Genomic DNA, 72,089 nt, shown 5'->3' on the forward strand with positions numbered 1-72,089 from the left:
CTATGTGACATATCAAATGATTGAAAAATTATCATTTATAATTGTAATTGTGCTAAAGCACATCATCTAGACTGATCTGTGATTAGACTGCTACATACAGTTGGAAAAAACAACTAAAAATCATAGGCTTTTCTGGTGCACAGTTTAGGAAAGGCAGAACTATGCAGATGGATTAAAAGCACAGATCCTCATGGGACTTTTGGAAAAAAATTCCCTGTCCTACTTGAAGAAATGACTAGTCTCATCCAAAAAGTCTAATTAAAATAGTTATGTTACTCTGGTTACGCTTCTTCAGGTGATTAGGAAGACAGAGTCTTGTATTACAGCCTGAAGGTGGAAAGAGGTTGATGTTTGCATTTTGTTAGATAGAGTTTCTTTTGCTCTTCTGACCTGCCCTTGGCACAGAACAGAGACTGAGGGAATGTTGGCTTTAAGCCTCTCAACACCCAGAGACTCTGAGATCACTTGAGAATCATTAAAGCCTCCTCTGCATCACAGTGACAACTCCTCTCAAGAAGTGGAATGAGAACAGGAGTGGCAAGGGTTTTGATGAATATATAAATGTAACGTGGAAAGGCAAAGTGCAGAACTTTATTACATGTACTGCAAATCTCACAAGAGATATCCAGAATGCTACAGGAATCAGGTTTCCAACTATTTAGTGCTGCAAGAGTAATTAAAACTCACTGCTGATGAGGATTGGAGGTATTTGCCCTTCTCTGAAAAGCCTGCCACAATACCAGCCCATTATTATGCTCATATGAAAACCATATTCCTTCCTCCACACCACCTTTATGGCTGCTTCGCTTACAGTTTTATGGACTCAGGGCCCATAACTTTGCTTTGACCCTGAAAGACAAATAAATGAAAAATAAATCAATGTGAAACTCAGAGCATGCCAGTATGTTCCATCACACCTCTTTGTAAAATTCACCAAATTTCAGCAGGTGTAATATATCAACATACAGCTGTACTAGTTCAGTAACAAAATTATTACTAATTACACTGTTAGCTTTGATTCCTGATTGTTTTGTATGATAGTACTTTAAGGATTTAATGAGTAAATTTAAATGGGTCATCGAATGAAACAGTACAATTCACATAGCAGAAAGGTTGAATGAGTTTTTCATTCACACCTTAGATTTATTCTGCTTCTAGCTGCATTCCACAGTTTTTCTGAACACTGGATATTCCCTGTTTTTTTCTGCTCTTCTCTTAATTGTTGTTTTTCAGACATTGGTTTTGCTATTTTTCTTCCTTTGTGTGTAGAAGTAGTTTTGTAGCAGTTATTACTTTTTTAACATAAATTATATTTGTAGAAATTGTGACCCAGAGAGACAAAATTAGAACTCAAAGGATCAGTTCAGAAAACAAAAACGTCTATAGAACTTGGCCTGAATCTGATGAAAATAAAACAAAATTTGGTAGGTTTTTAAACACTTCTTAGTCAAAATTTTAACCTCTGTAAAAATTTGGCTATAGCTTAATATGAAATTGCTTGTTAGGAGCAAACAGAGTTATTCACTGGCATCATATTATTGACAGGTAGTGCAGGGAGTTTATATCCAGGGAAGAGGTGGGAATTAGATACCATGCTGAGGTCTACTTCTATTCCTGATTCTCTTCTGTTTTGATACACAGCTTTTTGCTGTAGCCCAATTTTGCTACATGATATTGTGTTGATCTGCATGCTATGTGTAATCACTTGCCCAAATTGTTCCCTGACTCTTGCTTCTCCTTGCTACCCATTTCCCAGGCCTGTGGGTAAGGGAATTACAACTTACTCCAATGCCCTGCAACCTGAGATTTAAGTATTATGGCTGCTGACATAAAAGGGGATCTCATTCTCTTTTATTCCTCCCAGCATATGACCTCAATCTCTATCCTTTAGACAGCTGATTATCCAGATCCTCTGACTCTCTTTTAATCCCTTCTCCTTCATTTCACTGAGACTGCTCATGAAGTAAACCAGGATTTTCTTTAAGTGAGGTGGAATTATCTCATTTTCTCAAATCACCAATGTATATTTAGCAAGACATTGGGCTGATGAAAACATAATCGTAATAAACTGTGCTAAGGGTTCTGAATCTAGAGGTTTGTTTATACAATTTGCATTATAAATAAAAACTTGGGCTTTTTTCTTTTTTTAATGAGAGATATTTGAGGTTACTCATACACAGCCCTTAAAAGACATACAAAAATTAGCAAGGGATTTATTTTGAGTAACTAGATCAAGGGTAGAATTTGTTCTTCACAAAGGAAAGAAATAACACAGCTTGCAGGAAATTGATCAATGCGTCCAGACCCATATTGTGAATTTTTCTTTCATCTTTACACACAGAAATAAAGGGACCTATCTGTTTCAACTGGAGTTTTATAGGTATGTTTTACCTGCACTGACTGATTTATCTGTCTCCTATTTGGCAAGGAGGTGGATAATCTCTTATCTAAAAGTGTTGCATTTTTACAGTGCGCTTTTTTGGGCAAATATCAGAAGTGACCACAGTCTCAAAACACAAGGAAGAACACAAATTGGAAGAAAAACACAGCATAATAGACCTTCTCATATTGTGCTCAAGGGGACTCCAGGGACCAGCCAATCCATACAAGAAGAATGGTGTGAGCTAGATGGGACCCAGTATGATTAATCACCTGAGCAATGCAGATTTAGCGCATTAGGTGAAAAGATAAATGTGTAAAACGCTGTGTCAGAACCCATGGAGTGGCCCACACGGTAATTCAGGGTCAGTAATTGAACTTCACTCTAATTATCCTGGGGAGATAATATTAACTTATAGTTGAGTGTGAAAGAGAGAGTCCATAATTCATCACTCGATGGGGCTGCTCATTGCATTGTGTTATTGAAATATGATGGCTCCATTTTTATCCTGTCATAATGACAACTGATGTGCTTATTTTCTTTCTCTGTGCCTCCAGGGGATGATGAAATAGTAAGCAAACATTCTTTCTGGTGAAAGAACAGCACTTTATCACACTGGCTTCAGCTCTAAAAAAGCACTTGCAATCTCAGAAACAATTTCTAGAATGAAGGCCAGGCATTTCCACTTGCATTCTGGTTGTAGTCAGCTAACCTAAAGAAAAGCCACTGCCTTTTTCTTTTTATGAGATGTAATTTTTCCTTTCTCAGTTACCAGTTTCAGTTTCTTAATTTTTTTTGAGAAGTTTCCTTTCCTTCTCTATTTTTCCCAGGATACATTTGGCTTTCATTCATTTAATGTTGGCATTTCTGTTCCTTGCAAAAATATAAGTTTTCATCAGCAAAGATTTTCAAATCAGCCCCCAATTCAGTTTGACTTTATTCAGCATCTTAAAAGTATTCAAATTTTTTCTGTGTCAGGAACTTCCTATCTTTTGTAAACTTTTTCTCCAAGCAAAGCAGATTCATAGGAAGGGACCTTAAAAATAATCTAGTTCCAACCACCTTGCCATGAAGAGGGACATCTCCCACTAGACCAAGTTGCTCAAAGCTCCATCCAATGTGGCTTTGAACACATCTGATGATGGGGAATCCACAACTTCTCTGGGCTACCTATGAGAGTGTCTCACCACTCCCACAATGAACCATTTCTTCCTAATATCCAATCTAAACCTACTCTCATTTTAAAGCTATGCTTTGTTGTCCTATCACTACATGCCCTTGCAATAAGTCCCTCTCCAGCTATCTTATAGGCCCCCTTTAGATACTGGAAAGTCTCCATGGAGTTTTTTTCTTCTCCATGCTAACTAACCCCAATTCTGTCTAACTGTCTTGATAGGAGAGGTTCACCTTTGGTCATTTTGTGGCCCCATTTTAGCTCACTCGAACATGTCCATGCTCTTCTTGTGTTGACAGCCCAGAGCTGGATGCTGCACTCCAGATGGGATCTCACCAGAGCAGAGTAGAAGGGGAGAATCTCCTCCCTTAACCTTCTGGCAGCACTTCTTTTGATGCAGCCCAGGATGTTTGGCTTTCTGGGCTGCAGGCACACATTGCTGGCTCTTGTCAAGCTTCTCATGAACCAACACCCCCAAGTCATTCTCCTCAAGGCAGCTTTCAATCCATTCCACACCCAGCTTGCATTTGGGATTGCCCTGACCCAAGTGTAGAACTTTGCACTTGGACTTGTGGAACTTCATAAGGTTTACATGGATCCAGCTCTCCAGCTGTTCAAGATCCCTCTGGATGGCATCTCTTCCATGTCAATTGCACCACACAGTTTAGTGACACTGGCAAACTTGCTGAGGGTGCACTGAATTCTACTGTCCATGTCACCATCAAAGATGTTAAACAGCGCCGGTCCTAATACTGACCCTGAGGAAATTACTTGACACAGGTCTATACTTGGACATCCAACCATTGACCAAATATCTTTGAGTGCAACCACACAGCCTATTCCTTATCCACCGAGTAGTCCATCTGTCAAATCCACATCTGCCCAGTTTAACGATGAAGACGTCATGAAGGGACAGTGTCAAGTGCTTTCCACAAGTCCAGACAGATAATGTCAGTTGCTCTTCACTTGTTCACCAGCTCTGTAACCTTGACATAGAAAACCACCAAATTTTTCAGACACAATTTGCTCTTAGTGAAATCATGCTGGGTTTCAAATCAAAAATCACCTCCTTATCTCCCACGTATCTTAGGATACTTTCCAGGAGCACCTGATCTATAAGCTTGCTGAGCACAGAGGTGTGACTGATGGGCCTGTAGTTCACCAGGCCTTGTTTCTTTCAATTTTTTTTTTTAATTGAGGTTATTTCCCCCCCACCCCTTATTCCAGTCAGTAGGAACCTTACTGGACTGCCACAATGTCTCAAATATGATGGATAGTGATCTAGCCACTTCATCTGCCTATTCCCTCAGAACCCATGGATGCATCTCATCAGATTCAGAGAAGTTGTGGATGCCTCATCGCTGAAAGTGTTCAAGACTAAATTGGATGGGGGTCCAGTGAAGACCATGGCAGGGGGGTTGGAATAAGATGATCTTTAAGCTGTCTTCCAATCCAAGCCATTCAATGATTCTACAAGTTGCACATCTTCAAGTTCCTTAATGGTCTCAAACCTAATCTTTTCCTGCAGTGAGTGTTTCTCATTCTCCCAGTCTCTAAGTTTGCCTTCTGTGACTTGGGCAGTGTGGCTGAAGCACTTACCTTTTATATAAATTAATTTTTAGATGCATATGTTTTTCTTGTAGTATTCATAAATAAATACATTATACTTGACTATGCAAATGTGACTGTCAAGACTTTTGAGTTATTTCTTCTTTTTTTAAACAGAAAACTATCTTGTACATAAACTGTACCTTTTGCATTTCTCTTATATTTTAGTATCAAATTATTTTGAAAAAATGTCTTTGGGCAATATTTTCTGATACATAATATTTTATTATGTGTTTAGAATTCTTTACTTTATAGGTGTGCAAAATTTAAACCTCTACAGTGAGGATGGAAAAAACTACAAGTATATGTAAAAGAACATCTTAGTTCCCACAATGTATATTTTCTACGGTTGGACGATCTGAATTCAGATCAAATAGTTTAAAGAAAAAGCATTAAGTTTCCTTAAAGCTTTCCTAAGAATTCATACTAGCTTACACATCCAGATATAATGGAACCTTTCTGAAGCATGAAATAATTTTGTGTAGCCTTATGTTAAATAAAAATGGTTAGAATATTGAGTAAATTAAGCACTGATCTTTAATAGCAGCTATGTTCATTAGCTTAGATTCCTGATGTCTTTCACAATAAGTGGGTTTCTCTGTGTATCATCTATCTCTAATATTTTAGAAATTCCATAGTCAAGATAGAAGAGTGAAAATAAAAGGTACAGCAATATATTCCATCAGTCTCACAACTTAATCCAGTTCATCTTTTTTAAATAAATTGCCACATTTATATTTATGGACTTATGTACGTAAGTCATAATGTCAAGAAATCCATTTTTTCTTTAATAAAACTTATCCTAATGAGTGAAGGTTTGATTTATGGGCAGGTTGCTGTTACCTTGACTGCCTGAACCATTTCATTTACTGCAAGAGTTCCAAGACAGGTCATGATATTTACACTAGGTCAGAATAATAATGTCACCAGGATCACAGTCCCTGACAATAGCCTATTTGTCTCATTTAAATAATGAACACCATCAGTGAAAATTGCAGACTGAAACCATAACGCACAACGGACAGTAACACGCAGCTGTGCAGGATACAAAGAACCAATATTGACACAAAACATTATCTAGTTGTTCTAATTTGCTATCCATCTACATTTTTTTTTTTCAAAACAGTCTCCATCAGTACACAGATGATCATGAAATAAAAAATATTTTTGTTGTGCTAATTCTCAAAATAGAGCATATGACAACAAGAGCATTCATTCTAAGTACAAGGGTCATTGTGGTGCTACCTTTCTCATGGTGTAGTAAATGTCATGGCAAACATTTACAGGATATACTCTTCACATATATCAGAAATAATTTATAACGGTTATTTTTTGATTGACAGAAAGCAGAAAACTAAATCTTCTCAAGCCTTTAACAAGTACTTCCTGATCTACTTCAGGCATTCAGATCCAAGGTATTTCAAATCACTGTAAAATTCAAAAGTGTATAAGCACAACCAGATACCCTTGTCTACAATATAAGGACTGGAATAAAATATTACCATTCCAAAACTCATATTGGACAAAGAACACAAAGGACACTTACCTGTTCAGTGTCCAATTAATGAAATTCAGTACTCAAATAGAAGCCTATTTACCATCCACAAGAAATTGTACAAGGTAAGCACCTAAGACTGGGGATCTAAAGGCTACATTTGGGCTAGGTAGGCAGTAAAAACAGATAATAATATGCACAGACTTAATGTACCTCCTGTACTGACGTCAAAAGTCCTGCTTGCAACACCTGCCTTATGTACACCCATGGGTAGATGGCTCTCTGCACCTACCTGCTGCTGTGAGCTTGGGGCTCCTGCAGCAGGGTTTAGTGCTGCACCCCTTTCACAGAGTGCCCTTAGCTGATGTGTTCAGCCTAGGATCACCTGTGTTCCCCCATGTTGTGCATACACATGGTGCTGCATAACCAGCAATGCCTGTGGCGTGACCTTTCTACACATGGCCACCTCTCTGTTCTCTCCATGGCGTGCTATGTGTGTCTCATAGATGCCACATATCAAAGTGATCTGGAAACAATGATGAGAGGAATGCTGCACACTGCCCAGAGCTTGGCATTTACACATGGTCCTGAGCTGCATGCCTCTAGAAGCTGGGATTTATGACTCAAAGGCTCTGCTTGACACAGCCATGTAAATTTTTCCTTGTGTGCAGATAACTGTATTTGTATTTTCTTGCGGAACATAGGTGGATGAGCAGCTGGTGATAGTTTGAGAGGGTTGAAACTCCAAATCCTCAGAACAGAGAGTTTTAACCTATCAAGGTTAAGGAATGAAATTTTCCAAAGCAGAATTGAGGTGAAAGCAAGAAAATTTACTAAGTACTCTAAACATCACATCTAAGCTGGGCCACAGTGCACCAAGAACACAGAAAGAATGATACTGGAAATAATTTGTCAGATTATGAATATAATAGGAAACATTATAATATTTTTCAGTTAACTACTTAAACTGACGTGGACCAAGCATGGTACCTAAAACATATGCAAGTCTTCTGAAAATTAATGTGTAAAGTATCCAAATATTATGATAAGATTACTGTTCTTATTGCAAAAGTGACACTGCCTGTTAAAGCAGCTAGTATTTTAGTTTTGCATTGTGTAAGCAAAATTAGCTATCCTGAGATTTTGAATGAGAGTTAATACTAACACATAAAATGAAACATAATAAAAGAGTTCTAATATCAACTTCACATTAATAAATTTGTCTGCAAATTAATAAATTTGTCTGCAAATTTTCTCCAGAGATGTATTCCTTCCTAGTGCAAAAGAAGGCCTCCTCAAACTAAAAATATGCAACAAAAAAATTACACATTTACTAGCCAGGTAAAAGGTTTTATCCTCATTCCTACCTCAGTCACTGAATTTGCACTATAGAAAGTGAAGGATAGAGGTATTGTTAAATGTACTTTTCTCAAAATAGTTTGTTTAATTAGAGCTTTTTTGATTTAGAACTTCCTAGTGGGATGATTTTTTTGTCTTCCAGAGTTCTCTAATGGTAGACAAAGGAGGAGAGAAATTGAATCCAAGAAATATTATTGGTTTTACTGCAAGGAGCATTGTTTTATTACAGTTCTGTCTTGGGATAGCCTGTGACAGTTTGGTACAATGTGGACAAAACATAAATTTTGAAGCCTTAGATAGATCTGTGAAATAGAAGTCTCTGAGTGGACAATTCCAAACAATCATGAAAAGGTATGTGGGGACCCTTCCATCCACCTTACATCTGTGTAACTCAAGATGACACATCCATAACATTCTACTTCTCATTTTCCTTGCTTTCTTTTTGAATAAAAGGGTAATTTTCACAGCATTTATTGAAATAGTGGATATTTCAAATCCGCATTTCATTTTTAACCAGCTATAAAGAGGTCCTATAGATAATAAGTCAGTAATTCCTTCAGAAATCAATGGAAATGCTGAGAGCTATTATTATCTTGACAGCATATTGCAAGATTAGTAGAACAATTTCACTATGTTTATAACTACCTCATGCTGGCATTTGATTCCCATTTGTCTTTAAAATGAAAACAAAGAAAAGTAGTTGCACAATCGCTCTCAATCTCTGTCTCTCAAGCACCAATCATTCTATCAACTACACTATTATTTTCTTCAAAGCAATGAAAAAGTTCCTGTTAAGAAAATTTAAAAGTTCAAATCAATTTTAGGTAAATATCATTAAAAAATGTATGTGAAAAAAAGAGTAATTAATTTAGAACCATACTTACAAAAAAAAAAAAAAAAACCAAACTCGATTAACAATATATGGCTATATCATAATCTACTTTTAATGGCTAGGGGAAATACTGAAAAAGGTTAAAAAAGCACAACAAATTCCTGAGCTAAAAATTTCTCATCCTTTAATTAAAAACCCAAATATATATATATACAGAGAATTATAGTTTTTATTCTTTGCATGTCTGTGTTGGCTGCAATTTATCTCTTTATTGTCTTTCAGATGGTTAGAGATGGTTTCATTATTTGCTTATGTGCTTTTTTGGTTTTTGTGGGGGGTTTTTTGTCTGTTTTTTGACAAGGATTATATATAACTGATGTGTCCCTCTTGTTTTTCTCCCTTTTATTTAAATAAATGAATAACTCTTGCATTTTTCAGTCTCAAAAATATCTGTTTACTTTTTGTCATTTCATTTGAACATCATCAGAACCAAATGAGTTGAAAACATCTGTCTTATTTAAGTACTCCCATTTCTTCTTCTTTTCTTCTAAATGAAAACTTCTTTTTCTCTTTTTCTCATCAATTTTGCTAATAGCAAATGGTTGCTTATAATTTCAATGTCTTATGAAGATGCATAATCCATTAAAATATTTGGCCTTCTAGGCATCATTTGTCAGCACCTCTCCTTCTCCATGAAGAAGCTGACCAATGATATTAGTGATTTTCCTTTTCTTATAAATATACATATTCCACACTATCAATACAGTTTCTTGTAAGTTGCACCTCATTTGCTGTCTAGACATTTAGAATTTTGTCCCTATGTGTTTGCTCAGTGTTTGTCAACTTATTCTAAGTGAGCTGACATATTTTTGCTTCCTGCACAGTTTCTCCATACATGAGATTCATAAAAAAACTCACAATCCAAGGAAGTTTTCCAACTGCCTATCTTTGCTTTAGTTATTTTTTATTTGTGCTTGTAAGAAAAGGCCACTTATATCACCTTTTTCTTACATTCACCTGCCATATTTTTGTCAACCCTCGGAGTACATATGTCTTCCTGAGAGCCTGATATTTTAATATTTTTTCCATGTCATTTTACTTCTTAACCCTACCAGACCCCGAATACCATTAGTTTATTTTATTCACATTAAGATGGCCTTTCATCTTTACATTCTTATCCAATATTTCCATGTTGGCTGGCATTAGCTCCAACTTTCTGTATCATTTCCCTACTTCCCCATTCCTTTTGAAAGCAAATTCTGTGTGCTGAATCATTTTGCTATTTCTTCACAGAAATCCTTATCCTGAGCAACTTCACATTTTAAACTCTAGTAGATCTTTACCACATAACTCCATTGTTTCCTTCCCCCTCCTTTCTACTCAGAGATTTTCAAAAAGCTTCTCTCTTTTTCTTCTGTCTTGGCAAGCACACACATCCTTCATCTTCAAAGAAACGCTCCTCCTTTTTTTCATTACCTGCCTTTCTTGTACAAGCTATTCCTATTTTATATTAACAATCCAGTAATAGAAATTATCCTATCATGTATTTACTATCCCAATTTATTCTCAAACTTGACCAGCTGGTAATAGTCACAACACTTCTTTCCTTCCCATATTTCTTCCTTTAAAATACCTACAGCAGGGTATTTTGCAGACACCACCTTTCCTTTGCACAAACATATGAACAAGTTTTTTAAAGTAAATAATCATTTACTTGTGAACTGCCTTTGCCATACCAACTTTCCACTTAGCAAAAATATTTCAAAAATGCTGTATCAATACACAGCTACCCAAAAATACTGTGAAAAAATATTTTAAAAGTAAAGTGGATTGCATCACCTGGGTTTAGACTTTTAATAAACCTAACTTTGTTTCCAGAAGTAAAATTAAAAATTCTAGTAGATTCTTTGTGAAGATCAACAAGATGAGCATGTCATTTATCCAGGCACTAGCGACATAATTGTCTGTAAAAAAAAAGTTATGGAAGAGGATAACAGAGAGTGCAAATACATGTGTAACTGTGGAGCACCTGTTTCAGTTTTGTTCATTCTTTTTTCCTTTGAGTTCAATTAAAGTGCTTCTTTTATCTTTTTGTGTTGTTAAAGAACCAAATTAAACTTGGGGTAAGCTATCACAGACCTTCAGGATGAAATAAACTGCAACTACAATACCCTCTATTTTTCATAGGGTCTATAATATTAGTGACATTTTTAGTAAAGATAGTAACAGACAGAGCTTAAAAACCAAACTTCTGTCAGAAAACCAGAACTGGCATGACAAAGGGCTGACATAATATCCAAGATACTGATTTTTATTGTATTTGATGTCTGTTCAGACATGTTTGACATGTCTGTTTTCACACCTCTTCTCCTCTAACAGCAGCTGTGCTCTGATGAGATATAAAGCCTTCAATTTCCAGCCTTTTTGTTATTCTTCTCATCAAAGTGGAAAAAATTCTCCCAACAAAAAAGTAGCCTTCTCATCGACTTGAACTAGGACTCCAAATATCAGTTTTGACTAAAACTTCTAACAAAATAATTAATGCTAAAGTAAACAAGTATCAAGAATGTCTGTGTGTAAAAGGAATTATCCCAATTCAGCCTTTTATTTACTTTACACTCATGTCTACTCAACCTTCTCTAACCTAGAAAGAAACTCTACAGCTTTGCATGGTGACTAAGCTTTTGTCTAATAGAATATTCTAAGCTAGGGAAAAATTAAGATTATATAACTGGTATTATGTGCTCATAAAGTTTATAACTCAGTGAATGATGGCACAGGTTTAACTGTTGCACTCTTGTAAGAATCTGTTGTCAATTAGAGGTGTTAGCATTTGAATAAAATACCCAGTTACATTGTCAGAACTTCCCAAATTGATTACTTGAACCAATTAAATCTTTCTGCACATTATCCTGCTGTGCAAAATTCCTAGCACAAAGAAATTAAACTGGATTTCCTGGTGTTCCTCTCCATTAAAGGAAAAAGGCCTTAGTAAAGGGAAGAATCAAACAAAATTCAATTAAGTCTTGAAAGACTTGGGTGTTTTTCCTTAGGTTGTATGGTATAACGAAGATTTTGGTTGGCTGGTTGGTTGGTATGAGGGATTGTCCACTAAGGACTGAACACTGACAAAATGCAAAATAAGGCCAGTTTACTTCATTTTGCATGGAGCTTTTAAAGCTGTGGTTTAGGGAATGTGTTTTATTATCTTATAACGACCTGTCAGTTCAAAGTATATAAACCATTTGCTAGAGAACAATTAAGCCAAAAATTCTCAGAGGATCATTTTAAGATATTAATTATGAACATCATGGGAAAGGAAGTTGATATAGACAAATATTTATGGTGCAAATCAAACCCACCTTATTTACAAGTCTTAAAATTGAAATTCTCTCAGATTTTACAGTTGTGATCAGATGTAGATATTTTTATTCTGAAATTATTCTACACAGTACACAGGTACATTGCTAGTCATGCCTTTGTTACTTGAAAGGAAGTGGTTATATATTTCCAGTTGTTTTTCTTTTCCATTTCTGTTGGCCTTTTACCTTGAAACAAGACAGGTCAAACAGAAAAATGATGAATAATTCAAAATGTTGAAAGAAGAAGACATTGAAAAGCCTAGAAAGGTCTGTTTCAGATGATTCAGGGTATTAGCTCTTTCCTCTCCTTTAGTAATTTGCGTTTTTTTCCCTGGGAAGAGGCAGAACCCTATGTGCCTTCCCATTCAAGGGTGACAGTTACAAAACTATGACTTGATGAAAAAAAATTCTGTGAAGATTTTTAGACTGAAGTTTTCCTGTTAATAGAGATTAACAAAGATGAAGAACAATTTACATTAATACAGTAATGTGGTGACATTTCCTCATATGAATAACACGGCTGTTTTTTTACACAGTTTGTTGTTTTGAGTGGGCAAAAATACTTTTATCCTTAGATTATTTTTAATATGTCTGCTTAAGCAATCATTTCTAAATAAATTTAAGACATCCTCTTAATAATTTTATTTAATTAGAGGGATTCCTTAGCTTGTTGGAATTCAATACTGTTGCATCCTGGGATTAGGTTTTAGGGGTTCTTATTTGTGTTAGCTAGCCGAGTCCTGTGTACCCCTGCGCTTCCCCCGTGTCGTTCCCCACCCCGCGATGTCTGGCCCCATGCTGCCTGCCATTGGGCCATCCCCTCTGCTGCTCCTGTAACCACTCCCCCATCCGGCCCCGGGAAACGCCGTGCCCGCTGCGCCATCCCCACGATCCCACTCAGCCCGAGGCTCGGTGTCCGCCCCTGCGGGTTTCTCTGGTTGGTCGCTGTCCTATGTCATCAATGGGGGGCAGCGTCTGCCCTCCCTATCACATCCCCTATATCATCCCACTCCTTCCCGGGTCCCGCCACCATTTCCCCCACATGGAGTGGGAAGCGCGGGTCGCTACCTGCCCACTGCAGCTCTCAGCGACAATAAAGCCTTCCTGCCTTCCTCATGGGTGATCTGGACATTCTTTCCCTCTTTACCTTGGATCCTGTAGCGCGGGCAACAGAACCTGGCAGACCCTGACCGGCGTGCCAGTGCCAGTAGCACACGGGAGAGAAGTGGTGAATCTGGAAGTCCGGGGGGAGGCGGCGCCGGAGGGCGTTGGAGCTGCCCTGGACCAGGGAGAAAGAGAGCACGCTGCATAATACAATGTTTGTTGAATAGATATCTGAAAAGAAGTAAATTACTTGTCAATAAAACAGTCTTCTCAAGACCATCATGTATTTGCACATTTGAAATAATCACTTAATGTTCTCTTGATGTTTAATTCCTTGTGTTTATAAATATGAGATAGGCCTAAAGTTACAGTTAAATGCTCTCCTACTCTTTAGACTCAGTCAGATTTGGTTTGTTTCCTCCAATGTTGCAAATATCTAATAAAATAATCTTTTAGCATAATTTCATTATTTTCAAGCTATATAATTTCAATTAATACTCTGAGTGAACATAGTGTTGGTAGGTCATGCTATAGTTTAAATAAATTTTCTCCCCTTATTTATGATTCCCAGCCTAGCCTTAGCTGTTTTAAACAGAGGCAGAGCAATTTGGTGAATATCAATCAGTCTTACCAGGTTGGATTTCTCCTCTCCTATTAATAAGTTTAGTCCTTCAGGCATGACAATTCACATCAAGGGGTTTTGTACAATGCTTAAGCTACTTAGGTCATTTAGATGCTCTTTCTTCTAGATCATCTTTTGACGTGTGCCTAGGGATAGCTTCTTTCCCTCACATCCCACTATTCAAGTGAGTATGGTTTACATCCAGCTTCTCCCCATACTGTTCTTAGAGGGATACTGGGGTGCATGTCTGGAAGAGGCCTAACTTCTAGCATGTCTCTAAAAATGCTGGAGAAGACAGACAAGTAGATCTTTGTGCCCCTGTGGCGAGCAGGTCAGCCTTTTCTTGACAAAATATGCTGGATTCTATAATTACAGAATTCTTTGTCTCACCAAAAGTCATGTCACCATTAGCTTGGCAAGATAATATGTACAGGAAAAACAGATATCTTAGTCTGAAAGCTTCAAAAATACCCATCTAAGCACTTGAGGTTGAGGCAAAACAGGTGACAAATTGTTATGTTGCAGCACAGAACACAAAGGTTGAAAGTTGCAATTAAAATTGCAATTAAAAATAAAAAGTGAAGAGAATATATTTATTTTTTGTTTTTTTTTTTTTTTTTTTCTAAAATGATGGTTTTATCAAACTGCATTGTAATCAAGGCAACAGTCATTTTTATCAAGCAGCCTGCCTGAGCAAAAACGAGCAGTCATGTACAAGTGAAATTCCAATCTTTCTTCTGTGCTCCATGCGTTTCTGTTCCATGGCAAAACTCTATTCATTTACTATGTTTTTATGGATAGGATGCTTAAAGAGGGGCTGTAACACCAAAAACTGAAAAACTATCATTTAAATGCTTGCAACTTTCAAAAAATTGAGTATATACGTCTAGCAACCTGCAGGGAAATATAATATTACTAATGCTACTACTACTACTATCAGAAATAGTAGAGTAACTATGAAGGATCATAAATAACATAAGATACTGTTTATTATATTAGATTAAACACCCATTCATCTAGACAATAATAAAAATAATAACATTAATATGTTCAGGGGATTTCCAATACTACCACATTCCCTTCAAGACAGAAGATAAAGTAGAAATAAAAAGTCAGCTGTGAGATGTTTTTTATAGATTTATAATTTTAAAAGACCACTTAGAGAGTCAGGCGGACAGAAGAATGGCAAGGTTTCTAAAGCTACATGATAATTGCACTTGTTAACAATACCCCACTTTGGTTGCACATTGGATAGTAGTCAGTATGAAAAAATATAGGCAAATATCCTTCAATCTCTGCATAGTCAGTATTAATAGGTTCTGAGAATAAGATGGGACTGCGCAATGGACACCGACAGCAATATCTTAGAACATTCTGAATGGAAGGGCAATGTAATTTGTGTGAACTGCCTGACTATTTAACTATTATTCCAATAATTTCCATTCTAAAATTATGCCATGTGCATAGAAAGTCCACTGGTTATGTCTGACAGTAAAAACAGAAATGAAGCTCTTCAGGTTCTACCTGTTTTATGTATAGGACAAGGTTAAAAATTTTGCAAAGAGAATTTTCTAATTTGAGTGTTGCTATAGGGTACACCATGATTTCTCCTTGCAATTGTAGACACAAAAAATATAAATATAACAGAAAAGTCTTCAGCATATTACTTTGCCATAGCATTTTTGACTAAAAAATATATATTTCTATATTCTGGTAACCTACTAAAATAATTTAAATCAGATTTATTTCAATGTGATTAGATTCTTAGAATGCAGATGTGTAGGTAAGTGTGTTTTCATGTCTACATGTGTATGTACATGTGTGTGTGAAAACAAAAGAATTTCTTTTTTCTAATATAATATGTTTTCTTAATTATCATTTGGAATGGAAGTGAAGGCATAGTCCAGGACTTTTGAACTGTACTGGAGCAATCTGAAAGTCAAATTCTTAGTGGTATCTGTGTACAGAAATCCCTGGTTCACACTGTGAGAAAAAAAAAAAAAAAAAAAAAAAAAAAAAAAAAAAAAAAAAAGAAAGAAAGAAAGACAGCTGCTAGCTCTGATCAGCTGTGCCATATTTTCTAAAAGCCCATGAACCAGAACAGTGGGTTAAAAGGGAGTTGACCTGACACATCCAGGTAGACTGATAAACTGAGCTGAAAACATTTCATCTTGCAGCAGATGCTAGGTGAAGCATATATGACAAATTGTAATGGCTGCAGGGTAATGGATCACCTGTAAGGGCTCAGTGTTCACTCACTAACTCGCTCTCGCTCTCTCTCCTGCTTTCTCACACATGCAGCAAGGTACTTTCCCTTCGCAAATCCCAGGGCTGCAGGAAAAAATCACATTCTTGCGCAAGTCATTCAGCACCCACTACAAGGCAAGAGCACTGGTTTTACACACACACCTTTATAGCAGGACAGGCTGTGGGCTCAGAGTCACGGCTGGTCTCCCATAAATTCTCACTTTGAGTCAGTGCCTGTCTGGCACGCTGATCATGCCTCTAAAGAAGGCAATAACTGCAGAGTTATTAGGCCCAAAGAAAAATTTTTATTGGTATACAATCATTGGCTTTCAGTAGTTATCAAAGATGTGGTTCCCAATAAATGAAAGAGTCCTAAGAAAAACACTAGTCCTAAAACATTGTGCTGTTTGATTAGACTGTACCACCAGAGTAACACTCAGTTGAGGTTCCAGCTCAAGGCTGAACTGTTCATATACTTTAGCATATAACCAGATAAGCCAGACAGCAATATAAATAGCACACTCTCTTGTTGCTCGCTCCCTGTCTGTCAAACTGCCTGCCTTGCAACCCAGCTCCTTTTGGGTGCAAGCTGCTGAGTGTGACAGAGGAATGTCTGACATGGGGCTCCAGCCACAAAAAGAAGAACATAATATACATGCAACTCAGAAATACTGGACAGGGTTTGCTTAGAGGCCCCTGAACTCTCTGTCATTTCCACTTTAAATGTACAGCTAACCTCTATCTCTTGTTATACCAAAGATCATAACCTGGAGTGCTGCAGTTTGCTGAATTTCCCCATAATGGAAAGTACAGGTTTTCTGCTCCCAAACCTGAAAATTTTAACTCAAAATTAATAGCAAATTAGTTAAACGGAAGTAGTTTAGTAGGCAGACATGCCAAATGAGGCATCTGGCATCTAGCTTGTCCATTTTCATAAGGTGATGTTTTAGAATAACAGATGCATGTGAAATCAAGGCAAGCAAAGATTAGGATCAGCAGCAGTAGCCACACACAAGTTTTCCTACTTTTTTTTTTTTTTTTTCTGAGTTAGGAAAGCAAAAATAGGTAAGAAAAGTTAAAAGTTTCAGGATATTGGCATAGTTTCTTCTAAATGATCAAACTTCCACATCTGCAATATTTCCTGGTTTCTGTTCTTTTAACAACTTGGCTCTAGGTTCGTATGAAAGTTGTCCATGGAAACATTTCTCGGACAAAACAGGTTAAAAACTATGTATTTTCTTTTATTTATAAAATCAGCTCCCTTATTCATGAGCAAAATATCTGTATCTCTTATAGATGTTCTAATACATTCCAGGAATATTCTCTGTTTTCCCTTCACTTCATTCACTTTCTAGATCTTGATTCTAAGTGGCTATTGCATAGATTATATTTTACCTCTTATTTCATCCAAACAGGGTCAAACAAATATATTTTCTATTTATAAAGCATCTCAGACTAAATTCTCTTTGTTGTAAATTGTAAATGAGGCCGTTTGTGGAGCTGGTGTGTTGAATGCAGTGTTAGTCATCATGAAACTAAATGACACAACAGACATCTCTGTTGACTTTCCCCACCTAGAAGCTTTTAATGTGACACAGCACATGCCTGGTCTCTCAGTTCTACCTATTCAGAAAATCCATCAAAATTAGTGGCATTACTGTGCTATAAAAGCGGTTTCAGTGAGACGAAATTATACTCAGAATTTATAGTGGATAAGTGAGGAAGAAAATTATTTTTCCAACAAAATGATTTTGTACCAAGCCAAAAATGAATGCACAGTAGCAACTGGAGATTCAGAAGAGGGATTCCGGCTATCACTCATTGAGACTACCCTCTTTATCATCTCATACAGCCAAGCTGGAAAAAGATCTACTTCTCCACTTCTGGTCTTTTCACATTATATATTGTAAATTTTCACATTAATTGCATCTGCAAAGAAAGGAAGAAGCAAAACCCATCCAAAACAGCCTCAAGGACAAGACATATTTTCAATAGTCAGATTTTTTTCCGTTTGGACATTATTGGACTTTAACTCATAATAAATCATTATTCTAGTTAGTCAAAACTGACATAAGTTGGAGAAAATTCAGTTTATATTTGAACAATTAAAACAAGTCAAATAATTGAAATAAATAATTGAAATAAATATTAAAATAATTTTGATAATTAAAATAACTGAAATAAATCAAAATATATAGGTTGGTTTTGGTAACCAGAAGATTAACAAGAAAAGCAAAAATTTTTGGCTGCAGTTTAAGTTGATGCTGATTCATAGGATTGACACTAGAACAACTATTTTATTTTACTTTCGACCCTAAGATCATGTAGACACTCCATACCAACTTCTGCAGGATATGAAATGACAGTGATGAGCTGAAATGTTTATCTTGCCTAACTGCTAGCCACTGACAGAGTCAGCACCAGCATCTCTGTGTAGCAGTCTGGCTCAAAGTAATGCCTTGTGTTCCAAGGGTTTCCATCCTTTGACTTTGAAGAAAAGAATACCTATCCTTAGACATTGTGCTGTTCTGTGTGATGTGTAAGGTATTGATACTCCTGTCAGACAGCTTTCAGGACCTGAGCACAGAAAGGGAGAAGGCTTTGTGGTATTCTTGGCTTTGTGGCTTTGTGTTAGAGTTGTACTCTGGATTCCAAGAAAATTGGCAGAATACCCTTGTTTTAAGATGAAAAAGCTTTTGCTGTGAAAAAGAGTATGACGATGCTCTAGCCAACTTCTATGTCAAATTATTCTTGCTTGGTGGAGGCAAGTTTTCTTGTGAAATATTTTGTTAAAATATGTACGTGTTTTGTCAGCGAACAGAATTTCTCATGTCTTTCCTAGGTGTTTCCTTTTTATTCTGTTTTCTTTACATCCTTTCTTTCTCGTTCAAACTTTCCTTTTTAAATCATCTTCATAATTTTTCACTGAATCCCTTTCTTCTTCCTATAAATTGATCAATATTTGCCTTTTAGGTGGTGATGAAAAGTAATGTCATTTCTATAATTCTAATTTACTATGTGATATTGTGGTGGGTTGACCTTGGCTGGCTGGCAGGTGCCCATCAAGAAACTCTCTCAAACCCTTAGCAGGACAGGAGGAGGAAGTATGATGAAAAACTCACATGTTAAGGACAGGGAGATCACTCATGAATTAACATTACAGGAAAACAGACTTGGGTAACAATAACTTCACTTATTGCCAATTAATAATGGAGCAGGATAGTGAGAAATAGGCACAAAACTAAAACCATCTTCACTACATTCCCTCTCTGCTCAGATACATCTTCCTAATTCTTCAGCCTCCCTTCTTTCCTGCCCCAAGAAGTGCAGAGTAGATGCAGAATGGGGGCTATGGTCAGTCTTTACTGCTCCTTCTCTTACTGTTTCTCTGAACCAGTGTGGAGTCTCTTTCATGGGGTACAGTCCTTCACAGATTTCTCCATTGTGGGCCCTTCCCACAGACTGCAATTCTTCAAGAACTGCTGCACTGTGGATTATTTCTGTGGAGTGTAGCCCTTTAATCAGACTGCCCCTCTTTGGGCTCCCTTTCATGGGCCATGGCTCCTTCTCAGAGATGTCTCCTGCATAAGCCTTCCATGAGCTGCAGCTTTCTCCAGGGCTAATTGACTACTCTGTGGGAGTGGGATCCTCCACAGACTGTACTGCCAATAACTGCTCTGGTGTGGTTGTTGCCATAGGTAGCAGGGCAGCAACATGCTTCACCATGCTTCACCATGGCGAAGGAACTCCTATTCCAGGGGAATATTGAGTGTACCCTCAGTCACTTTGCAGATTACATCAAGTGGGCAGGAGAGTTGATCAGGAGGGTTGGAAGACTCTACAGAGGAATCTGAACAGCTGGATCAGTGGGCCAAGGCCAATTGTATAAAGTTCAATAATATCAACTGCCAAGCCCTGCCCTTGGGTCACTACAGCCCTGTGCATCTCTACAGGCTGGGGGCAGAGTGGCTGGAAAAAGGCTCCTCAGAAAAGGACAGCCAGCTGAACATGAGCCAGTGTGTGCTCAGGTGGCCAAGAAGGCCAATGACATTCTGGCCTGTATCAGAAACAGCATGGCCAGAAGGACCAGGACTTTGGTGAGTAGAACTTCTAAGTTAGCAACGCTGGTAGCATGAGTAGGACAAAGAAAGAGTAAAACTATCCTTAGGTAGAAAACAGGCAGATGAGCTGAGAACTCAGATCTCAGAGCCTGAGCTCTTTCATATTAAAGGTATCAGTAAAAACTTCTTTAACAGTAGCCAAATAAAGCTTATATTTTCTGTCCAATCAAAAGATTTTTTCATATGACAAAGTGCTAAAGAAATGGCAAAAGTACTCATTTTTTATTGAAGTACTAATTGGAAGAAGTTTCAAGAGCCAGGGGTGAAATGAACATTCGTTCTTGAAAAAGTAATTCCAGCTGACTGGAATGCTTATTCATTTATTAATCAAATAATTTAGAGAAAATCTAGAGGGAAAATGTGATCTATTACACATAATTTATAGAAAACACAAGAAATCTGCAGGTAAGTTTTAGCAAGTATGGTGGAAGTAGGAGCAATCAGCAGACTTTTATCAGAAGGTTATTTGAAATCAGTATTAACACTCTTCATATCACAGTCACACCACATGCACATGACATTTAATATGTGCTGTTGGCAGTTAGATAACCTCACAAGTGGGAGTTGAAGAGCCCATCTATGTTTAGGCTTTCTCACATAGTATCCATTTAAATTGAGACTCCTGCTGTACACGGTTACTCTGTCCCTCTCTCAGAGAAAAATGGATAGCCAGTGTTTCATAACATGAGTATTCTGTCAGATATGACCAATAAACTTTCTTTTTCCTCCAAAATGAAAACTAAAAATCAACAGTAATGTCTCCAGCACCATTAGACAGCTGATGCAATAGTCCCAAAGTCTAACTAAACATGTGTTTCTCATTAATGGGATAAATCTGTGGAGACCAATAAAAATGGTGTTGAAGACCTAGATCTTCTCACTTATCCAATATATGCTTCCTATACATAAGTCAGGTGATTAAAGATCAAGTTCTTGGTTTGTCATAGCTTTTTCTGTGGCACGTATCCTAGAAATTGGCATATTATCAGTTTGATATTCTTTATCCATTCTACAGTCTAGTCACTGGTTAAAAAAATTTGAAGCATTTTCAAAAGCATGATCAGCAGACACTAGTAGCTTAGCAATATTCTTCCTACAATTTAAAAACTATTTTTTTCTTACTGTTAATGAACAGTGATGTATCCAGAAATGTTAATGGACCTTAATGTATCCAGAAAGGTTGATTACAATCAGAACAAGTCTGCAGGACAGAATTAGTCTTGTTTCACAGCCTAACACAATGAGAGTTGTTTCATTATGATTCATGTGGTTTTCTGAGCAGTAATAATATCATCATCATCATCATCATCATCTGACGTCGCTGTTGAGCAAGAAATGACACAGATTCACCAGAAGGCTGGTTTGCACAACAGGAACTTTAATACAAAAAACTCTCCTCTTTTATAGACAGCTTCAACATATTCTACTTGATTGGCTAATTAACAAAAACATCTTTCTCACAAACAGTCCTTGAGAAGAACAGAAAAACAGAGTGGGAAAACACCACCTGCAGGTTGTTATACTAACAAGTTATCATGGTTTCTCTACAACTCCCTAAAAAGTCTCACAAGTCCACTGTGAGAAAATGAATCTCGTATTCCGCTCTCTGACCAGGCCGTCACATCCACAATCCATGGCCTTTGATGTATGCATTTTTTTAATACTCCTTTCATTTTTTCTGCCATGAAGGAGGAAATAGCACGATACCAAGACAAACATCTCATGTTATCATTAGTCCAAAAATCCTGGGAGATGTATATTTGGGTCCATAAAAGAAAAGTAAACTGGATACGAAACACTACCTAATTTCATGCTGTAACTAAAAGTATGCCTTAATTTCAGCATGAGATTGCTACCAATTTCGTAACAGTGAACTTAAAATATCTGCATATTTCTACATTTATATCTCTGTATGTATAATTTCAGCTTTTATTTATCAGGGAACACTGAAGTTATTTTATTTACCACTTAAAACATTGGTTAAATACTTTAGTATTTAAGGTGAAAGGTGAAAATTTTCTCCTGATTTGTATTTCTTCTTATTTTGCTACCCTCATTTATTATTTGTTCTTATAGTAGCTTCAGGCACAAGAGGGACAATTAGCTGATGAGTCATAGCAAAATATGACACTATGCAAAAATCATGACACTATGATTCAAAATATGCAAAATATGACACATAGCAAAATCATGACACTATGATTCAAATTATCTGAAGAATTTCTGTGATTTTTCCATCCACTGGGATTCCACTACACCTATGAACAACCTTGCTGCTATAGAATGATGACAAACATTTCCAATGCAATTTGTCCAAAGCATCACCTTAGATTATAAATTGTAATATATTTTGCTATACAATGATTTGTTCCTATGAAAAAAGCACTACTGTTCAAGATGCACAGAAGTCTAGATGCAATTTCTCTTAACTGGCCAAGAAAAATTCCCTTTTTTCCTGAATGAGTCTTTCCCACTATAATGTGAAGTGCTAATCCCACACAAGTAAATGGATAGTCAAGTCTGGCTGTCCATAAGAAATGGTATGAGTATGCAATATTAAAGGACTATGGTATGACATAGTTCAGGGTTTTCTCCCTTTCTTAAATACTACCAACTAAAGAATATATTTCAGTAACATAATTCCTAATTTTTTCTATATACTTTGAGTTCTAAATGATATTTAAGGCTGTGGAAGAAATTAAAAAAAAAAAAAAAAAGAAAAGAAAAAAAAGAGGATCTCTTCACTGGAGAAGCAGAAAAAAGTAGCGATAGAGATATAATTGGGTGGATTTATAATTATTGCTTTTTGTATTATTCATCACTTCTTAAATACTGTTGGTAAAAAAAAAATCCTATGTGGTGTTAAAAAATGAAATTATGAAGTTTATTACTGTCTGAAACCTACTGCTGCCAGGACGCCTTCTTTCAGCTCATACATAATGTATATCTTCCAGTAGAAGTGTTTAGAAGGCAGAGATGTGAAAAAGAAATGTGAATGAAATGCACATACGTGTCTGTGAACACAAGGTAATATACAAGGGTTTTGAATGATAAAAATCTTAAAGTTGAAAGTACCACAATTAAGTTCAATCCAATAGAATTCCAAATGCTTATTGATTTATGCACAAGCCTATTCGCAGATGTAAGGCCTAACTGTGAAAATAACATAAAGTTATCATATTCCCTATTTACCCTGTTGGGTTTGAGTTTCAGTACTTTTATGCTAAGCTGCAGTTTAGATATATTGATTTTTTTTTTTTAATCAAGTCACTATTGCTCAACAAGTTCAAATCATTGTGCATAAGACAAAAGGGATTAATTAAAAAAGCCTGAATCTAAAAAACAATCTTGTAATTTTGTTCCTCCTTACCAGTATGCTAGAAATAAATATCTGCAACATTCCCTTGTAAAAGAAATTAAGAAAATTAAAAATATATCTTTCCGGTTTAATACCACCTTCTGAGAAATTTGATATCACTTGTTTCAAAATACTAAAAAAATGTCCATTTTCAGGTTGTATTATTTGCAATACAGTGCTTTCTAAACTTCTTTGTGCAGAACTATAGAAAGTGACATGGAGTAATAATACATGAGCAAAGGAGGGGAGCAGAAAGCAAGCTATAAACAATAGCCTCAGAAGGAAATATGAGCAAAAACTGTTGGACATTCTTGAGAGTTTTCCAAAAACAGGGTTCAAGTTATATTGTGTGGGTTTTAAAATTTCTGTTATAATTGCCATCACCTTTCTTATTTCCTGCTCCCTTAAAGAGAGACTTTATAAGCTAGATTATTGCCATTTCAATTTGTGCTTGGTTTTTAAGTGTATAGGATTTCCAGGTCTACAGAGCAGGCACTTGAAGTATGGAAAAGGTACGTTTTATGTATGATATAGTAGAAATATTCATAATGTGGCAATCTTGGGATCACTAAAGTTGACATTTTTTATTTTGGTTTAGGTGACAGCAACACGCATTCTTGTGCATAGCATTAAAAAAAAAAAAAAGACTAATTAAGATACTACAAGGTTATTGGGCCATTCAGAAACATATAGGAAGGTGCAACAAATTCCTTTTATGCTTTCTGTATAAACATGCACTCCAGAGTGATTAACAATATGAGTGATGGGCTGAAGCTTGCCACAGTTGCTGTGCAGCCAGCATCTCTTCATTTACAAAATGAATTTGCCTCCCATGAGTTATTTCAGTGTGGCTGAATGCATCTGGATGTAAACTGAGTATATTTTAATTAGTGCATCAAAATGCTAGCAAGCAAGTCTCAAGATGTGAATCAGAGATCCAATTTGAATAGGTATCTCGTTTCTGATAGCGTTGAAATAATCAGTGTGCAAAAGATCAGCAGAAGTAAAAGGAAGTTACAAGGAGTAACAAGGAAGTTGCATCCTTGACCTTCATTTAAATAGGTGTACTTGGGATGCCATTGTAAGTATCCTTGTCTGGGCTACCAGCTGCTGTGAATCAAACTGACTCCACTGATTTTCAAAGGCAATAGATCTGTTTACATTATCTGACATCCTCATTGACGTAATCCAAAAGTGCAGAGTGAGTCAATCTGACACAATATAGTATCACAAATCAGAGGCTTAGCACGATGCTGAGGTACTTTTAAAATCAGTGTCCAAACCCCAGTTGAAGTTAGGAAGTATAAGCTTTCAACCTCAATCTTTAATTGAATCACTATTGTGAGAACTACCAAGGCCAAACTTGAAGACTCTCTGTAATGTTTCAATTTAGACTTTCAAATATTTTATTAGACAGAGGCACAGATATTTACATTAAAGTTTCAGATGCCCAAATAAAGGTGAACTAAGCAATCTTCCCCTTGTTAAAAACAAACAAAAAAACCCCAAACATTAAAAAAAACCTAAAACAAAACAAAAATCAACAAAAAAGCGCCTTTGTTTTGCTAAAGAAAAATCAGTGAATTTTCTCCTCTACTTTTTTATGCTGTTCACCTCTGTAAGCCTATTTTTGCACATGAGCCTGATGCCTTTTCTTCTCAGTGGTTGCTTTTTCTTTTTTTGCTCTTTCTTTCAGTCTCTGAATCAAAGTGATTCCAATTAATATTAAAACTTGAAAACTTTCCTATAACCAAATAAAAATAGACACACTGAAAACTGGATTTTAAGGAACTAATTAATTAATTCACTATGAATCAGACTCATTAGTTCATCTTAATCTGATACCCCATTAAGTTAGGCTGAAGTTTAATGAAATTTATCTGACATATTTACAACTAGGCATCACACAATTTTAGCTGCTCTGTTTTAAAACTCACTGGATCTGATGCAAATTTGAAATTGAAATAGATTAATCAATCAGTCCCCAAGAGTAGTGTAGAGGCACTTATGTGAGTGTAAAATCACTATGAGTGAGATGTGTCTGTTAACTGTAGACAACTACTGTATAGACTTTCACATCTCAGCTGGTTATCTAGACTCTCTGTAATCAGTAAAGAGAGGCACTTCGAGGCCATGACTCATTTGGCTTATTTTAGATGGCTGCTGTAGAAGAACTGTGCCCTAGAAGACTTCCTTTTGAGCCACCAGTCACAAAGACAATCCATGCAAACAGTTCAAATACAGATGCATCCTTAGTAGGCATTGAAATGCAAGCATAAATCAGGTGTGATTTTACTGTCTTTACTGTGTTGAGCTGTGCTTTTCAGTGTTTATTGCAGACTTTCCTTTCTGGGTAATGCTTAGTTTGACTGAGATTAGCAAAATTAGGCGGTATAAATCCAGGTGAATTTTCCAATGTTATCCCAAGCTAGACCCTGTTTAGATCTACCTAAGCAATTTTAGAGAACAGAGAAAATGCATTTATGTAAATGAAGTTGAATAAAAGATGCTATTTTCCTTGCTTTCTGTGATACTTCTTGAAGTTGAACTTTCTACTTTGCATGTATATATAAATACTTGTAAAAGCATTTTATGATAGTGTCCACAAAATTGTGATTGACAACCACCTAAAAACATATTATAGGGAATGAACAGAAATGCAAAATATTTTAGAGCAATTACTAAATTATACTCTGGTTTTTAATCTTACTTCTGCAAAATGACATAGGTAAAGCCTTCTCAAATGCACAGTCAATTGAAAAAGAAATAATTACCTGTAACTTTTGTTGTTCTTTCTCTTTTGTGGTTCACATCACAAAACTAGTGTTATACAGCTTCTGAGTGAAAAAAAAAATCTTTAAAATTATTCCTACACTTTTAACCATTAAAGTGAAAAAAAAAAAAAAAAGCAATTCAGGACCTGGAATGCTGTGCTTCATCATACAGTACCCAGTAGCTCAATTAAGACTATATCAGATCAGTTACTTGCCTGCTACTCAGCTCAGGTTTATGATCATCTAAGTGGGCAGATCTTAATCGAACAGTGGTGATATCTAAGGGTAGAAATAAAGCAGTACTTTTGTTTTTTTTGTTTTTTTTTTTTTTTCCTGTATCACAGTCTTTGTTATCTGATTCAAACATCATTTGGAAAATGTTCATTTATTGCTGAAAAGCTTGTAAGTAAGATTGAGAAAGAAAGAACTCCATCAGTTGATAGCATGAATATGAAATTGAGAAAGTGGCACCACAGCACTAGATTCACTGTGACCCTAGATAACTATAGAAAGGAAAGATTAAAACATTAACTTATGTTCTTCTGAAGAGGTAGTTTCTCTTGGATTTGAGGCTAAAACTTACTCTTGTACTTAGAATCAGATTATATCTGTCAAATTCTACATCATTTAGGCACAAATATTTTCTGTATGTTGGGCAACAGTGAAAGTAAAAGAATTTCCCTTGATAATTTAGACATTCTTGAAGATGCACTTCACTATTGATAGACTGGAGACAGTGCTGGATGGTTTGAGCTTGGTCCTAATTGTATAATTAAGCCTGAAGCTCTGACAGATTTGTGATCTCTTTTATTACATATTCTACAGTTCAGCAAAGTACAAATAATTTTGGTTTTATTTTAATCTTCTTATGAAGACTTTTCAAATGCGCAAGGCCAGTATTAATGCTATTCATATTTTTATGAATAAGATAATCCACACATGGACTTTAAAATAAAGGAATTTTATCGGTTCTGAATTTTTCAAATGCTTTGATTTCGATCTTCAATGTCAACAATGGCTAAGTGATGGCGTAGGCTCTCCAGAGATGCCAGATAATAAGATACAAACTATATTTATTTATGATTTTTTGATAATTTCTTCAGATCATGTGCAACACATAAAAGTGTACCAAAAATCACTCCTTGGTAAAGAATGGCACAAATTATGGAAGATTTTCAATAGAAAATAAAAACAACAAAATCAGCAGATGATATATCTAGCTGGATGACTTTACCTGCCTCATTCCAGAAAGATATGTGTACAATACTCTACTGTGCACTGTGGAAGAAAAGGGAAGAAGCATTCTCTTTGTAAATATTATATTGGGAAGGCAGATTTAGTTTTAATTTTGAATGACAAGTCAAGAATGTTGTTTAATGCAAATACTTTTCAAAAGAGAACATACAAGATGCAATATATTATTTATCATTCATTTTCTGTACTTCATTATATATATCTGCTATAGGGATTTCATGCCATTGTTTGGTCTAAAAAGATGAGAAAATACACTTTCAGGGATGAACCCAGTCTCTATAAAAGAGCACAGCTTGAAACCAGTAATTTAACTGTTCCATTAGCTACTGAAAAAAGGAAAAAATGTGTTCCCATTTGTTTTCTGTTTTTTTTTTTTAACTTTAAGTTTGTGCAGATCCTAGGATCATGTGGTCCTGATTTAGTACTAGCACCCTAGAAGTCTGCAAATACAAATAAATGTTTATTGTGTCATCACTTGGCAGGGAGAAAATTATTTTATTTCTCAAAAAGGTAGCAAAAGTCACTAACTAGTAGTAAAAGAGAATGAAGAATCTATTTCTTAGCACTGTTTTGTGCCACTAGAATAGGTGTCAGGTATTAGAGCATATCATGCTCATAATATCACAATGAGGACTCAGTATCAATTTTGCTTAAGAAAAAAAGAGAAAAGAAAAAGAAAAAGTGAGGAAAAGTAAAGGTCCAACTAGAGGTAATTCTAATAATAACATTTTGTACTGAAAATGCCAATTCTACTAAAGGTCCCAGAATTCAAGGGCTGGATTGCTCATGAGTTCATTCAATAATATCCAAAAATATTCAATTTGACTTTATATAGTCAAATATTGTGTCAATTTCTATTTTTTTTTTACATGTACCACACTCCACTTGATACATTTTGGAAAGAAAAGCATTCTATTATGAATATAAACAACAAAAATAAAAGAAGACAGAGTACAGTCAAAACAGTCCACTATTCTACCAGAATCAGAGTGGTAGGGAAAAATGACTGAGACAGAAGAGTCAGTTTTCATCACTTTTTGGTTATATGGTAGTGTGAAAAAGTGAATTAAAATTTCATGTGATCCCTTGAAATATTTTTACATGAATAAGGTAATAGAAAATGTAGTTCTGAAAGAGTGCATTTATGTGCACCTCATTTTGATTTTCTTATACAAACATTTGAATATTAATTTATGTGCAGTCTAAGTGGCTGCAGTTCTTTGATAAAGAACTTTTTTCTTCACTATGTAAGATAATGTTTTTAATCATTTATTTATTTTTAAATCCAAATTTATAATGGACTACAAAGCTTAGTTCTGAAGGATAGTATTTTTTTAACTACAAAAAAATTATTTCATATTTTTAAACATTTAAACAGCAGAAAAAAAAAGGAAACAGTAAAACTTTCCTTTTTGTCTTTTTACCAAGTCATGTGCTTGAATTTAAGATCAAAATTAATTCGTTCTTCCAAGTCGATTTTAAAAAATAATTTTGTATTCCATTTATTTCATCTAGCATGAGTAAATATGGCAGAACCTCGTATGAATGATTTACTTCCCATTTCAATGGTTTTCATAAGTATTAGAAAACACGAAAGATTTAGTAGAAACTGATAATAGGACCAGCAGACCATTTTGAACATATGACTGGAATTCCTTAAGAAAAATGTCAAGGGACAGTTTAAAATGATCAGCCAAGTATTTCACAATGATGCATATTGTGATAAAAGTACTTCCTTACTTCACTGGAAAAGTTATGGGAGTTTAGCTGCTCAAAGTATTTTGTACCACTGTACTTGTTCTTTATCAGACAAGTTCTGCTATAGAGCAAATTGTCCTTTATAAAAGACTCACCTGAATGCCAAAAAGATGTTTATGCTTAAATCCAGCTCACCTTCCTGTAATATGAATAATAAATTTAACTCCACACAGTTATAATTTAATACTTCAATTAATTATTTAGCTAAGCTGAAAAGGAAAAAATGAAATAAAGAAGGTATTCAGCATACTCAAAGTTTGTATGTTACACTGAATTTCAAAAGTCAATAGATTTTTCTGGTAGAAATTGGTCTCATTACAAGGTTATTGGTATTCTAAAAAGTTATTAATTATTTATGTGCATTTTCACTTTTTAAAATTAACCATGATTTATTTGTGTTTAAAGGTTGGTTATCTTTGAGGTCCCCCTTTTTCCACACATTGCTTTATGTTTTCTGTTGCATTTTTGATTGTTTATACTAGCTGCACCAAAAATCCAGTATTTGTACAAATTTTATCTAAACTATTCTAAACTAAATCCGCATAGACATGCAAATGTCTCCTTTCACTATGATAGAACAAGACAAACATATTTTTATGACACCTTTTTTCAACAGTTGTTTCCTTTTAACCAGTTCTTGTTTCCTTTTAACCAGTCAGAAAACTAGTGAAAAAACAACCAACATTTTTTCCTTAAAAAAGTATCGAAACCTAAAATTCTAACTTAGTGATAAAAAATTGCTAAAGGAGCAATATAAAGCTTAGTCACAAATACATCCTCTACTGGAATTCACTCTACTTATGGAAGATTTATATTGGATATTTGGAAAAATTTCTTCACCAAAAGGATTGTTAAGCATCAGCACAGGCTGCCCAGGGAAGTGATTGAGCCACCATCCCCAGAGGTATTTGAAAGACATGTAGGTGTGCCACTGAGGGACGTGGTTTAGTGGTGGACTTGGCAGTGCTGGCTTAACAGTTGGACTCGATGATCTTAAGGGTCTTTTGCGACTTTAATGATTCTGTGATTCATCCCAGCACACGAAGAGCAAAGCCGTGTATTTCTGTAATGACATAACCCACAAACCCATGTCAGAGTGAATTTGGATGCGCTTGAAATGGCTTGTGCTACAAAGTTGCTTGAGCTACAGAGGAAGGGCAAATTAACAGTGATTGATGACTGACCTTCCATGCTGGACTGCCTTGAATGTTTATGGTGAAAGAATTTTGAAGGCCAGTGTTTCATTGCTAAAATCCTGGCCTTTCAAATGTCTCATGAGGAAGAAGGGAAGCTTTATTGTGCCTTACCAACCAGATAAATTTAGCAGTCTGCATCAACGAAGATATTTACACTGTATTAATACATACAATCTAATCTCACAACATAAATTCAGTATTTAAACCACATGCTTTGTTAATTAATTTCTACTTTATTCCTTACACAGTCACAAAGACTTTAGGCCATCAAGATACAGTATTGGTTCTGGAAATGATGCAATGAGATTCCCATTCATTCTCTCTTTGTCTTTCCTTTGTATTCCTGTAAAATGTTAATGTGATAATTTCACCAGCACCATTTCCTAAGCAGTAAAGAGTATCCTGAGACAGTTGCAGGGTTCATCTGGTCTAAACAGTTTGCATAGCCTGAACTCCACAGTCACACTGGGACTTCACAGATTTAAGCTTGTTGGTTTATATTGGCTCTAACTTGATCACCACTGAATTCTGCCTTCTTATATTTTACAGTGGTGAGTTTCTGGATAGGATTCACTGTGACCCCACTGGAATTTTTTATCATTGCAGTCAAAGAAAAACCTATGGCTTAAAAAGGTGAGTTGTGACTGCTGTGGGGATGCAGATAGAGTTTTAGATACCTCAGATCTTACAAACAGAAAATACTTTTTTTTAATCCTCTCTTCTGAGTAAGAGACTATGTCATGCTGCCTGTTAAGTTCCAGGAATAGATGGGACACTCTGACTCCTCTGAATGAATGTGGAATATGAGAAGAGGGAAAAGTGGTTGGATTAGATTTGGGCTGAGTAAATGTTGATCTTTCCTCACCTGCCCTGCACAAGTTTTCACCTCACTGAACATTTTTATTAAATTTTAATCAAAAGCACAGAAAAGATTGTTGATTGTAGAAATGTCTGACCCTGCTCTAAGCTCCTCTGCTAAGTCAGTTTATAGATGTTAACAGTGCCACACTGACATTGAGATCAATGTTGTTTTACAGTCTAGGTGTCCTACAAATTATCACAAAACACAAGAGCATAAGAAAATTCCATGGCTACATAAATGTGACAGACCAGAGACCCCAAGCCTCTATGAGATACTTGAGATTGATTTGTGTTTAGAAGGTTCTCTCTGCATTTGCTGTTCCTGATGCTAGCCTCCTGTGAGTTCACAATTTGGTTATGGGGGGGAATCTTGTGCTGGGACCCCAACTTATGAGTCTGTCAGGTATATGTTTGGGGGACTATAAAATTGCATCCATAGGATCTTTGATCACAAATAGATGATCTGCCTCTTTTTTGGAAGTCATACACGATCAAAGAGATCCTTTATTTAAAGATGCAAATGCTGCTGTCAAGCTCATAAAATACATACAAATGACAATTTTTTACAGTCCTGCATTGTACTTCAAAAGCTGCTTTTTTTTAAAAGGTCATGACCATTTTGATATCAGATACTGTTATTTGTGAGTGGAAGGTCTGCAATCTTTTATTCTTCTGACTTAAACATCATATGAATATGTGTATTAAAGCAAAGATGAATCTCTCAGAATGAGGAAATGAATTTTTTAACAGATGTTAAAAGGCTAATAAGTCCACAACCCTTAGCACCCAGTCCAAATACCAGATTTTTATATTGCAATAAAAATTTACCAGATTTCTGAAAGTATGTGATCTCTTGAAAAGAAAAATCATAAGAAACTTGGATCAGATGTCTATTATTTTAAAAACTTTACAATCCACCAAAGACTGCTTTTGGCAGGGAAGTAGGAAATGAGTTGGAAAGCATTAATAAACTTTCAGGATACTTAAAAACACCAGCTTATGGTACTTGATCTATAAGTGAACTCTAGATTACGTCCTTTTTTTTTTTTTTTTTTTGAAACCATAAGCTTAGAAAAAAAGAGAGTTTATCTAAGTAAAAGAAGGAAAACAGAATGCTGGGAAAGAAAGCTTAGCTCGGACAAAAGCTACAATAGGCAGAAAATTAAGTACTTGATTTTTTTTCTTTTTTTGCATGGAATTTGATGAATACTTTCAGAGTTCCACAGAAGGAAACAGAAAATTGTGGTAGGATTCCATTTTAATTTCATTTACATGTTACTGAAATCCATTTTACAATAAATTTATAACAAATTATCAGTCTGGTGCAGAAGCACAAGAAAGGTATGTCAACTAGTTGGTAACAATAAAACAAGGTACATATACTTTGGAGATCAAAGAATAGATTCCAAAACACGTTTGTTCCACTGGCATGGCAGGCACTGATTTTTTCCAGTCTTAAGCCAGATCTACTTTGCTCCTCCATAAAAACGTTAAGTGGTTCGAATTCAGTGCAGTGCTATGTTGAGTGAGGAAACCACAGCTCAAACACCCAGCTTCTGAAAAGCACTATTTCCAAAAATGTTAGGAAATTTTTGAGATCAGTCTCAGCCTTTAAAAAGTTTTAGATTTCCAGAATTCTTGCTTCTTATTGATAAAGGCCTGAAAACTGTTTCTGTATATTTCTGGAGGGGGTTGTCTTTCTTTTTTTTTCCTTTTTTTTTTTTTTTTTTTTTTTTTTTTTTTATGGGCCAAATAAGCTTTGTAAAGTTTCTCTCTTTTTATTAAACATAAACTTGTCAAGACTCAGCTGGTTTTCTTGAAAGCTTTTTCTGAGGATTGGAAAGCGTGTTTTGTGTGAACTCAAGCACCTTAATTGAAAGGTGTCTATGAGTGTACTGAAGCCTTAATAATGCTGTGTTTTATCCAGAATGTTAATTAGATGTTGTACTAGATGGGTATTAACAAGAAATAAAAGAAAAACAGTTTTAAAGAGTACGTCTATAAATCCCCTCCCTTTCAACTTTCCTTTCTGTGATCTTTTTACGAGTTCTTCAATCACATTAGAATTGTATAGGATTGAAAATATTTGCATTCATCATTAAAACAAACGATATATAATTTTTTTAAGAAAAATGCTCCTGTCTGACTATGAATGTCAATAATAAACAAGAATGAGATCAGGACAGCAGCTTGTTTTCCTTCTGCTGAGTGTCCTTAACATAATGCTAAATAAGACTGTTCTCTGTGACTATATTAAAGCAGCAGGCAAAGCAGATTTGAATAGATAAACTATGTGCAGTAGAAGAGCTTGGGTATAAAACTTTAAAAGGCTAAAATAAACCACTTTTCCGCATATGCTGATACACTAGATATTAGCCCGCCTAGATAATTAGATGCATATGACTACTTTCTGCACTGACTAGGATGAACTCAGAAACAACATTCCTAAAGAATTTGAAAAAAGCTTTCAGAAAATGCTGCAACAAAGCACTTCTGATAGAGCACCCATAGTAGAATGGGAATTAATTCCACTAGAAGGAATGATTTGCTGAACTAATAATTAACTATATTTGCAACATAGAAAGAGAAAGAAAAATTGAGTGTAAAAAAACTTTAGGAGATGCAGGTGGTCACCATTCAATGAACACCTCGAGTCCACTGCTTCCTGTGAAGCTAAGAAGAGTCAGAGGAAATAGCAAGTATTTTTTTTTCTACTGCTCTTCAAACATGATGATAAGAAGCTTGTGGTCAGCAAGGAGACAGTTTGGTTAAAAAGTTCCTTTTCAATTACCAGGTGCTTACTAAGGCTTTAAAATTTTGATTTGAGCTAACACAGGGAAAAGAAAAAGAGTTTTAACCCAAAACAAATATTATTAAAACATTATATACCTGAAAGTACATCTATGGAGTGCAGAACAGTTTTGTGTTTGTTCTCTCTGATTATTGATATTGCTATGTCAAACCACTATCACAAAATTCTCAAGAGCTAGCAGTGTTGTGGGACTATAAACTGAAATATGACTGCCTTATATTTTCCAGAGTCCTGCATGATTAGTACTATTGAAGACAATCAAGCAGCAGACTCCTAATGGAAAAGTTGACAGTGACACACATAATTGGATAATATGGTACAAAATTCTTCAGGACAGACAGGCAGGCAGACAGGGAGGGAGTGAGAGACTTTTTGAGAGCCACTGCTATTGGAAAAAATACCAGTGGTTTAATATGGATAATAATTATACCTAAGATCTCTGCTTGCTATGATAATAGCATAAGTCTTATTTTTTCTTGTGCTACTTTGTGAAAACCTGACTTTCCAAGGCCATGCATTCCTTGGGCATCACTTAGCAGAAGGCCAAAAATATATGACTTTTTTTTTTAAAGAAGTTCCATTTTTCTTCAGAATGATAACTGAGTCCAGAGGTGACCCTTATACACAATTGCAGTTATTCAGGTCTAAAAAGCCAGCAAATTCACATGTAACTATATCTCCCAGCTTCAACAGTAGGGCAGACTGTCAGCTCCCTCATCTGTCAGCACTTGTTCAGGCTGGTAAATGAAGACTGGTGCATACTAGCAGTATCTATTTGCTACAGGATATGCACTCAAGAAAGTCACGAAAAGGAGTTTCAAGCAAAGGCCAAAACCAATCAGTCATTTTCTCCTGTTAGTGATAAGAAAAGCAACATAAAAGAGAGGTGCTTGTCCCAAAGGTGGTATCAGTAGCAAACTGTCACCAAATAAAAATAGCTAAAGTCCTAATGACTGTACTAATTCAATACAAATAGGCAGGTTCCAGTTAGCTTAGCATTTCCTCTTGCTAAGCCTCAGGGAGGAAAAACAGAGGTCCTACTGTTCAGAAGACAAATCGTGGGCAACTTGCTTTGGGTGAAAAAAGATATGCTGAAATGGTGGGACAATCAGTGCCATATTGCTTCCTTGGAGATGAAGACCTTGAAAACCATGCTGCATCTCATTAAATTAGCAAAAATCTTCCTGCCGTTTTGCTTCTCAGTGCTGTGAAGACTCAGCCACAGCTACAGTCCCTCCCATGCTGAAGTACATTTAATAAACTTTGAGGCAGTGGAAAGCTGGGCCATCACTCAGGAAGACTGGGAGAGGACAGCCAGGCAGAAAGGGTGCAATGCAGAGAAGCTTTGCTTGAAGTGGTCTGTCCCAGAGGTGAAACTGGCTGCTCTTTGAAAGCTTGCTTCCCCCATTGCCCACCACCAGAAGTTGAATCTCTGCACAGGGAATTGAGAAGTAACTGTAAAAACCTATCACTCTGACCTAATACAATTTTATAACAGACTTCTGTGATTCAAAAAAGCCACAGAATGCCAAGGACAGAGGAAAATGGGGTTAAATCTCTTCAAATCAGGAGCAGATTGTAGGGAATGACTGACTAAGGCTCCACTGATGCTGCCCCATCTGACATGTATGATCTCAATCACATTATGTGCTGCTGTATGTCTCTTCACATCTAGAGTGAAGCTGTCTCTGGCTCTGTAAATTGATTGTGCTCTTCCAGTACCCTATACAATGCTTGATTCAACTTAATCACACAGCTGAAGAGGAAAGATGCTTTGATAGTTCTTTTCAAGCCCTTATGTATACAGAGTTATGTTCTAATATTTTAGAAACACTTCACATGCATAAAATATAAAAAGGAGTGCCTTGATTTTATGACTTTTGTTTAACTATTTTCAAGAAAATATACTAGTCAGAAACGGAAACAATTTAAAATATTTGACTATTATCCCCCAGTTTCAAAATAATTATAGCTTTCTATGATAATTTTAAATTAGAAATTGTTGAGTGTTCCCATATTAAAGTGTTTATCATAAAAGTATTGTTTACATTGGTTATCTGTATCTGAAAACATAGTTTGATAAAATATATAGAGAGGGAAGAGTTCTGTAACCCTTCCTTTTTAAAACAAAAGATAAAGAAAGCCCTTTCTATATAGTCAAACTTCCCTTCTCATAACACTTTTTCTAACACTATCTTTTTCTAACACTATCTTTGGGACATTAAAAGAAAAAATGAACACCAAAAACATTCAAGAGATGCTTTCAGTAGTGGATGCTCTATTGAACTTCCATTCCTCTTTCATTTTTCCCTGTCAGCTTCTTGCACTGATGTCAGTAATTTACCTTAGATTTGACTTGCTTCTCATACCGCCTTTCTGAACCCTTACACAAAAGATGTTCAGAAAGAGACTGTGCTGTAGTGATTTCATTCAACCTAGATGTTTGATTTCCACAGCTCCTTCAGATCCAGCTTGCAAACTTCCACTCTTCAGACAGCTCAGAGAAAGGATACTTTTCCTTTACAGCCTGCTGCCACTGTCATTCTGGATATAAATGCTTCCTGTTGTGCTTCCCCTTTCAACTTATAGCACTCAGATAGCTCATAAACTGTGGACTTTTTGTCTTCCCCAGGCTCTCTCCTCACAGGTAACTTTCTGGTGAACTTATTGCCCTGCTCTGAGATCTTAGCCACCTGAGTGTGGCAGGTAGCTCTAAAGAGGGAGTGACTGTATTTCTCAGGACTTAAATTTACTTGTGACAGAAATAAGCATCATCATGAGCATGTTGTGCTACAGGTATTAAACCTCCCCATTTTTCTGTGGTATCATTCTTCATTCAAGATAAGCAATAATATATCTGGAGCTCTCTAGCTACAGTCTAGAGGAACCACACCAGAAAACAAAACCTGAGACAGAGTTTTTAAGGACCATTTCCCCCCTCCATTTTCTCTCTTCCAGACAAATAGTAGTACTCTGTCAAACCAGCAGATGTCTTCAGGATCTGCACCTTTCTCTAGTGAAGGCACGGAAGATAACAGTGTCCTTTCAAGGTGGCAAAATTTTAAGTGTTTTAGAGATTTATGAAACACTTCACAGAATAGGCAATTTCCCTTTTAGAGGTTTGTGAGCAAGTCAAGTGAACAACAAGATATTGTGGTCCATGTCTTATCCTTTACATAGCGCAGCTAAACGACAACATTGAATAAACTTCTAAAATTTTTAAAAATGTCCTCCCAGATCTATAGCAAAACTGATAAATTACTATAGTAGTAAGAGTTCCTACCTTATCTTAAGTCTGATTCTGTCTTCTTTTATTAGCAAGAAATGGATATCATTCCTTCTACACTGGAATGAAGATCACCTACTATTGTATTTTGACATATTATGTGGACGAGCCTAGGGTCAGCTCAGGCCATCTGCTAAATTTTCTCACTGATAAGCTAAATAGACTGCTGGAGTATATGTAGGATATTTTCCAGCTTTCATGGCATGACTCAACCCTCTCTGAATGCTTTCTAGTTTGTCAGCATTCTTAATTTGTTGTGGATACAAGCAGTAGGTTCAGAGTTGCAGTAGCTACAGAATCACAGTCACACAACTGGTAAGGCTGAAAGGGACCACAATGGGTTATTGGGTCCTATTGTTTGGTACCTGCACAGTAAAGGAGTTCTTCTCATATTTAGGTGGAATTTCCTGTGCATCTGTTTCTGCCCTTTGCCTCTTGTCCTGTTGCTTGGCACCACCAAGAAAAGCCTGGCTCCGCCCTCTTGTCACCCTCCCTTCAGATACTTGTAGACACGGACAGCTCATTGTCCACCAGGACTCCCAAATCCTTCTCCACAGAGCTGTTTTCCTGCAGCTCAGCCCCCGGCCTGTCCTGGTGCAGAGGGTTATTCCCCCCAGGTGCAGGACCCTGCATTTACCTTTGCTGAATTTCAGACAGTTCCTCTCTGCCCACCTTTCTGGCCTGTTGAGATCTCACTGAAGGGCTGCACAGCCCTCTGGGGTATCACCACTCCTGCACAAATAATTATTGGGATGTGAGTGAACAACAAGTAGCCCATGAGTCAACAGTGTGCCCAGGGGCCCAAGAAGACCAATGGTATCCTGGGGTACACCAGGAAGAGCATTGCCAGCATGAAAAGGGAGGTGATCCTGCCCCTCTACTCAGCCCTAGTGAGGTCATGTCTAGAGTGCTGTGACCAGTTCTGGAGGGTAACAAATATGGTTAGGGGACTGAAGCATCTCTATTATGAGGACATATTGAGGGAGCTGGGTCTGTTCAGCCTCTAGAAAAGACAACAGAGAGGGGACCTCATCAATGTGTACAAGTATCTGAAGGGAGGGTGTTGAGAGCATGGATTCAGGCTCTCCTCAGTGCTGTCCAGCAGTAGGACAAGAGACATTGGGTAGCTGGCACAGAAGTTCCACCTGAATATGAAGAAGAATTTCTTTACTGTGTGGATGACCATGCACTGGAACAGGTGTGCCCAGAAAAGCTGTGGAGGCTCCCTCAGTGGAGATATTCAAGAAACATCTGGACACAGTCCTGTGCCACATGCTCTGCTTGAGCTGATAGGTTGGGCCAGATGATCTGCTGTGGTCCTTCCCAGCCTGACCCACACTGCAATTCTGTGATTTCAAATGCACTGGGTTTAGATCAAACAATTGCATGAGCTTGTTTTAGTCATCTAAATGACCAGTCTGTTATATATAACTAGTCTGTTATAATCCATCATGATACCTAATTCCTTTTTTTTTGAAAAGACCAGAGTAGGATATTAAAAAAATATGTATCTTGCAGATACAGTTGGGCCAAAAGCTTAGAAGTGTGTTAACCTGTGAACCAATGAGAGCTCAGAGACTTTTACTCATTAATGCCCACATCAGCACACAGTATATTGAATTTCACAAATCAAGTTTAAAAATATTTTAGGAAATGAAGGTTAATTTTATAAACATATTTGTGCCCTTTTGTTTCCAAATAATCCTATACTGATAAAATTGATTGAATTAATATTCATTGATCTCCTTTTTTTTTTCTTTTCAAAACTTATTATTGTTTGTGGGGGTGCCACATTTTTATGGCTGCTGTCATTTATCCTTTAGGCTATCTTGATGCTTGTTTTCAGTTTTGACCCAGCTGAACTTTTGCAGATAGCATTTTAGGCATCTAGTTAAAAAATTATTAAATACTTTGCAATAACTATTTAGTCTTTTCCAACTGAGTTTTGTCCCCCATTTTATTTGTCTCATAATTGTTTTTTTCCTTTGTTAACCTGGCCCTTTTAAGCACCAAGTTTATATCTCATTGGTGTACTTTTGTGTACTATAGTTAAATCAAGTTGCAGTCATTTGCACCCAAGAAACCACTAATTTTTAGTCCTGTGATCAGGTCCTCTTTATCTGTCAAGATGAGGTGAGACAAAATTCCTCTGTGTAAGATGAAACACTCTCTAAGTTTATAAATTGTCATCTGTAATTTTTAGAAATCTCTAGGATGTTTCAGTACTGACAGCCTGAAAAAAACCCAGCATATGCTGGGCAGATTGAACTCCTCCCCCATTCCTTCCCTTTTCCTGTTAAAATATTTTTTCTTCCTACACATAGCAAGGTACTTGAGAGAAATCCATAGCATGGAGGAGAAAGAAAGAGGAAAAGGAAAAATTAGATAGGTCAATTAATTATCCTTTAAATACAGAATCAGAAAAGGGCATGGTAGAGATGTGATCAGCTCTGGTCCTTAATTTTTTTTCCCTGGGTGACCTTCTTCCTTTGCTTCCTACTGAATGTCCATGGAAAAAGAGCATCCCCATTTAGACAGGTGTAGCACACAGGGTTTTTTGTGTGTGTCCCAAGGGTGGAAGGAACAACAGACAGCATGCCAACACAGAAGCTGTTCCAAACCATCAAAGCATCTGTCTCTGAAAAGCACATAAATAATACATTTGTTCTGAATGTATATGTGTGATAGTTTATTATATTGTCACATTGATCCATGATTCAAAATTGTTTCCCTTAAGATGATATAATTAACATCAGAGCTGGATGTTTTTCCTTCCCAACAGCGAAATTATCAGTAATAAGGAGAAAAAGGATTTTAACTGAATTCTGGTAACTTGGGGCTGAGACTTGATTCCAAACATGTCCTTTTTTATTCACAAAAACCTTCCATTTCACTCTCTTTGTTGTCTGCATCATTGCCTTTACCTTTCTGTCTGACATCATTCTACCTTCCAAACCTGATTTCTGTGTACACCGAACAAACTAGAAGCTTGGGCAGGGGCAGGAGGGGCAGTTTGTTTGTTTGTGCATTAGTTTTGTTCAGATATCTAAAGAAATATAAAAACCAGGAAATTACAGCTCAAAATAAAGAGAATAAACACAACAAAACCCTAAGAAATTTAAGTTGTTTAACTCCATCTGTGGCTACTTAATGATGTATAACTGTAGCACTGGTAATCACACTAATGAGATGCTGAAAATTTGTGAATGATGAAAGTGATGAAGATTGAAAGAATAGAAAACTGAAAATAATACTTGGCATTGAATAAGTAAATGAAGAGAATTAAGTGCCTAGAATTCCTTAAATTCCATTCATAGAAGTGTGATTCATGAGATATCTACCATTTTGGAAGCACTTAGGAAAAAAATCAGTTAACATGCAGCTGTCAGGAGCAAATTTAGTAAAGACAATTAAATTGTTATCACAATTTTATGTCCATTCCCTGAGGATCACTGCAATAAAATAAAAAATACAGTCAAAATTGCAAAACTACATTGGTCCAGTCTGCAAAAAAGCTTGTTTTGAAGTAAGCCTTTTAAGTGTCCAATGAGCCTTTTAAATGTGCAATCATCTTTTGATGAAAGATGATTTGGAGGCACATACTAAATATACCAAATATATACTATGAAAATAATGCAGCTGCAGATAGTTTATCAAACTTATTAATTAGAAATAGAATCAGAGAAATTGTGGGATCGGATTTTTTTTTATAACAAGATTCATCATTTGGTATTTATGAATGGATTTTAAGTACAAAATTATGAAAATGATAGTTGTGTTTGATAAATTAAACAGTTCTACAGTAATAGCTACATAATTTTTAAAAATATCAGGAAAGCTGTACCCTGTTGACATATTCGAAGAAAAAACAATATTAATTTCCCTTTCTTTTATTAAATTTTTAGTTCTTGAACTGTGGACACATATCATTTTACTGTTTATCAAAGATCACATGAAATTGTGTATGAAACTACATGCATCATACTGGCTTTAAATTTGCAATTAGAATGGTATGTTTAAGTTGAAAAGTAATATCTGAATCATAAGATTAAATGGAGAAACAATAAACAGGTGAAAACTTGCTAAGCAAATTATTAAATTAATATCAAATTGTACATTCCTTGACTATTGCAAAGGACAGTAAGTAAAGCAATTGCTAAGGGTAGAATTAAATAAAACCTCCCTTGTGTATACTAATTTGGCATAAGGAGAGGAGCATAGCTAAAAAATGAGAAAAATCTAAATTTTTCCTTCTAATGAAATTGTGAAAAGGTATTTAAATAAATAATAATAAAAAAATGGTTTTGTATTACTGCAATTACTGTTCCATCTCTTTGTAGAAAAGGCCATTAAAAAGCTGTAGTTCTTGAAATGAAATTTTAAATAGAGAAGATCCTCTAAGACTTTAATTGCAAAAGAATTGCATCAGTAGCAATTTTTTAGACTTGAGACATAAGCTGCACAGGTTTCTTACCATGTTATAACTGAGACATATGTCCTGACCTCCAAGTCCTTTTTTTTGAGGAGCTCCATGACAACTCTGACAGCAGACCTGTGTTACACTCAAGTGCAGGAAGTCTCACTACGAAGGTTTATTGGAAGCAGACTACAAATATTATTAATGCTACATTTTTATTTCAGTTGCTCCAAAACAGTTGAGCCTCTCCCACTCTTGGTGGCATTTGGACTAATATGCATTGCTGAGGAAGGAATGATGTTTACATTTACAAAGGAATCTGCTACCAGAGTTTTGCAGCACTATCAGAAATTACAGTATTATTTTATATTATGATGAAAAAAAAATGAAGAGTTTTGTGTTTGACAATAAAGTTACTGTGTAAAAGAAAGAGCTGAATCATGCTTGTTCAACTATTGCTACTTCCCTCAAATCCCTCAGATTTCAATGTTACTAGTTTCTTCTCTAAGCTGTGAGAGATCAGTACTACAGCAGTGTGCATTTTCTAGAGAATCCTTTCAAGACCTTTTCAGACTGCCCATTTCTTCTCTTACACCTTTCCCTTGCTTGTTCAATTCCAAATATTTTTCTTGACCTTTTGGCCTGCAGCTTCTTGCCACAAACTGCAGAGAAATCCTAGACCTCTGGCTCCTGTTAACCATAGACATGATGTAATCCTGCTTACATTACTTCACTATTTTTTTCACTATATGCATGCATATACATATTCTTAACTAGTCATCTGGGGAAGGATGTGAGGTCATTTTGTGAGATTGGACCAGAATGGAATTTAAGGGTCGTTTTTATAAGCAAGTGGACAGCTGCAGTTAACTCTGTATGTGGAACTAATCTCTTGACATTTTTCTGATTTTTAAACCCTTGGGGTGCAGTTTTTAATATCTATCTATATGCATATTTACAACTTTCTAAAACATAAACAAACAAAATAAAGTCAAAGATAAGATGGTACAGAAGTACTCAACTATTGCAAGCACGTTTGCCCTTCCAAACACATCCATCAACCCCATGGGCTCTACAAATCTGCCTGAATCAGAAAGTTATGACACTATTAACATAATCTTTCATACCAGAAACTACTCTTGACTGTTATAAAATCAAGAAACAGGGTTAAACTTTCAGAAGATTTTTTTTAATTAGTAGATTTCAAAGAGAATTTCCGAAGTTTTAAATTACTTTCATTTTAATGTTCCAAAAAAGCGATAAGCCATAGTAGCAGCTTACTTAGGCAATTTTTATAACTATTATAGTTATAAATAGATCTTTATTATATTCCTGTCATTCACACAATTGCAGTATATGGAGAAGGCAATTGTTTTCATCTTATTTCTCAAGTGTCAGGAGAGAAGGTTGAGAAGCCATCTTGCAATACAGTTAAAATGGCCCTTCTCTGCTTCTAATCCCAATGAGGCACAGTCTGAGACCATTCATTTGCATAAGCAGTTCAGTGCCTGGGCAAGTAATACTATAACTGTCCAAGTATTGTGCATGTGACACAGCTCACAAATATTGTTTCCAGGACATTGACATTGTACCTCTATATATATATAGTCAATACTCACAGAGACAACTATTTTATAATTTCATTAAGCAAACACATTTTTTGTGTTTCTGTATGCAGTTGAATTTATGTTAGTGATAAGAACTGCAGTAGTCCCTTTTTCATTCTTCAGTATCTTGCTTTACAATCCAAGGGTCTATCAGAAGACAATATTTCCTTCAGAGACTTTTTGCCCTCTAGCAAGTTTTTCTGACATCTGTAGTGGAGCTATGAGATTCTTTAAATAAGGAACTCAAATAAGCTTATTACAAAACATTTTGACTTAAACAAAAATTACTGATGAGAAAATAAATTAATTTTAACCCCTACATATTTAATATACTTATGCATTACAGCTATAGCTGAAATTGCCTGTTGTTACCAGTCAAAATCTATAGTTGTGTATGGAATCCAACTTTTTAAAAACCCTCATATTAATTATAAACTCTGTGTAGGAAGTTCTCGGAGCTTTCGTTGTATCTTTTATTTAAATTTCCTCACAGACATATTTTCTTTATGATAATTTTCAAGAATGTCATAGTGAGGATATTACATTTTACAAAGCTGTTTTAGCATGAGCCTAGGCACAAATGATACACTTTACTCAGTCAAATTAAAAGAAGAAAGTAGAAATTTGCAAGTAGTCTTAATTTCACTGCACTTTTAAGTAAGAACCTCAGGAGTAAACAAGTTGTTTCAGTAGAGCTGGCCTAAATTGAAAAGGCTCCATATGCTAATTTTAGAGGTGCTCAAAGTAACCAGACATAATTTCAACAAGTCTGTCATTAGGCCTGATTTGTTTCTCTTGGTTTCAACTGCCTCTATTAATTTCTCAACCTGTCAACTTTTATATAAAACAAGTTTTGTCATAAGAAAATATATTTTCACCCTCCTTTTTCTCCATATCCTTTGGTTTGTGGCTGTAAAGAGATTTTTTTCCCCCTAAATCTTCTGAATTGAAGTACATGACAGGTACTGAGTCAAAACCTATTATTTTTAGTATAAACACTTTGGTTGTATACTTCTTAATCAACAGTGTTTTAAAAGAAAATAAACTTTTAACAGAAAAAATTATAAACTGATTCTGTCTCTATGTCCTTTCTTACAAGACTGAGATAAACCTTTTTCATTTTTTGAGATCTACTCTACTTTCTGAAGTACCCTCAGCTTTCCCTCATTTGTACATACTTTTCACATATAGAGAGACATATGTAGAAATTATTAATATGCTGTGCATTTTCTCTCTCAGAAAGGGTCAAGGAGCTGAAATGCTTTTTCCTTGTTTAACCTATGCTCCTCATTCTCCTTTTCCAGTGCTAACTGTACTTTCTCTATATATTGAATAGATAACATGCAGCATTATTCTGAGTTTTTGACAAGGATAAAAAGCTTGTGGGAAAAAAAAACCCAAACCAGCTAAAATGTTAGGAAGCAATATATCTTTGGAACCTTACACAGAATGGAGGGTGTTTTGAAAGCACAACTGAGGCTTCCCAGAAAATTCTGCTCCTGCTTTTTTGAGCTTCCTGAGTTGTTTTATGACATGACCTCCAAAGACATCACTGTTCTTCACTTTACTTCTGTTTAATCATCTACAGATAATTTTCTCATTATTACTTTAACTTCCACAAAATTCATCCTAACCTCTCAACAAAAAAAAAAAAAAAAAAAAAGAGCTATAAGGGAAAGTGAGAAATTCAGATTCTATATGTTTAAGAAAGGAAATATGAAATTAAAAGATAAGATTGTTAAATATGTTCACCTGTTGTCTGAAAAACTCTACTCCTCCAAAGGAAAATGTATGGTGAAAAATGAAAATATTAGAATAAAAATATAATAACTATTTGCAAAATAAAATTAAATATTGCAAAATAACCTGATCATCATTGTATGAAAGTGATACTGCAGAAGAGTATGAGGACAATGTTAACAACTTAATGTTATGTAAATCACATGCTGGTAATGTGGGAGAAATATGCATTTCTCATTGTTACTTCCTGAAATATGGAAATATTATAGCTGCATGTAAGATAACATGATGTTTTTCTGGCTTGTGCTCTGCAGGAGCAAGGGTGTTCTACAAGATTTGTGAAAATGGTGACAGTCATTTTTGAATGTTACTTGATGATCTAATCAAAGTGGAAAGCTGTTCCTTTTGGAGTCTGAATTTCTTTTGACTTTCCTGACTACATTCCCACACTTCCAGGACTTTGCAAACAACACAGGCAATCACAAATTAGGTTTTTTTTCTTCCATGAGTATTCCAAGTGATTCAAGTATTGCATATGAAGATACACTCTCACAATTTTACCCCGGAATTCCAAATATCAAAGTGCCTTCTCACACAGACATTACCTCCTTTACATGATCTCCACCTGTACATGTTGGGGGTTTCTTTTTGTTGTGTTTTGTTTTGTTTTTTTAATTCAAAGAACTAATGTAATCTTAGTAAATATAATTCTTAGGGTATATGTGGGCTAGAACTACAGGTTAAACCCTTAATCTTGCTAAGAGAAACCCATTGTTCTGCAGCTTCCAACTGCACTGAGTTGTCTCCACACTGGAGATTTCTGTTGCTGGTCCTAGAGAAGCACTCCTAAAAGATGACAGCACATATTCCTCTCATCACAAAAAGATGCAAAGAAGTTTTGCAATATTAGAAAAAGCAGTTGGCAACACCTCATTTCTGCCAAGGAGGAGGTCTAATGCTTTTGATTGTTTTAATGTCTGGAAGAAGCTCCAGTTCTTCCGTGAACAAAGAAAAAAATGTTGACATTTAGAGTTAACTACTAGACTCTTCTCTTTTTTCCTCCTTTGTCACTGATTGAGAAGAACATGTCAATACAGGGATTTAAAGGTATGTCTCAAAGCGGTCTGTTTGAAGCTCAAAGAGAACCTCAAAGAGGCTTTTCCCTTCCTACAGTTCTTACTGACTGATTAAATGGGCCAAGAGTGAAGCACCCCTGGAACAGCAAAGACAGTAAGCGTAATTACACCTATAATTCCATGGAAAGGAAGCCTACATATGGATGAAAAGGATTGAGAAAGGAAACTTTCAAGGTGTAAATATGCACATGGGTGCTAAGGAAGGTGAACTGGTGTATTTGTTTTCTGAAGCCTTGCAACACTAACAATTACCTTTCCATCAAGAGACCTTTACACTTGGGGCTGGGAAAAGTAATATCCAGACCACCTGTTGGGAGGCCGTGTTACAAAGCTTTAAGATTTCAACCTGTCAATGCAAATAGTTGGTTAGTTTTATGAATAATAGAATTGTCTTACCACTAATTCATTAGTCTAATGAGTGTGTATTAAAAAAGTTTTCACAAAACAGAACTTTTCCCATACTTTGAAATTCAAAACAACAGTTTGTTCCCAAAATTGGGATCATTTCATATGCAGTAACAAAAATTTTATGCCGCTTTGGATTTATAAGTGAAACCAGCTGAATTAAATTGAATATATTTGTGGAGCAATTCAAAGTAATTACTTCAGTGGGGCTTGGCATGGCCAAAGTGGTTTTGCTGTGACTTCGAGTCTTACCATATTCATGGGAATGGACTCCTGTACAGAAACCTTTCAAAGTCAAAAGAGATCTGAAGTACACCCAAGCTGCTGATTTCTGGCCTTGACACATGCCAAAAATGTGAGGAAAGTTATAGCCATGTGCCTTAGAAGAAAAAGGAGAGGATATTTAGGTTAGGGAACTGATAGCAAGGGCTGATGAGTACAAATGAGAGGAGCAGATAGATAAACAACATATAATAAATTATGAAAACAGCAAAGAAGCTTTTGGACAACTCAGGCATTCAAGCTCTAGCTGTCTATAAATATGAGCAGACTAGAGTTATGATCAATAAGGTTTCTTTGAGAAGTTTCAAATGGAAATTTGACAATCTATCAAAAAAAAAAAAAAGGATTGATTACCACTATCCCCAAAATAATTTCTATTTTGCTTCCTTTTGCTATTATAGTATTGCTCCACTTATTTCCATACAATGAAACTTAGGTTTAGTTTAGATATTTCAAGGAAAAATGACATATTAAGTTTTAACTACTATCAAGTGTTTCATAAATGGGATGCCATATATATAGATGTATTTAAGAAATTTCAAACAACTCTTAAAAAAAAAGCTACAAAAAGCTACAAAAATACAAAAATCACATTTCTAAAGCATATTTAGTTACACCAGTTGGAAGCATTAAAAATAATTTTAAAAAGACATGCTGAAAAGCCACTACTGTAAAGATTTGAGTCTGCCTAACTGGTACGTCTAGACTCATTAAATGTCAAAATACTAACTGCCTCTTATTTTCAGAACACAGAAATGTATATTTTTCATGTCACAGATGCCAGAGGTGAAAAGCAATTTAATTCCAAACTGGCATGATATTAAAAAGAACTGCTGCAGAGATTTCAGGAACAACAAACCCACTTCAGACCTCAGGGAAAGCCTGCAGAGAAGTGTCCTTACTAAAATTTAAAAAGAAAGGCTTTGAACTAAAACATGGAAACAAATACAGACATTTTCTCTCAGCTGAAAAAAATAAAAAAGAAAGAGAATAGATTATTCCAAAACGGAAATAAGGTCCTGGCACCTCAGCTATAAAAAGCTCACAGGACTAAATATGTTTAGTCTCTTCCCTTCATGTTTAGCTTCAGTTTTGACTAAGAAAATGTTATCCTTTCAGATCAATAAATCTTGGTAATGGTCTCTGCAGAAGTTAATTTCCACTTTATTCTATACAGTAGGGAACACAGTATGAAAGACTCAAAGATTTATAAAGCATATTGTGGGGCTGGGAAGAGCCACAGGTTAAGTGCAGATCTTGCCTCTTGAAACTTCAAAAGACAGAGAAACAGAATTGAAGGAGAATTAGGGCCAAGAAGAGATGCTGATCAAAACCAGCAATTTAGGATCTTCCTTGTTACACTAAAACTCAAAAAGCCTAACTGTGTTTCATTAGGGAAAGAACCCTAAAAGCTAAAAGTTGTATTTTTTTTTTTTTAATGAGTTTTTAAACACCGGGCAATGCACTCAAGGCTCGGTAACTACCAATAGGCTGAAGACCACAACCAGCCATGTTGTGACTCATCAACATGAAATAAAGGCTTCACAATCTGGCTTCAACTTAAATGGCACATGTCAACCTCCTCTGGTTTATCAAGCTCTAATAATAGCTACCTCATCTGATATCACGTTTTCATATGAGATGGAAAATGACAGCATATAACCACAGGGAAATGTAGTCTTGTGTCCCCATATATGTGGGGGAAATGGCCTTGTGGAGAGAGGACAAGATGATAGTAAAATGTTTTGGAGCTAAGCTTGGATGAGCAACCGCCCATGGAATTTTACTGCAGCCTGCCTGAGAGAGTCCTGTCACAGTTGCATTGTCAGTGCAAACAACATCCTCCCAGACATATTTGGAGCTGACTTTTGCAGCAGACCAAGGATAGTAAGCATGATATATGAGGCTGACTTCTTTGGAACGAGAGTTTGCTTGTATAAAGGGACAGTGTGCCACCCACACACTGGATCAGAGAAAAGCTGCTGGGCTTTTTATTTGCAAGTATAGATGAGATGTATAGCCAAAGGAGTGAGGATAGCATCAGATGGGTCGGTGGGAGCTGTGGGAGCCTGTGGGCTTTAAAATGCATGTTCCCTACAGGAAACAACTTCTCTGCAGAAGGCCACACAGAGAGTACCCTCCTAAAACTGTCACCTTGGATATATGTAGGCAGTTTTATGGAGTTTTACTGTAAAGACTGTAGGGTAGGACCACACAGCTGAAGGCAGAGATTTAGGTAGCTGGGATGTAGCAGAATGAAACTAAAATTAGATGAAAAGAAAACGGGCTTTCCTGAATGTTAGCTCCTACACTAAGTCGGAAGTTTAGTCAGGAGTATTAGTGGCAATGGGCTGTTCATTCCTGTTCCTGTTGGTTGTAATGAGTGAAGCTAGGTGATCTTGAAAGTCCCTTCTAACCCAAACCATTCTATGATTCTATGATTCCATTCAATAATTTCCCAGAAGCATCAATGAGCTTCTGGAAGGTCTGTACAGTGATCTGCACAGCTTGCTGGGGTCCTGCATCTTCCCCCACCCGGTGGTACCAGAACAGGCACAGAGTTGACAAAGAAGCCCACAGGGCAAGAGAGAGCCAAATAGGTATGGACAGGAGGATTTTGTTGATTTCTCAGGAAATATCTGCTTTTGATTATCCTGATACATTGAAGAGAGATTGTTAATTTATTTCATTTAGCATGCCATAAGACTTTAGGATTCACTCTGCAAGTTTGATTTATGTGAAGACTTGCACATGAATAGTCCTGGTAAATTACTGGTGACTATATTCACATCTGTGCAAGCTTTATTCATATTATCAGGCTCTTTTAAGCTATATTTGCATAGAGTACAATGAAGAATTCCCCAAAGGGAATACATGCACTTTCATTTGTGGTTGGCAGACACTAAAAAAAGGGAGTTAAAGAAATAGTTTGCTGGAGAAGAAATTATTTTACTTTTCTTAATCTAAGAGCACTTATTACTTCTTACTAATCCTAAATGCTTATTGCAAATGCAAATATTTAATTGACATTAGAGTTTATCACTGTAATAGGATATAGATTACAACCATAAAGGCAACATAAAACATTACTGCACAGAGCTGTTAACAAGGCCTCCTAACTGGCTCTGCAAAACAGTCTTGTGCACCATGCTTTTTCCAAGCATGTTTTTTAGAAAAATCTCCAAGTATTCTGATGGATGACCAAAGGCAGAAGACAGCAAAGAACCCAAAGAAGAGAAAATGTTGTTGTACTGTTCAGACAATAAGCAGACACTTAAGTTTGTCTTCAATTCTTTCTGTCACAGATAACTTAATAACTGTGATCCACTGATTAAACACCACTAGAAAATAAGGGCAATTATTTTCCTTATTCACAAAGTATTTCTGATAGGAATGTGTAAAAAATTTTACCTAGAAAGTAGAGACAGGAAATTGGTTTATAAGCTATACCTCAAGAATTGCTCAACCAATTTTTATACAAAAAGCAATTTTTTCCACCTTTTTTACTGGAAAGAAATACGGAAAACTGCTAGTACATTTCAGAAAGTTATGAGCACTTCAAAATAATGAGAAAAAATAAAATTAAAAAAAGTTTTCAGTGTGCACTACGAATTCTACTCCTTATTTTTTAATTAAAATATAGTTATAATAAAATTTTCATTACTCATGAGATATAACAACTTGCTTTACATTGGATGAGGGTGTGGGCAAACACACAAACAGTGCAGGAACAGTGCTAGTCCCAGTTGTGTTACATATTTTGAGTACTTAGGAAGTCAATAAAACTTTTGCAGTTTCTGGCTACCTTTCCTTGATTTTCCCCTGAATATTACAGTGCTGGGGAAGATATGTCCTATGGATCCAATCCTCTCCAGTGATGATATTTTTCCTAAATGCTACAACACAAGAGAAAGCATAAGGAAAAAGCCTCAACTGATCCTACTTTATCCTTTCCTGTGTCAGTGCTGTACTGATAATTTTTGTGCCCTTTTGCAATATATATAGTAGAAGGATTAATGACTCCTGTTCTCCCTTTTGTAGAACCATTTCTGGAGGAATGCAAGGATTATAATCTGTCTCTCCTGTAGAGCATTAGATGAAAAAATCTTAAAGAGCATTGTTAGAAAAATACTTTGTAACAGGAAAAGAATAGAGTTGGCAAAAGGAGAAGCAGGTTTCTGCCTTACTTTTTACTACTTAATACCCCAAAGAGTAAGCAGGAATATGCCTGACTTTTAAAGAATTATCACAAATTACCCATCCTACTCAACCTGAAGAGTACACACACTCACACACACACACACACACACAAACACATAGAGAGGCATCATATCTGACTGCAATTCCCACAGTGGACCACATTTGCCTTCTGCACTTTGAGGTTGATCACAGCAGCTTCAGTTTAATTTGTCCCCAGTTTAATTTTTGTCCCCAGAGATGTATGACCTGGGAAAAATGAGGCAATTTTTCTGTTCTACTATATTGTTGCATATCTGAGCTCATCTATGTTTCATCCTAATTCTGTACTACAAAAGAACACTAAAAATATCACTAGATTACTTTGTAAATTGCATTTCTAAAGATCCTCAACTTTTGCTGAATTTGGTGATATTTAGACCATGTAGTCCTTTATCTACACTTTTCACTTACTTCAACTTTCCCAACAAATGAGAGAAGTAAACCATAGGGGTTTTTTGGACTTTAAAAAACACTTATTTTCTAGAAAGTCAGAACAATGGAAACAAAGTGTTTCAAAAAGTAACTACTGCTCACTATGTACTTCCAGAAGCCTGAACTGTCCCATTTACCACAGTTTTTTAGTTTTCTTTCAACTTTGAAAATTAACTTATTTCCTTTCCCACTTGTATTATGATGTCATACCACAAACTATCTATGCCAGGACATCAAAGAAATGAACAGATCACCTAATTCTGTGATCTTGACAGCATTGTGAAGAATACTTTCCTGAGTCCTCTATCTCTACTTTGTGTGCAATGGGGATTGTCTGACATTTAGTAAATGCTATCATCTTGATTTCTAGAATTCTATTCAGTGGTAGTAAAATTGGTCCCCAAACAATCCACAATGTAGCTGTTTTTTCATTTCCATGCATAGTTAAATTAAAGTTTGATCTGTGTAGGTTCATAGTCATGTTACATAGAGGAGTGGGGATTTTTTGGAGTGGGTTGTTTGTTTGTTTGTGTGGGTTTTTTTGTCTGTTGATGTTGCTGTTGGTTTGGTTTGGGGTTTTTGTCCCCAGAGATGTATGACCTGGGAAAAATGAGGCAAGTGCTTAAAACCTCTTTCTGCAAAGGAACAGATTTTCCTTTCATGGGCTATTTGAAAACTGTCTGCCACACTGGACATATTCTCATTCTTCCTTGTTCCAATTTTGCAAACCAAATCTGCTTCAAACAGAAAAGTAATATTGAGGAACCCTATATTTAGTCTTCTTGTAATATAGCATAGCAGCAGGAGAAGTTCTGTCAATCAGCTGGAGTTCTGCTGTTTCCTTGGTTGACATTTGCTGGAGAATCTCTTTTCTCAAGAGGTGCAGAATCTAAAAATGATTCTGTAAATCTGACTCTGATACAAGACTTCATTGAGGGGAAGTCACCACTGGTTCATTTGAAACACAGATTGAAAAACTTGCCAACTTTAGAGATGACACACAGAAATATGCTCCAGATTTGGAGCATGTGTTTTGTCATTCCTGAAGAGTTTCAACAAAACTTTCAGTTTAGTACTATTTTCAGCTTACTTAAACAACGATAAAATCACACATATATTTCTTTTCTTTTTTGGAAAAAAATATTCCACTTTCAGAAGCATGATTTGGAACATCTAGTTTCCCAGGGAAAAAAACGTTTAGGAAAGTACAATTTTGTCTGGTTGTCATAGTCCACTGGTGATTGCCAGCACCTGCAATGAACACTGGCCAATATGCTTATCTGCTCCATTTGATGAAACCAAATCAGAAAATCTAAATGAGGTGCCATAATGTCTTAAGTAGAAGAATCCTAATACCCACACATGGCTCCTCGTTGTGAACGATGCATTGGGAATGTGAGGCAGGCGAGCTCATAGGTCGATGCTGAAAGGTATGACCCTGTTGGCCCCATATTTTGAAACATGCCAGAAGCCTGTGTACAAATAGTGCTCTTTTCCCCACTTCACAAATTTCAGCAGTTTAACAAGTCCCTGAAGTGAGGCAGAATGCAAAGCCTCATCCGAAGCATCACAACAAGAAGCTGGAAACCCTCTGGAGATCTGCAGTCCGCCAGTGCCTCCACTCTGCTGATCTTGTCTAAGCTGTGCTGAATGAAGGTCAACCTTTCAATTAATGCCTATTCCACCGTAGCAAATTACTTTTTTTTTCCCATGAATTGATATGATATAGGAAACTTTTTTTATTATTAATAATTTAAAGGTTCTATCTTTATTCCCTTATCCAATGGCCTGCTTTAAAGCATTAGTGGAGAATACTAATAGGGCTACTTTCACATGGGATATGTTGGTGTAAGAGATAGTACCTATAATAAGGTTGAGCATGAGGCATAGGTAATCCCCAGGTACTTAGTGATATTTGATTTGATTTGTGGTCCTTTGCAAAAGAGGCAAAACATGCTTGAACGTGATAAATGTCCTATAAGAGAAAGAAAAATGTCTATTGGAGACCAAAATTACTCCCAAGGGGATATGTTGCTTTAAGAAAGAATATCCAACTTATTGCTTTAATCCAACTTCCATATCCAATTTATTGCTAATAGCACAATGAACTAGAGGAAGAGTCAGAGAAAGGTCAGATTTAGATGACTCTTCAAACTCTTTCTATTTAGCCTGTAATAATGCAGTGTAATAAAGTTTTGCAAAGAACAAATTCTTCCCATAAGTATTTTATTAAGTATTAGCAGGTTTTGAGTGGTTTAGTTAAAACACTGCTACTTTACCTTTATGCTTATAAAACATGTCAATAGACTTCAGAAATTTTTATTTCTATTTTTCTTATACCTTTTCCTGATTGGAGTCTATATTTTCATTTACAGGTTCACAGCACCTAAAATTTTGGGATACTGCTCTTACTTGTCTACAATTAAATCATTGCTATTAACAGCACTGCAGCTATCATTGCTATTAACAGCACTGCAGCTAACACAGCATGTCTTAAAATTGCGTTCTTCAAGGCTCAGACCAGTAATGGTGGAGGATATTTTTAATAAAGGCAGTAGGCAATGTTTTCCCAGTTCTATTTGTCAAACAAAAGGTTTATTTCTCATCTGCACAACCTTGGCATCCAAACTCTCACAACGTGATGACCTTGGGACAGAAACAACTTGAAGATTCTTAGCATTGGAATTTTGTGTTCTCCATCCCATTCTGTTTGGCTTCAAGTGCTTGATAGTTTGTGGATGTTAAAACACTCTATACTTGAAGAATAAATGCTCATATATATAATAGAGTAATTTTGGGGTTTTTAACTTTCTAAGACAAGCCTCTGTTCCACAAACAATACTTTTAATTTTTTAATGTCTTTGGTGATATGTTCCTCAGTGTACTCATCTAATTTGAAGAAGTTTAAAATTATAGAGAGAAGACATATATAGATATATATATAGATATAGACATATCTCACACAGTGTCTGAAGAGGACCCCAAAAGTAAGGAAATCTTCTGGAGATAACAAATAGAAGAAAAGTTTTTAAAAGTATCTTTATGATTTGCATAACTGGGCTGTTTCAACTAGCCATTATTCAGACATTAAAGTAGAGACCTTTCTAGATGTCTAAAATGTGTAAATGTCTGAACACAACTGCTGATGAGACAGTATATCCTAGAATAATGTAGGACCAAAGAAGCCATGTACTTCAGAAGTGAGATGCCTAGTATTCAGTAGAATACTAGAATGCCAGTCTTGCCACCCCTAGGGTAAAATGGTATATTTTCCCCTTTTCATGAGCTAAATCAATAACATTAATTATTTTAACAAATGTATTTCTGTAGGAAAAGGCTAAAAAGGGGTGTTAAGTGCTTGAAAAATGACAACACAGACATCTTTCACATCTTGGTGTTATGGCTTGGAGTCTTAAATCATTACAGGAAAAGAAATGACACTGCTTGTCCTATCCTCTTGGTGAAAGCAGCTGACAGAAGGACTTCATCATGCACACATACCACACACAAACTTACATAAATGCACAGAGAAGGTTTGCACTAATCTTCTAGTTATCACCAGCACTGAAAACACTACTCTTCCTTTTAGTCCTTTTGATAAAAACTGCAAGCATCTCCAAGCTTTTCTCATTAATGTCTCTTTTCTATACTTATCAGCATCTTTTCCACATTGTTGGGGCCATTTTCCAAACAATCATTTGAGGGAAGGGGAAAAGCCAAAGCAATAATGGGCTCAGGGTCACAATTGAGACTGTTCCATATAATAAGCAAACCTGAAACAGTAAACTGAGAAAGAAAGAAAGAGGGAAGTAGAAGGAGAGAAAAGAAAATGCTGACTTTGGGTCAGGGGTCAACTCTCTGATCTCATTGTCAGTGCCTCTGCCTTTTGCGTTATGGAATTTGTCTTTCATTACCCTGTCTGCCACTCCTGTCAATACACCCTGAAAAGACTCCTCAATAGGAAATTGTAAAGTTCTGGTTGAGGTAACAGGGGGAACTACCCACTGTAGCCAGCTTGTGGCTCACTGCCTTTTCCTGGGTCTCCACCCTGGTGCCACTCTTCCCCCAGCATTGCCTCACGGAGCATCAACAAGGACTGCGAGGAGAGAGGGGTTACACACAGCCCGCCCCACCCCACCCCTTCCTCCCAGGCAGGGCATCCCTGCTGCTTCAAGGAATGTGGAGCTTTAATATCTGAGCCCCTCAAGTGCTGCAAAGGCAAACAATGCAAGAACACCTACTAACACAAAGAACATTGCAAAATCATTTGTTTCACCAAGAGAAAGAACATAGTGATTTTCTGAAAAAGGTCACGAGGCAAAATGAAGACTGTGAGTGTGGTAACGGGAACTTTAGGCTTCACATAGATGAAGATATTTAGTTCTGGTTTATCCCCTCTAACTTCCTACCTTTAACAGACTGGGGATTTCCATCATAGTTAAGAGAGTTATAATCGCCCCTGACATTTGTACTACATCAACCTATATTGAAGGCCTTTCCAATTGAGTACTCAATTATCATTAGCGCTGCTGAATGTCTCAAGTGGAGTTTTCATTTGGTACAAATTAATGAATGATTTTCTGTTTTCAAATAAAAATACTTGCACATTAAATCTCATGTGAAATGTCCAATTTTCCTTTGTTTTCAGTTTATCCTTCAATTTAAGTAATACTGTATTCAAATGTGCTTTTTAAAAATTTGAAATATTTTCTTAAAATTGGTGTAATTTACTCAAATTTATGATGCAAACCCTACATTTAGTTATATGACTGGTGGACTTATAAAACCCTTCACTGGAAAAATTTGCTTGAAATAAAGAATCACGTGTCCACTTTATTTCTGAAGTTCCAGAAAACTCTAATTAAAGTTTTGCACAGGAAGGAAGGAAGGAAGGAAGGAAGGAAGGAAGGAAGGAAGGAAGGAAGGAAGGAAGGAAGGAAGGAAGGAAGGAAGGAAGGAAGGAAGGAAGGAAGGAAGGAAGGAAGGAAGGAAGGAAGGAAGGAAGGAAGGAAGGAAGGAAGGAAGGAAGGAAGGAAGGAAGGAAGGAAGGAAGGAAGGAAGGAAGGAAGGAAGGAAGGAAGGAAGGAAGGAAGGAAGGAAGGAAGGAAGGAAGGAAGGAAGGAAGGAAGGAAGGAAGGAAGGAAGGAAGGAAGGAAGGAAGGAAGGAAGGAAGGAAGGAAGGAAGGAAGGAAGGAAGGAAGGAAGGAAGGAAGGAAGGAAGGAAGGAAGGAAGGAAGGAAGGAAGGAAGGAAGGAAGGAAGGAAGGAAGGAAGGAAGGAAGGAAGGAAGGAAGGAAGGAAGGAAGGAAGGAAGGAAGGAAGGAAGGAAGGAAGGAAGGAAGGAAGGAAGGAAGGAAGGAAGGAAGGAAGGAAGGAAGGAAGGAAGGAAGGAAGGAAGGAAGGAAGGAAGGAAGGAAGGAAGGAAGGAAGGAAGGAAGGAAGGAAGGAAGGAAGGAAGGAAGGAAGGAAGGAAGGAAGGAAGGAAGGAAGGAAGGAAGGAAGGAAGGAAGGAAGGAAGGAAGGAAGGAAGGAAGGAAGGAAGGAAGGAAGGAAGGAAGGAAGGAAGGAAGGAAGGAAGGAAGGAAGGAAGGAAGGAAGGAAGGAAGGAAGGAAGGAAGGAAGGAAGGAAGGAAGGAAGGAAGGAAGGAAGGAAGGAAGGAAGGAAGGAAGGAAGGAAGGAAGGAAGGAAGTTGTTCCTGATATTTCAGATAGGACAGCACCCCGTAAGAGTGACAATAGAGTAGGGAAATAATTCATTCTTAGTAAGCACCTTAAGAACATGACATTATGCCAATAGCCTTCAGAAAAAAAGGAGACAAAAGATGTTTCCATCCCCAAGCTTGTGATATTGGCATGAGTTATACTCTTGTCAGATATGTGAGAAGCTTCTCATAGAAGCCATTCCTCTTTTTCCTCTTAGCCCCCCCACCCTACCCCCAACCCAGTTACAAACCTGTCCATACAAACCCAATAGGACTAGTCAAGAAGAAAAATTAACAAATCTTAAAGGATCATGTGAATTTCTCCATGACACGAAAATTGAGACCGGATCTTTTTTCCTTAAAATTGATATATTCTCATTCATAGTGAAATGAACTTTTGACCAGTCCTACTGTCTTTGTTTTACATAATCAGATTGGTTCATCACAATGGTTCTTTGTATCCTAACAAATCCCAGAAAGGGACCGAGAGTCTGATCCAATGTGGAATTTTGGAGATTATCTTAGAAATGAGAGCTCTTAATTCTTGTTTGGACCCCTAAATATCTTCTCATCACTCCCCATCCCAGATGGACAACCAAATGTGCTTCAGATGCTACGCATCATAAAATAGTAATGTAATACTATCTTCTGTTCTTGATGGAGACTGTAGTTACTGGAGACTGTCCATCAGTAGGACAGACACTTTCAAAGTCAGGTATATTTGGCAAAGGTCAGTATCTGAGGAGGCTTATGTGATAAAGCCTTTCAGGGGCACTTAGGTAGAATAAATGCTACCAAGTCCATTTGGGTAAAAAGTAAATTACACAAGTGTCCCCCTCAGACCAAAGCAAGCTGATTTATCGATTATGAAGTAGTTCCAAATGCTGATACAAAGGTGAGCTATGGAATGTGAAAATTTGGCTTTTTCTCAAATCTTCATATCTGCTTGCAACAGCACAGGAAAGCCTAGTAATGTATCTTAGAAAACAGCACTTGAGCCATTTATTTGTATTTTACTGGTAGGTAAGAAGTCTAACCCAACTCAAAAGTCGAACTGTGCCTTTTCAGTACACAAAAGTGAATTTCACCCACAGCAATTCCACTAGCCAATTTACCAACAGATGTTGATTTACAGGGAGATCTATTAAATGAATTTGTCCTTCATTGATAGACACTATGTTATAAAGTTTTCCCCAATAGCTTTCCACAGTACACTTGCTTCCAATTTGGTTGAAGTCCAGTCTTTGCTATAAAGTACAAAATACTTGGCTGCTAACTAAAAATATATAGCAAGCAAGAAACACTTTTTAATTAATATAAAAGAAGTAGTTGTATTATTAACAGTGGTACTGGGAAAAAGTCAGTTTTATTTTTCCTCCTAAATTATTATTATATGTCTCCCACTGCTGGCATTTTCTTTGAAATAATCGTCCTTTTTCCAAAAGGTAATGGATACTTTTACTGTCCATACTTTCCCTTTATGAGCATTTATAAGCCTCACTGCACATACTTTATCCAACAGGTAAGGTTCTACCTTATAAAAAAGCAATTTAGCTTTATAGATTTGGCAATACTGAACACTTGGTTAAATGAAGGGTGCCTTATTTAAGAAATGGCATATCTGAAAAGGCCTGTTATCACAGTTTTAAGTCAGTGTAAAAACACTATCCAGTACACTGCTTTGATATGGACAGAAACTATTGCTTCTGGCATATTCTCACATTGATGGGTGCTTGGAAATCTTTCCATATATACATCTGTCTAGCTGAAGAAAAGACAGTGTATATCTTGGGGATGATTTTTTTTATTTAAAACTGTGTTCTTTTGTTTAGGAAAACATTTGTACAGGAATTTGATATATTAGTTGATCAGGTTTTAAGATACATTGCTTTTCAAAATAAGGGACTTCAAAGGAAGCGTTTCTAGAACATGATTGAATCATAATGAAATTTTATGGTATTAAATGTTACACTTTCCATTTTTGAATCTTAGCCAATTTAACATTCAGACATCCCAAAACTGTGTTTATTTGAAAGAAAAACAAGTCAAAAATGGTAGAAAGTTGTAATTAAATACTAGGGTTTATAATGTTAATACAATTAATATTTTATAACAACCTCAGGTTATTCTATATTATTTTTAAGCTGGCAGAAAATAAAGTATGCAAATACCGGGGCATTTGAGGGTCACTTCAAGAGCTGTGCCTATGGTCATTTTTTTATTAGAACATTAACTGACTTGAAAAGATAATCTGTTAAATAGAATAAGAGTAATTTTGCATAATTAAAAACTTAATAGGAATCCCTTATTTTCATTCAGCACACAGCAGTATCTTGCAAAACTTTTTTTTTTTCTTTTTGGCAGGTGTTAGTTAAAATTAATGTAACTTTATTTTATTTTGTGGTTTGGTTGGGTTTTTTTTCAGAATGGGGTGGTGGGGTTCTGGTGTGGTTGTTGCTTTGAGCTGGGAGTTCTTTGTCTCTTAGTGATAATTTAATTTGAAAAGGAACAGATGATCTCAGTCTTCAAAGCAACATTATCTCTCTACTTTTGAAATGTTCCCTGAGATATCCCAAAAACCCTTTAGCTTATTTGTCCTGGTGATCCTTTTGCAATAGCAAAGTTGGGGAAGTTTCTTACAACTCTCTATTATTGCATTTTGTAGACTATTTAGTTGCCAGTACTTTAGAGCTGCTGTCACCCATAATCCTCTCTTGTGTACCATTGACAGAGTGACCTTCATACTCACTGGCTCATCCATCATACAATGAACTTTTCACTCTACACCATGCTCACCCCTTCCGAGTAAGGAAAACCTTTGTTCGCATCCCACTTTGCCATTCACTGGAGATGCTGTACTTTTGCAAATGTGTATCATGAGAAATGAAAAAACGGAGGAAGTTGGGAAAAAAATCACTAGTTCAGCACCTTTGAAAGTAAGTACAGATGGCTAGCTTTAAAACACATCTATCATTCTCATTTGGAGCTCTTTATCCAATAGGCCGCCCCCACTTGTGCTGCCCCACTGGACAGAAGACACCTAGTGAATCAGTAACAGGGAAAAACTAATTGCCATTTGAGAAATGCAATTTCCCTGCATTGCAGGATGCTCTGTGCATTTGTTTCACATCCTTAAATGTAAGGATCCCATTGAAATGAGTTTGGTTTTCACACCATAAGCAAACTCTTTAAATGAAATATATTAATAAATGAAGATTAATTGATATTTTCTACCCTTTATAATTAGCAAAGTTTGCTTTAAAAATAGCTACACAAAACATTATTAAGGACAAAGGATTCATCCTGTTCACATATTCATGTACAGGGTCTTGAGTACTCCTGCACTAAAATATTTCTTGCTCCTCCAGAGAATAGGTTAAAACATTCATTTCTAGTGCCATTTTATTCATATTTAATCCTTATTTTTCTCTGTTTTTATTGGCATAACACTTGACTAAAACCTAATCTCAGGTTTTTAAAGTCACCTCCTCAGCTGCTTATATGAATAAGTTCTATATAGATATAGAGCCAGCAGAGAGTATCAATAACTATATAGTTAACCCCTGGAAAAGAAAAAAGGGAAATATTTACACTAAAGTTAGCACAAGGCACAGTGCTAACTGTGTAATAGAATATGAAGTGGATTATCAGATGCCTATGACTCGCTATTATTTTACCATTCGTTTGATTGATTTTTCCTTTTTTCCAGAGATTTTCAGAAAATGTTTTAAATAATATAATCTATTAATTCTTTTAAATTATATATGAGACAATAAATCATAGAAAGACCTCAAGCTTAGAAAAGGGGAAGAGAACTATTTAGTGGTATAGCTGATGTGAGAAACTAGGGACTGGTAATGGTACATCACTGACATTTTCAAGTAATGAATGTAAGTAGACTTGGTTATGTTTAAAATCTTGTTTCATTTTCTTCCTGAAGGTAGAGTTATACTCCCAACATTTCCTATTTACTGTTATTTTTCACAGTTCTATGTAAACAAATTTGCATTAGAAGTCTTTTTTACAGAACATTATGAATTAGGTATTTCCCAAGAATTTATCTGCCTTTATTTAAAAAAAAAAAAAAAAAAAAAAAAAAAAAGAAACCCACCCCAAACAAGAAAACAAACCTCCAAACCTCCTTTTAGACTAAAATCCATGACAGGAAATATTAGGTTATAAATGCCCTGTGAACATTTTTTTTTCTCCATTTCATATTTCATTTGAGAATCTTTCTACTTTGTATTCTAAAATTTTAGTGCCTTTATAAACTCAGAATCATGGACTTTAACTCTCTTTCAGAGAGACTGACATAGTCACATTAACATAACCTGAGTAATTTCCATGAAAGAACATGAGTAATTACAACACAGGAGCGAGAAGCATCTCCCTCAAAATCATTCAGTTGTCAAGGTTTGGTCAGGCCTTACACTCATTCACTGGTATTTTCTCCAGCCTTGTCTCCTAGGTGCTTAACCTGCAAACCTTTATTTCCCAGCTGAATATAGTCCCTCATCAGAAAGATTTGTAATTTAATAAGTGTGGCTTTTAGTTGTATCTAAATAGAGGAAAAATATAAGAGAGTAAAATATTTTTAATGTAAACCTCAAGTAGCAAGAGTAGTACTTATAAAAATAAATTGAACAAGAATTTTAGGATGCATGTTTATCAAAAGCCAATTTAATATATATTTTTTTTAATTACAGTCTTTCCACTTCAGTTAACTGTATATGGATTTTTTTAAATGATTTTCTGATATAGTTCTGAGGCAAGCTCCTCCTCCTTCCTTCTATGGGTAAATCATATAACTAGTTTCTCTACAAGTTCATAATAAAACATGCTCAGATTTGAGAGTGAGCTTCAGTAAAGAAAATTACTTGTGGTAAGCACCTGTAAAGTACAAATGCCTTTGAAACATCTCTTCAGACTTTTTTTAGTGCCAATGTCCACTTCACTGGATTGAAACCTCTGCTGTCTGAAGAACGTAGGTGCTTCTTTGTTATGCTGGATGTCAATGTAGAAGATACTCCTCATTTCTACTGATTAGCAAAACAAGGAGGTGTCAAAGTGGACACAGTCTGCCAGGCGTTGGGTAAGAGAAAAGTACACAATTCCTGCAAGTGGAGCACACATTGCTTCTCTTCAACATGACATCCACTCACACTGCCTGAATGTTTACTGGCCAAACTTTTGGGACCCTCCTGCCCAGCTCAGAGGCTGAATATACACAAGAAATTAATTTGCACCTCATCAATATAGCTGTGAGGTTAAAGGTTGGGATTCCCTTCCCAATATGTTAATGCCACAAGAAATTACAGAAGCCTTATATAACACCTAAAGACAAAAATCCTCTTTGCAATGTCAACAAAATCATCAGCTACTGAGAATCTTAGCTTAACCATTGAAACTAATCTCTATATAACTAATTAAAGTCAGAGAGGACTTTATCATTGAATTTCCATTCACTTACACAACCTGCACACAGGGTGAATAACAGAGAAGAAATAATAAACTGCAGCATTTCTGAAGGGAATGACTGAGACAGGAGACGAGCAGGAAGGAAAACCTTTTGCAAGTAGAAAGTGCACCACCAAACAGGTTTAGTTCATACTGTTTTTGAAGTTTTTCTGCCTTGTCTCTCAATCTTAAGTCAGCTGAGCAGCAGCTTTCTTAGTGGGAAAAAACAGGAGGAGGTCAGGCGGAATGACCTCCCTATTTTGTCTCCCAGTGGCCTGCCTCCCATTTACTACACCTTTTGACATCCTTAAGTAGATATCTCTTTAAGTGTTCAGTCAGTAAAACAAACTGCAATGCAGGCAAAGCAAAGTGGGGGTGGGGAAAGAAATGTACACTCTAGGACTCAGACTGAATGTGAGGCACACACAACCTGTAAATGTTTCTTGTATCTTCAGCCACAGATCAAAAATAGTCTATTATTTCATGTATTCAAAAACTAGTAATTTACAGTTTTCTAACCAACTCTACAGCTTTCAAATTTTGTCACTGAGAGTCACTTGGGAGTAATGCCATATTCTAAAATAAGCTCTGGAGCTACGTCTCGGGGAAATCTCTATTCAGATTTGTTAATTCAGCAGCAGTATTTTGGATGTAAAGAACTCGACTAATCAACTCAGAGTGAGGAATGTTAGTGTGTACTGTACTTAATGAATCCATGCAATTCACATATGAAAAATCAGTTCATGGAGTAGTCGTGGTAGTACATATGTGAGATGTGTTACAATGGGATCTATGGCTTGGAGTATTTTATTTCAAGACTCTTGTGGAAAAGTTCCAGATGTTCTGCAAAACTTTTAAGAGCTTTTTTCAATTTGTAAATTACACATTTCCCATCTCTTGCTTTTATCCATTAATTAAGCAGTTTAAATATTATGCTAATGAAAATAAATTCTTAAATAAATGTCAGATGCAATTCAAGCACTTTAAATAATCAGAACCATAAATTTTAACACCCTGAATGCACCTGTTTTTATCTGTAATCCCTAAAAGAGAAACCTGAAAGATGTGCGTTGCATTTAGGACTTCAGTAATTGGTAGAGAACTTTAACAAAAAATGGATTTAAAAGATTCAAATATTACAATAAGTCCTGTGCAACTTATCAAAACATTGGTGATCTTTTAGTTTTTCAGAATTCTTACTAATTTATTCTCTCATAGTTGCAGACTTAAAACTGATGTAAAGTTCTTGTCAATCAGTTAATTTCAACATCCATATAAACTGGAACCTCCAAAAACACAAGATTTTTCATGAAACTAATTATTTTTGGAAGATCAGACTCATATAGCTGGAAATGAGTACATACCTTTCAAGTTTAATTTTCTTGAATGACATTTCCTTTAAAAAAATTTGGAAAATTAAATTGTCTTTCATTATGTCTTTCTGAATCTTGCTGAGCACCTCACCACATAGTATGTTTTAAAGTAACTTTCCAAGTAGAAAAACTACTTTTTTTCCCCTGTACTCTGTTATTCAAATTTGTCATTTGTAATACAAATCAATCCCTATTAAAAAAAAAAAAAAAAAAAAACTGGATAAACAAATTATTTAGCTGTTGTACATTATATTAGTGAAACATGTTATTTTCTATTGCTGCACATAACTGGCTCGGGCAAGCTAAACTAGGTTTTAGTGCTGAGTCAGATGAATGGAATAAGAAAATATTAATAAAACAATTTTTGTTGTTAAGGTGAGCAAATATGAATAAAATACAGAGACATCAGGTTTCAGATGTGCTAATAACAAAAGAATTCAGAAAAATTAAACATCAATGATATTTAAAGAAGTAAATATTGGCACATGGCACTAGCATACATTGGGAGAAGGCAACAGATAATATAGATTTGAAGGCTCTGTTTCCTTTGAAATTAAATCTCTGGATAACAATAAATGGCACAAAAGATCCTACCTGGGTTTGGTCAAAACATTTTATCAAACTTTATTTTTTTCAATTAGTTCTTTGGCAAAGCTAAGCCCTTCTGCAATAACATGTATATTTATAAAGCTTTTGATAGGAGAATTCCAGAGGTTTGTGGCTTTGTAGTTAATCTGGATGTTTTAAAACAATCTTCTTTAGAGAAAACACAGGAATTTTTTTTGCCTCATGGATCCAATCAGTTGCATCAATGTAATCCCGCTCACCTACTAAGCCCTTCCAAAAGGAAAGGTATTCAACTTGAAATAGACAGTGTGATGATATGGCTTCCAGTGTGGCGTTATTCTGCATCCTACTTGCAAGCAGAAAAAGTCCAGGATGGCCTCTAACGATGCAAACATTTCTCTAGAAGCAAAAGCATTGCATTCTCATGGTTACGCAGCCTGACAGCACACTGTCCATAGTTCAATCACCAGAAGATGCTCTCTCATGGATATATCCTTTCTGGAGAAAGGTGGAAGAATTCAGGAGTCTGTCTCCATGTCCTAAAAATTGTGTACAAAATCCTGATATTTTAGAGCATCCTATAGAAAATATGGTGACAGGATCTATTGTTTAACTGCAAATATTACCATCCTTGAAATATGTAAACTTCTTTTTCTGGGAACCATCTTCCAATTTAGGTGTATTAAAAGAGCTGACTGATTTTATGTTCACTTTTCAAAATTTTGACAGTCTCTGATCATAAAAATTTCCATTTTTTGTCTACATTTGACAAATGAAATTTATTTGCATACTTAGACAAGTCTACAACACATTTTAAAAATGCCCTGTCTTTTTTAATGGGTAATTATTTTAAAAGCAGTTTATATAAGGGAGATGCTACTAATGTATTTTTCTCTTCAGTGGTTAACACATTTCTTAAACTGGCCTTCTGAAGTGAGCATTTTCTCTTCAAAATGTCCCATTAATTCCTATTAGGGAGCTACTAGTAAAGAAAATTGCATGTTAACTTTTATCAATCTGTACGAATAAATGTTAACCATTCTCAGTTAAAAGCTCTCCTTTTAGCTCCACTCAAGTGAAAACACCTAAAGCAGTGCACACGTTGGCAAATCATTCAGAAGATTAATGCACTTAGGCCTGTACAAAGAGTTAGAGATGTGTATTAGCATTATAGATTTTAATTTGAAATGATGTCAGTCTTTTCTCAGCAGCATTGTAGTGCAAGGACTGCCATCTGCTTATAATAATGAATCTGACAATCCACGTAAATGTGATTTGCTGCTTCTTTTGCCAACATAATGGCCTGGATATTGATCCTAATGGTGGAGCAGTTGCTGCCATTTCATTCAATAGAAATGGGAGGAGAGGGTGAAAGAGTGAAATTTCCAGGATTTCTTCTGGAATGACAGTTAAAAACAGAGCTGTGGGCTTTTCAGTATGAGAGGGGACAAGGAAAGGCATTGGATGGCAAAAGCTAAGTGTCATTCATAAATCACACATCTCAGAAGATACTTGCCTCCAGCTAAGACAGTGGATGCAGGGATTTCATGCCTGCCATTTTCATCACCTCAGTGCAGAATTGCAGGTGTCCCTCAGGATGGCTTTCCTCCAGGAAATGGAACCTGGTTTCCCGGGAAGTGCTCAGACTTGGAGCTGTCTAAAAAAGAGGCAAGGGGCTATTTCCCTAAGCTACAACCATTATTATGTCTAAGTTGATTCCCAACTCCACTGTTAATGTGATTTGTGCTCAGCCCAGCAGTATTACAGTACCTTTATAACAGGGTGCATGGCGTTTCCATGACAGCCAGAAGAGGTACGGATGGAAAATGCCATTTGAGATAGCCCAGAAGTGTTTGATTGATACAAGACATAAGGTCAGAAGCTTTAAGTAGCAAACTCCAGTAACACTCAGTCTGATTTTCTTTTAAAAGTGAAGTTTACAAGTAGTGGCATGTCATTTTTTAATAGATTTTAACCAAGGAGATAAAATATAAAGATGCTGTTAATTTTACCTCAAACAGTTCCTGGACAAGTCAGTGTGACCTCAGTGACTGAAATACTAATCTCCATGGCAATTTATAGTGGTTGCTCACACCTACACTCAAATTTTAAACCATAACAAAGGGTGATATATGAAGCAGCTTATAAATAACTCCATTTCAGAACTGTTCCTTTACTTCGAGCAGCTTTAACTACTGATTTTTCAGCTTTCATTTCTAACCTTGAAGACTGTTACATTCATAAATGGAACAGGCACTGCTCATTTCAAGATATCCTTAGCAATCCATCATCTTCATGTCATTTGATCTCCCAGGACTACAATTTTCAAAAAGTGTTCTCAAAATGTAAAACCACCTACAAGTAAGAACTGAAGTGTGCATGTAAAATATTTGTAATATTCTATCAAGACTAACCACAGAGCCTCCTAATTCAATATAGAACATCCTAGAATATCTTGCATCTTCTGCCTTACCTGAAAGAAATTTATTTCCCATATAGCAATGCAGCACTGAGTAAAAGACAGTAAGAGGAAAAGAACCTACACAAAAACAGTGAATGTGAAAGAAATGGAAGAAAAATAAAGAATAAATTCCAAAGCTGTGTCAAACAAGACGTATATATTTTTATATAAATAAAAAGCATAAAACTTTTCCAAAACAGCACCATACTTACTCTCCAGTCTTTTTCTGGTTATTGGTGATAATAAAAACTGCCAGTGATACTCAAATGACAGAAAAACCCACCTGCCATGAGGAAAGTGCCTCAAACAGAATTTGGCATAACCATAGAAAGATGTTATTCTCAGATGTGAGTATAAAATGAAGGTGACGTATTATAAATCACCAGTTTTTGTGTGACTGACTCATCTCCAACTGAAAAACATCTTTCATCTCGGAATTAAGGAGAAAACTCTTATCTTCTCTCCTATTATTCTTGTTCAGTGTTTCTGCCCAGGTAGCAGCAGACAAGAAGATTTAACACAGACCCTTCGTATAGTGAACCTTCATCTTTCTGCAGTGAAGATCTGCTTTTCCCCAGGTATTCCCCAGTTTGCTCTTCCTACAGTTGCATTTCCACTAGTTTTCTTTTTTTCTGAGATGATAGGTCAGGTTAAAAAAAAAATTTAAAAAAAAAAAATTATATCACTCCAGAATTTTCCTGTGTGGAAATCATTAGATAAAACCTGTTTGCAATCAGAGTTGATGCCTTTAGAGGATGGGGATTGGATCTCGATGCCTTCTATCCTCTTTGGTTAGGACCCATTAGCCATATTTCACTACTGTTTAAGCTACTATTAGCTATCCAGATGTACATCTTTTCGTTTGTTTCAACCTTCTGAACACCCTTCTAATAGGACGAAGAACAACCGTTTTAGTTAGGCACAAACCAGTAGGAAGAAAACTCATGTTCCAGTCCCAGTTTCTGATGCTATTGCTGCAGAGCCTCAGGACTAGTTTGATTGTACCTCAAGAAAGCCTTTTTAGTAGGCACAGTTTTCTGAGGAAGAACATTAAAACTGAAATAAATATCTTTAAATCTTATTAAATACATATATTATTTTGGACATCTCTATTATTTCTTTTACATTACAGCATTTTTTGCGTATTCATGCACATGTTTGTGCATGAAAAAAAAACCCTCAATATACACAGTCTAAGCATATAGATGTTCATTTATAGCTTGGGCATATGCCTCAAACTAGATAATACAGCTTCAGGAAAGGGCACTGGGAAAGCTGTTAGCATGTGGCAAATGCAAAATACTTCTTCACATCTTGCCAAATATTAATTTCTCTTCAAAAGGAAATTAGTATTAGAGGAAAAAAAAAATGTTCAGCTGGGATTGGAACAAATACAAATCTTCAAAAATATAAGTGATGTGCAACTCTTAATATGAAGTTACCCTACCAAATCTCTCCCAGATGTCAAGTGAATGTAGAATCAGAGCAGCATATTGTCCACTCTAAAGTAATGCCCATAAAGATCCACATTTTATAGAGTCATAGAGCATTTTCTGCAGGAAGGGACCTTAAATATCACCTAGTTCTATCTCCTCTGCCACAGGGAATCTTCCACTAGATGAGCCCTATCCAGTGTGGCTTTGAACAGTTCCAGGAGTGGGGCATCCACAGCATCTCTGGGCCACCTATTCAAATGTCTCACTACCCTTGCACTAGAGAATTTATTCCTTGTCTCTAGTGTAAACCTTCTCTCAGTTTAAAGCTATTGTCCCTTGTCTTATCCCCACATGCTTTGGCAAAAAGTCCCTCTCCAGCTTTCTTGTAGGCTCCTTTCAGGTACTGGAAGGCAGCTTTAAGGTCTCCCTGGAGCCTTCTCTTCTCCAGGTTGAACAACCCCAACTGTCTTATCATGTCTTCCTCAGAGCAGTGTTCCAGCACCCAGATCAGCTTTGTGGTCATGTTATAAACACAAACTTACTGTTTTGGGCATCATTAGCATCGTGTCCTTTTGATTTTTTTTCTGAGGAGTGGAACACCAAGAGACCTAGAATACTATCCTGCAAATTAAAGTAAAAACACAGATTTTCTGCTTTATGTGGAGCAGGAGGGGATCTGGACCTGTGTCATGTCTGACCTCTGCCAGCAATCCCCTAAGAGGCCAAAACTGAATAGACTTCATTTGTCTGACAAGAAAGGACTTCATTTTGGAAAGACTTTTCAAGGCTTCTGTCCAGGAGTGTTATGGAAAAAAAATGGTACAATGTTCAATTGTAATTGTCATTTTTTCTGATACATCAGCTAAATGTGTGGTATATCATTATTCCTACTAGCACATCTCATCCAAACCTTGCCTGTCTTCTCCAATTTAACAATACCTCCTTTTTAGTAATCACAGTCAAAAACATTGAATGGGAAGAGCCCATTTTTCAGTTTACAAATATAAGCAGCCAAGAAGGTCTTTGTGAAGGAAAAAAAAAAAAGAAAGAAAAAAAAAAAGTGTTTATTGGTGTTTCTTAATCAGCAGAAAAGAAGCAGCTGTCAGCCTGCCAGAATTTAGAATTTAGATGAGCTGTGAGGCCACACTTCTGCTACCCCACATCTGGTTTGGAAACAAAGAACAACCTGTCTTTGGTTGCTCTCATCTTGTAAGTACAACTACCGCATAGGTAATTAACACTCCATGATAAGGGCTTGGTTTTTCATATCTTCATTTCTTCTGACTCTTCCACAATGTAAGTCTTCTTCCTACTTTCAATTAAAACAAAGACTATGCAGAGGAAAGGAAACCTGAATCTTTTTGATGTTGAGGGGAAGTGAGGTAAACTTACTCTTTCGGTTCATTTCCTGGAGAACTCAACATGGTATATAATAATTTAAATGTATTTTTTCATCTTCCTCTTCTTTCCTTCCTCTCTAAAATGTTTAGAGATTAACTGTCTGTGTGAAGCACATGACAACTAATGGCAGCATTTTTAAGGCATCATGGAAACATAGAATGGCCTGGGTTGGAAAAGACCTTAAAAATCACCTAGTTCCAACACTCCTGCCATGGGCAGGGACACCTTTCACTTAAACTAAGTTGCTCAGAGCTCCATCCAACCTGTCCTTAAACACTTCCAGCCGTGGGGCAGCCACAGGTTCTCTGGGCAACCTGTTCCAGTGCCTCATCATCACCATCACAGTAATTTTAGTTTTTCCTAATATCTAATCTAAATCTGCTCTCTTTCACTTTGAAGCCATTAACACTTGTCCAGTCACATACTGGTGCTATATGAGAGGTACTATTTCAATATTAGTACTATTTATATATTAGTATTGAGCAGTATTATTTGATGTTGTACATAACATGAGTTCATTTGTGCTGTCTATGAAGTGGTGAGCTGAGATTCACCACCACAGGGGGACAAAATCTCTCTTACTCTGTGGTCATCTACAAAAAGTTCTAGGCAGAAGTCACTCAGAACTGCTGGGTACAGGCTCTGTGGTGAATACTGGGCTTTGTGGGCAGCAGAGGTAGCGAGGACAGATTCTTGTCCTCTGTAGCTTGAACATCACACATAATCAAGACAACTTGAACTTTCACAATTTCAGCCCATGAACTCATCATGAACCATGGATTTTTGAAACCGTATAAAATCCAAAGTTGCAGCAAGAAGGACATATGAAGGCAACATTGGCAATATGATAAAGAAAAAAATCATAAACCTGTGTTTGTTTTATATTTTAACACTCACAACTGATTATTTTTCCCTTTGTAATTTTAGGAATTGAACCCAAGTACATAGATATCTCACAATCTTGTTAACTGGTTTTTAACTCCTAGTAGGTGGACATTTTTCCAACATATTTTCACATAAAAATGCTTAAAAGTAGGGGAAAAAACCCTACTGAGACAGTTTAACCAAAGTTTGCATGTTTGTTTCATTTCAGTTTCAGTATTCCACAGTCCATTTCTGCTTAACTGTCAAGTGAAAGATAAGGCTGTCATACTGTCTAAATAACAAAAGAAATACAATTTTCCTGCACTAAAGTGTACTGGCCTTGTGCCACTGTTAAAATTAAATTTGTCCAATACCAGTTAGCTGCTGCAAACATTTTTATGGCAATAGTTGGCAAAGAGAAGAGGTCTTTCTGGGGTTTTGTGTTGCTCCATTTCTCTGAAACAATGGGAAGAACTGACATTGTCTACTCAGTGTAGAAGATAGGCTGTCAAGTAAAGCAAGACAAATGTGATGTCCTCACTGATTATTTCCTTAGATACTAAATCAATGAGCTTATTATCACAGCAATTACATTACTAATGTAAACAGATGCTATGTGTAGAAAACTGGTTAACAATAAGGTAGGCAGAGTGCAGGGTTTTATCTGTTACACAAAAAAGAAATATTTGGAGTGTGTTGAACTACAAATAACATTTGATCTTCAGTTCATGTGTATCACTTAACTGAATATATGCTCTATCACATGATTTTGCCTGTAAGAGAGATGTATTGTAAATGTACATAATTAAAGTTTTACTTGTGTAGTCTTTATTACCAACATTAATGTTCTTATCTATATCAATCATTAATAAAATTCAGGATTCTGAAATAAAAAGCACTACAATTCTGCTCACAAATTAACTCTGCCATTTTTCTTAACGCAACTTGTTATTTAGTTTATAATGAAA

General features: G+C 36.1%; 1 long non-coding RNA gene across 1 annotated transcript; it reads right to left on the reverse strand.

Moving 5' to 3' along the window:
• Window positions 1-26,662: 26,662 nt before the first annotated feature.
• Window positions 26,663-29,579, reverse strand: LOC128793982 (uncharacterized). The gene is made up of 3 exons (XR_008432959.1): window positions 29,544-29,579; window positions 27,671-27,714; window positions 26,663-26,715 (listed from the first exon to the last, which is right to left on the reverse strand). It is a non-coding gene; the product is annotated as an uncharacterized LOC128793982 (long non-coding RNA).
• Window positions 29,580-72,089: the final 42,510 nt, after the last annotated feature.

This window comes from Vidua chalybeata, chromosome 1, assembly GCF_026979565.1.
Source record: "Vidua chalybeata isolate OUT-0048 chromosome 1, bVidCha1 merged haplotype, whole genome shotgun sequence".
Lineage (NCBI taxonomy): Eukaryota > Metazoa > Chordata > Aves > Passeriformes > Viduidae > Vidua > Vidua chalybeata.